Source organism: Mugil cephalus, chromosome 4 (assembly GCF_022458985.1).
Source record: "Mugil cephalus isolate CIBA_MC_2020 chromosome 4, CIBA_Mcephalus_1.1, whole genome shotgun sequence".
NCBI classification, from domain to species: domain Eukaryota; kingdom Metazoa; phylum Chordata; class Actinopteri; order Mugiliformes; family Mugilidae; genus Mugil; species Mugil cephalus.
This window is the reverse complement of record NC_061773.1, coordinates 19,972,569-20,040,571: the sequence shown is the minus strand read 5'-3', so window position 1 is coordinate 20,040,571 and position 68,003 is coordinate 19,972,569. Positions and strand designations below refer to the sequence as shown.

The window sequence follows — 68,003 nt, the reverse complement described above, 5'->3', positions numbered from 1 at the left end:
TCTACATCAAAAAATAATTATATTACTGGAATAATACAAACGCTGAATAAATGGAGTCTGTCCGTGTGTTTAGCTTCACGCTGTGCCGTGCAGTGACATGCTTGACTAACAGTGCCATCTAGTGGTTAGTGTGAAGGGACTCATACAGGGTGTGGGGTCCACTTCTGCTCCTTCTCCAGGACCATGAGGACAGCGTTTTCAGGCAGCGTCTGGAAAAACTCTTCCGTGTCCACATATGTGCCGTCTTCATCCAGCACCAACGCGCTGAAGCACTGTACGTCGAAGGAGTCGCTGACCTGAGGGAAGAGACAATGGACATGTAACGCTCAGACAGAATTATAACAGAGTCAGACGTCCTCTCTTCAGTGTGAAAACTTTCACCGAAATGAGTTTTTAAAGTTTGACGAATTTCATGCTTTTGTGTGAGATTTTTGATCTTTTATAATGTATTTCGTTTTTTTTAAGCCTCCTTTATTCACATTTCTTCTCTACCGGGTTTATGGATTTGTTTGTCTTCTTGACAGCATTGTTCAGTCTTTGTTCTGTTTATTAAATTTATTGAAAAAGAAAAAAAAATTCAAACTCTGTTTTTAAAGATAAAAATGTTAAACACCAGGTTTTTGTGAGAAAATCAAAGCTCCAGCTCTGTATTAGTTCAGAAGTATTTTAAGCTCTAATTATATGTACTCTATTCTACTTTGTTGACGCTTTCAGGGGCATTGCATAATTGTTTGTGAACAAAGGTACAAAACGTCTGATAGGAGCTATATTTGTTTAATTTTACACCACAAAACCTGTGTTTTATCAAGGCTGTTAAGATTTATTCTTATATTTACTGTAAGTAAAGTTATCACTGCGTTAGGTGGCAGGTCAGTCAGAGGACGTCTTGAGTGCTTGAGTAACCGTCCTTATCGTTCCACCCGAGCCCTTTGGACGTCTCACCTTGTTCATCAGGTCTTCCAGCATGTCCGCCATAATTCCCTTCTTCACACTGCGGTCTGAATTTGTGACTCTGAAGGGCTTCGGCCGAGAAACCCGTCCCGACAGGAGCTGCTGGGTCATGGAGGCGCTGGCTGAGACACTGGCAGTTACACATCTGAGACGTAAGACACGAGTCACATGTTAAATCCTCTCGCTCTGACGGCTTCAGGCTGCGTGAAGCATCTTGAAGCAGCTACGACTGTTGCTGGCGCTTTTTTAAATACAATGAAATTAAAATCGTATCACTACATTGTCCACCTCAGGGAGCACGGATCTTACTTGGAGATGCCAGAAGGAGTCAGGAGAGTGAGGGACTTCATTGCATAATCCATCTGAGAAGACCTTGACCTGCAAATATAGCATCGGTTTAGTTTACTTTAGTAAGCAATGTAACGTTGGGCAAGAAATTTGACATTAGCTTAATAAATAAAATTAAAAGATCTCAAACTAATTCCCCGTTCAGTATTCAGCGCGTCAATGAAACATTTCACAATAAAATCCCGATGAGAGACGTTGAGATCTTACAGTTAAAGAAAAAGGGACACCTCCCCAGCAGCAGTCCTGATGGTGTTTGAATAGGATCCTGTGCTGCTCCCGACTCCGTTTTCAACTCTAAAAACCTCTGTGACAACGCTGCTGTTTCTTGCATCAGTTGGTGACTGAACTTTGTGCTGATGACTGTTGAGCTGGTTGCATGTCATCAGCTTTATTGTGAAATTCTCTAACAACACTCCCACTGACCTGGGACTCCACTTTCTTTCTTTCTTTTTTTTTTTTTTACATACAAGTCTGCCACTGGATTAACCAGTGGCAGACTTTCAAAACTTTATGTAATTAAAGAAATCTGTAATGCTCTGAGAAGCACAAACCAAACTGTAACCACGTCAATCCACTGAGGGAAAGGCTCATTAGCAGTCGGGGGTTAAAGGCGCAAGAGTCTAAAAATATTTGTGTGAATCATCATTTAAAAAGTCAATATAAAGGTTTGGGATAAGATGACCAGGAGCCATAAAATATGACGCAGGTTTGGGAGGAGACTGCTCTTATGTGAGATTGTGTTGCAAACGTTACAAGTAAATCGAACTGTTAATAAGATCCAGGGTTGACGTGATGGCTGCCACCCACGGATCCAGATTCATTTTCTCTCTCCTGTACAGCAAAGCTGGATCATAGAAACATTTGAGTTCAGGGGCAAACATTTAAATTCCCATGCAGACATGAACTTGTGAGTCAACTTTGACACATATTTACACTTGTTCTCTGACAGATGTCATGGAGAATATGCAATGTTCAATGTTCACAGACACACACTATCTGAAACACTGATTTGTTGGTCTGGTGCACAGACAAGGAGTGTCCAGACCTCCCAGCATTATCATGTTGTGTTCTACAGCTTATCTGTAGTCTGAAATCACCTGTGTACGCAAGTAAAATATTGATAGAAAAAGATGTTTTAATGGGAGAAGGACACACTCCTAGTTATCTAATGGTCCACCCCCGTAACACTTTCAGAAAGTAAATGAATTCAGACAAAAGGGCACAGATTACAGACTCCGGTCCCACTGCTGTCCTCTTACACAACTCGCCGTCGCCAGTGGCCATATTTTAGCCCCTTCTGTGTTTTTTTTTTCTAAGTTTACACATAGCTGAGAGCGCATCATTCACAGCCAACAGACTCCTGCACATCTGAGGCACCGGGACAGGACAAGAGGAGTAAAAAAAATATATATATATCTTCTCACATTCGGAGAAAACACGCACAGTTGTGGCGTCAGCTACATCGTTTACTGTCTGATGAGGCTAATCCGCACATAAAGGATTTCTTTTTTTAATCCGTTTTCTCAGAATGGGGAATGGCAACACTGAAATGAAAGTGGTTAAAATGCAGGAAAGTGAAAAAGTGTCAAAATATGAATGCAGAATTCAGACAGGATATATGACAACAGATAGAACTAAAATCCTTATGCACTGTGGCTTTGCCCAAGTAAGTGGTAAAATGGTCTCCACACAAAGAGCATACTCTCACTTATCAGTTCATCAGGTACACTAGTAAAAATGAATGCAACCTGGACTTAACCTCGGCTTCATGAAGTTTACGATATTCAGAATTTCTTTAAAATAACAGAGCCATTGATTTAACTGCTGCGTTTTTATTGTGAACTAGTATTGAATTGCATTGTGTTGATGACCACACAGTTAAATTACTTCCTATCTGACACTGTTTCAACATGACAATGTTGAACTGGGATTTGGTGCAAGAGATGCACATGGTAGCTTTCATCCAATCTTTCTAATGTACTTTTAACATTAAATACTTTTATTTTTCTGTTAATATTTTCTATATACGTATTTCTCTATCTTTATAGATCATGTTTAGTATTTTGATTCTCTGTAAATCGCTGCTGCCACGGTGGAATTTAACAGATTGGGATTAATAGAGTATATCTATCCATCTATGTTACATTGCATTACTTTTCAATGGCGTAACTAATCAACGGGAAAGTCTTTGTTACTCATAAATTCCTGCACTTAAACAATTAACACCTCGTGCATGTTGTCGGCCATATATAGACTGGTCTCTGCCTCAGGTCATTGTGCCTAAACTCCTCTGATACGGTTCTGTTGTTTAGATTTCTTCTGTCCTTTTAACGTGTCAGTGAACTGGAGGTGTGCGCATGTTTACAGCATGCTTTACTTGCCCCTGATTCACCCCTCAGGAAACACATTAAGGTTTTTGGACTGGATAAAGTAAATCCTGCAAATCCTACGCGACAAAAGTTCCAGTTTCTACAACATGTGTGCTCAACAGGCCATGAGACCTGAATAAATTGAGTGGAAACGCTGGAAACGCTCAGACTTACTTCTCTCGTGTGTTCCTGCTGTGAATCTCCTCAGCCTGAGCACCGTCACTGCCCCGCTACTAATTAACAACACCTGGATGAGATCAATTCAAGTCGATGCTGACTGTTTCTCTGCTTCACTGCTTCCTGTCGAGCTTTTTAGAAAATAGCCCAATCCAAAGATTATTATTTAATTATTTATTTATTTTTGTGGGCAAACACGACTAAATATTACGAGGACCCATTTTCAGTCGGACTGGTAAAATCATAGCCGTGGTCGAAGACTTCAATTAATTAGGGAAGAAGGAGAAGAAACGAGGACATCCTGTGGACACGCGGCGAATTGCACGTTAAAAGGCCTGATGTCGCACGTGGTCGCTTTCATCGGTGAAATTGGTGGCGCCACATACTGTGATCGCCAATTTATATATAAAAATTTTACTCAAATAAACTTGGCAATTAGGAAACGAACCAGGAAAGGAGCCAGTTTAACCACAAAGAAGTTATATATTTAGTACATTAAGATAACTTGGTTCTTGGCAACTAAATGTAGATGACTTTAAGTATATAAAAAAACTTCTGGCTATGAAGATTTAACCCTGCCAGAATGTGAAACTATTGCTTATGTACTCAGGGTGCTCACAAAATCTTTGGTTGATTCTACTTTTTTTATTTTATTTTATTATTATTTCCCCCCACAAATTAAATTTCTTTAAATACACATTAACATGAATCCAATATTATTTATTTATTTATTTTAAAAAAGGGTGGAGGCAGAAGATCTTATCTGTGTGTTTATGTCAGTTATTAATAATAGTAATTATAATCATTTCTACTACCACATGGAGTGATTATTTCTCTGTGTATACTGAGGGTACTATAAGGCTGCTACTTGTGTAGCACCTGGGGAGCAGTGTGAGTCCCGAGCTGCTTTTCTAACCGCTGCACCACCACATGCGTTACTTATTGTGCAGCCTTGTGTAGCCTAACTTCCATTCTTAGGGATATGTGTCAGATGAATGTTAAATTCATTGAAGTAGAAGTGTATTTAAGCACCCTCAAAGAAAGCATCTTAAACTTAATTTAAAGTATTTTAGTAAATACTGGAACCATCTTCATTCTTCAGGGTTTATTTCGTGCTTTGTCAGCAATCTGCTGCCCGTCCGTGATGCTGACTCCACCCCCAAACTGAAAGGGCCAAATAAAGATTGTGTTGTCTCAGTGGAGGAGACACATTACATAAATCAGAGTTGCCTCCAGTCATATTTTTATTGTGATAATTAGCTCCCGACGATGAGTGGAGTTTCATTCATTTGCCTCATTAAAAGTTCACATTTCAGCAGACACACATCAGACTACAGAGCTGTAGCACGGGAAACAGAACTCTACTGATCCACATGAAACACAGACTAAAATCATGGAAAATAAATGTTTGTGGGCTTAAATCATTTTTTACATGTTGCTCAGCAGTGCATCCGTAGCCTGGCCGACTGATAGATGCTGTATTTTAATCATAGTAATGGTCCGCGTTAGCGCTGCGTGTTATGTAAAGTTTCTGTTACATCTCCCTCCATTATCGAATCTGCGGTGTAGTCTGAAGTGACACGCGGAATAAGTCAAGGTCAAACAGAAGAAGAAACTGAAATCAGATGAGCAGTTTATTTCACTCTGCTGCTCCACATTTCCTGCTCAGCGTGGGAGCACGGATGAATCATGCCGCAGATATTAGTCTAATCTGGAGCAGATAATGCATCAGACTTAAAATAGCCGCAGCCGAACGCATCAAGTATTAGTGAACAAAGGTCTATAGAAAGGGTCTGTTCTTGTTTCGGAGGTCAATATCCTGCACATGTCTTTGTGCCGTTATCACACATCAGAGAGCGGCTGCTGTGGTTGACGCGGGCTCATTTGGCCCCACACTCATTCATTAGTGCTTCACGGGCCGCCGACGCCCGTAATTACACAACGCGTGTCTGATATCGGCGCAGAAATGAATTAGACTTGAGGAAAAACGTGATTATCACAGTAGATTTAATTGAACAACCTTTTCTTTGAATTCAAGATGACACATACAAACACAAGAAACAGCTTTTCCGAACCACGGCGTCTGGCCCAGCGGTGAATAATCTCCGAGACAAAACACCCGCGTCATCTCACACGGTTCCACATTGTTTGCAGCGTTCTGCTTATGCGACTGTGACGTCGCGTTTGTTGGAATTAGTCAGCCCACGGAGTGGCCTGTGTTTTAGGTTGACGTGATCTAATAAATTATGCAGTACGAGTATAAAAGTAAAAGCAGATCTAAGCTCTAAAAGGACAGATAACGACGGCTGTGGCCGGTTTCACCTGAACTAACACGGTTTCTAACCAGGTGTCAGAGCCACGATGTGTCAGCTGCACTGATTCTCTCCCCGTCGAGCCTCCGGACCGCTCCCAGGGGCTTTCATTTCCTCTTGCCTATTCGTGCCATCAGTTCCGCGTTGGCTGCCGCCTTGGTCCTCATGTCCTGGTTCTTGGCCAGGTCTATGAGGACACTGAGGATGCTGGTGGGAACATCGAGGGACAGGGCGAAGCGGGAGCCCTGCTGGGCCCTCTTTGGCACCTGGGAGGCCGGGCGCTGGGCTCGTGCTCGCCTGAGCACCAGGTGATGCTCCGCCTGGAGCAGCGAGTTCAAGACGCCGCTGCGGTTCAGGATGTCGACAGCCAGCGCGTCCCTCCGCGCGTCTTCGTCGAGTTTGGCAAGAGCCGGAAAGCTCCCCTGGCTCTCCGCGCACCAAGGCAGCAGCAGAGCCAGGCAGAGGCACACACGCACACTTCTCATGGTTCAGCACTGTCTGCGGAGGCAGAAACCGTGTTGTTACACAACTGGGACATTGCAAGGCTTCAGTCAGTGACGGAATGATCTGCTTTACAAGAATCGCCCTCCACATAACGTAACATAACACATAACAGCCACTACTAACAACAGGTCTCAGGACGGTTTTTGTAAAGCGACACAGTTTGTATCGTTTCTGACACCATGTAAACAAAACTGAGTTGAACTGAAAATCGCAGCGTTAAACTGACTGAACTCACAGCTGATGCACAGAATAACATTTGGAGAATAATACTTTATATTTTAGTCAGAGAATCATGTAGGAATACTGCACAGATTACGGTTTTCTCAAGACAACTCAATTTCATTTCAAAAGTACTTTCCAAAACGACAGACTGGACAAATGTGCGTTACAATTACAGTTGCAAATAGTTCAATTTCAAACACACTAAAAAAAAAAACTGCTATGATACTAAATTGTAAGAATATTTTTATAAAAGGTTTAAAACAGGATTTTTTCACTTGTCACTTAAAACATCTGTTATTTTATCCAACTATATTAAGCAATATTTTTCTGACTTGTGCACAGATAAAACGGTTTCCATGTTTTTAAGGGTCGCCGACATAATCAGCACTTACTCAGTGTCACCAGCCTGAAGAGTTGGTAACTTGGCAAAAAAGGCACTTCTTCTTCTTCTGTTGTGGAGCGAGTGACCTCCTGTCTCTTACACTCAAATGTCCTTTGTCTTTGTTTCTTTTTCTTTCTTCTTCTCCTTCTTCTTCAACTGCTGGAGGAGCAACCTGTGCGCCACGCAGTCGACTGTTCAAGTGGACCTGGCAGTCGGCAACTCGTCCCCTTCACCGTGACGCTGCCCCTTCCCCACTCTGTTTGTCTTTTACGTCTTGCCCACCCCTCATTTCATCTCACTTCCTCCGCACACACATCGCCGTCTTTCAATTTTCTAAAAATAACACACTGGTAATCACAATAGCGTCCTTATGACGAATTGTATAGTTAGGAGTCAAAGCACAGCCCAACCCCGTTTCCTCTTAAAATTTGCATGTTTAAGGACAGACAGTGGAAATAATATTATGACAAATGTGGCAGATTATTGTGACTCTTTCTGGTGTCTGACGTGGTTCCGGTCTAATCTGACTGAATGTGCTTAAAAATGTCCATGCTGTGAGCAGAAGAGACACAAAGACTGGACTTTTTAACTGTCTCAGGATCATCCTACAACCTGATGGCCTCGAACAAGACAAAACGATTTCAGTAGAAGAATGAAAACTTTGAACAAGAAAATGAATTCTCATCTTTTGTTCAATGGGAAAGTCTCGTGTGAAGTTGGGCTATGAAGACATAAACACCACACACACTCCATACTCTGGTTGGACTTTTTAGTCAACCATCAACCAGCCAGGCTACGGACAAATCTGTCACTACATCTGCATCAACATCAACAAGTATGAAGGGAGACAAATGAATTCCTGTCTTTAGACTAGAGGATGAAACATCTTCTTCTTCTTGAAGCAGAATAAAGAAACTGGTTCCCTGGGTGTCATCGGACCTAAGACTTATAATTGTTTTTATTATTTTTTATTTGTTAGAACTTCTTAGATCTGACTTTATCTATGACAGATTTAAGTGTATCCTTGTGTGGCAGCTTAACATACTTTGTGGTTACTCAAAAAACAAACAAACAAGGCAACGGTGACGGCCCTTAAAGGAACATATTGTACGACTAAACGAGTCTATTTCCGGGACACAGAGGAAGGAAGTATTGAAAGTTTGGATGGAGCAGCAAGTACAGGAAGCCCCGTGGCGCAGGATGAGGAGGAAGAGGCTGTCAGGCCCAGGAGGGAGACTGGAGAACAAGCCTACCTCGTATCCTGAGTCACCTCCAGTGCAGCCCATCAACGGACTTGTCCTCATCTGACTAATGATATGGACATTACGAGCAGAGCGTGATCATTAATAGCTGGATCCTTCAGGGCCTCGGGATTAAGAGGCGTCCGAGGTATCCAGCTACACGGATGTAATGCAGCTGCGAACAGAGATGCCCTGAATCGTACCAGCAGAGTAATTGTTAAAGATACAACATGACAGGGCGACGCACGAATCTAAGACAACGTCCTTTCTGTGATTCAACACGGAAAATATTTGGTTGATTAGACAATTTGATTATTTTTTTTTTAGTATTGCCCACAATTTCCCCCACAAATTTAAATTTCTTCAAAGACGCATTAACATGAATCCAACATATTATAGTAAAGGGATAAACGGAGGCAGAAAACGTTACCTTCACTAGGCCATCACTTCACTAATTCAGCGATACAGAGCATCAAACTAGCCGAGACCTGTCAATCTAAACTTCCTTTACACTGTAGGCCCCGCCCCCTATCACTGCTGAGCCAATCACGAGGCCGCATATTACACACTGATTGTCCTAAGAGCCTATTCAGGAGAAATCCCAGACTCACGCTGCAATATTAGCAGAAGAGAAGCTAACAATGCATGATATATATATATATATATAGGTATGTTTATGTTTTTAAAAACCCGAACCTGTGTATTGTTTAAATAGCTTAATACTGAATGCAAAATGATAATAATGTATATTTATAAACAGCACTAAGCAGAGTTTAATATAGAACATAGGTAGGGGGTCCCTACTTAATCGCTCCATCATTTGGGGGTCCTTGTCCTGAAAAACATTGAAGACCTCTATTTTAAAGAAAACCTTGTAACTTGTAAAAATCCTGACATGACATTTTCATTGTGGCAAAATGATTAGATGACCTACACTTTATACCTCAAGATTAATCCAAAATACCAACTCAGGTCATCAATGTGCCCTTTTTCCCAGAAAGTAAAAAAACACTGCACAGAAAGTCTTTAATGAGGATTTAAATACGGACACGTATGCAGATACTTTTAGCATGCAAACACGTGCAACAACCCCAGGAGCACTTTTGTTGGGTTTCGGTTTATTTTTATTATTTTATTTTATTTTTATCTATATTCTTTGATTCGATATTTTTTTCTTTTACCTAATTTGTATTTTTGCAGCCTTTCCTTGCTGCTGTAACGACTACATCTTAGAATTAAATTGTACAATTCAAACATTTTATTGTGCAGTAAAAAGAAACAAAGCTGGACGCGACTTGGAATGGAAACTACTGAAGGTCCTAGAGAGTTTTGAAAAGCAGCACACGACGTATGAAGGGGACAGAACACCAGAAAAACCTTTTACTGTTTTTTATTTTTGTCGGAATGACAGCTTCTGTTATGTACAATAGTGAGCAGAAACAAATGTTACTGAAATTATAAATATACTCTTGCTCCATACCAGTTACATTTAGCTGTATCGTGCCGCAAAAAATTATGATTTAATATTCAAGTCTATCCTCCCTGCCCTCCCATCAAGTTGATATCAGGTGATGAGTACCTGCGCAGTACAATCATTGTGTAACCAGAGTGTGATTTCAGGACCCTGCTCACGGCTAACTAAGACAAATAAGAATGTGGGATAAAAGAAGTAGAGGAGAGAGACTTTATGGCTGCCAGTGCTGCTACACCAACATGTGGACAACGCTCAGGTATTCAGTCTTGCATGGATTGTCAGGAGGGCAGTGATGTAGGTTTGATGACGAACGGCAAACACACTTTTGGAGCGACGCGACAACTTCCATTACAACCTCAGCCAGTACATGGCACTGCGCATTCTGTTGTAGTCGGGCAACTGCTCGATGGGACCTGGTGGAGGAAAGCAGGAGGATCACGTTAGAGGAAATCATTTGAACGCGCTGTAAAAGGGCCGAAAGCAAAGCGGAACTCACCGACGCCTGCCACAGCTGGACACTTATCGTAGATGTACTTGGAGCAGATGTCACGCACCACCGTAGGGGTCACGGCCTGGAAGGAGACACGTGGAGGAAATCAGAAGTCTGGTCCTGTTGACGGACTAGAGGACTTTTAGGACGTTAATAAAGAGTGAACTTACATCGATCCGAGCGTCCCACTCAGCCAGAGGAACACGCCTCCCATAGCTCAGGATGCTCCGTCCGATTTCATCACAGATTGGAGTTGTTCCTAGAAGATTAGCAAGGTATGTAGATTTATCATTCCCGAGTTTTGCGTGTTTGTTGAGACGCACAATGCTCCCATAACATACCATTGAGCTGTCTGACCAGACTGGCCTTCAGAATGTTCTTGCCTCTGGCTACATCACTCTCTGTGGTTGTGGTGCACAGGTTCATCCTGTCAACAAAGAGGCAAAGAGGACAGACAATTAACATTTCATTTATCTCACGATCAACCGTGGCATGAGCACATTTGTGCGAGCCCCTCTCTGTCCGGGAATCGTTACTGACCAGGCATTCTGGGACCAGTGCATCATGTCTTCGATGCTTAAATTGTTGGTCACAAAGTAAATGCCCAGCAGGCTGGTGTCGCTGTAGGAGGAGAGGAAGGGCTGGAAGCGGTGACACAGTTTGCTTTCCTCCGACATTCGAGCCAGGCGGCTGCTCAGGTGCTGCATGCGAGAGAGGAAGGAATAGATTTGTTTAGCGGTGTTTGACTAAAAAATACATCCTTTCAAACCAACCTAATCAAACCCCCGACTTTCAAAATCATTTCAAGCTTTGTTTTCCGCGTTTGTCGTCTTGTCAAATCCTCTTTTCTGAATATGATTCATAAATCATTATATTCTATTATGGCAGGAACAATCACAAGTTACAAATGCTTTACAAAAAAAACAAGAGCAGAGGTAGCCTTAACAGTGGCAAGAAAAAAAATTCTTCATAACACAGAGACACCTTGAGCAGAGCCCACCTCACATGGGGTGATAGAGCAGCATGTGTTCAGGTGTTAAGTATAATCAAGACATTTAGAGCTGCATGCTCCATGAGTCAAACTATCTTTCTGCATCGTTCACGATCATCTCAGTTTGTGTTCCTCCCAACAAGTCCAGAGGCAGGGGTGAGACCCCTGACCCAGGATTTCAGAGAGGACCATGTTCTACCCTTCTATAATGGCCACTCAAGATATTAACAACCTCGAGTGGGCAAAGCTTAAAGGGGACTTTGGTGAAGGAATGCAATTGTTTGATTCTGAATATATCAGAAGGAAAGATGCACAAACAAAAAACACATCCAGAGACATCATTTTACAAACCTGTGCACCAACATAAGATCTGTCATAGTTGCCGATCATGGCGTTTGCCACCATAAGGGGTATGTTGTCTGGGCTGTTGACGCTGGGACCCTCCACAGAGATGGCAACGTGGGCTAGAGGCATATCATCGTCACGCAGGCGCACCTGAAGAAAGGCAGATAAGGAAGAGATCAACAAAACAACTCACAATGACTGGATTCAGCGTCGTTATTCTCAGTTGCTAGAATCTCACCTAATCTATGAGGCACTCACTATAACTTTAATTTATTTAACATTATCTGGTTAGCAAAATTATTATCCCAGTCTCTTGCATTAAATCTCATCATTAACCTTCCTGTGAATCCATGTGAAGCTGAATAAACTTGTTTTTATTGTGTGAAAAACCCATTAAATCTCACCTCACTGCCAGTAAACCGGCAGGGTGACAGCAGGGGGACGGCGTCTCCTTCGTACTGAAAAGACACTCCGCTGAAGTGAGTCTTGGCCAAATCAACCAACTCCTGGTGGCTCACACCTGCAGAGGAGGAACATGAGGTTTACACAGTCATTTCAGGAAAAGCAAAAATCCACAGGCTGCCTGATCCTCCGAATAATGTACGCTAGCAAGAAGGGAACTCACCTCCAGCTGCTGCCAGAACCATGCGAGGAGCTTTGTAGTGGCTGTTGATGTAATCCACCAAGTCCTGGCGGGTCAGATTCCTGGGAGCATTCAACATGGCGATCAGCATTAATGTAGGCAAACATGTAGAATTTGTGACAACTACTTCAGCTGCGTGTAGAGTGAGTGTGCGTCGTCGTCATACCTGGCATTGGTGGAGGTGCCCAGCACGCTCTGTCCCAGGGGAGTGCCCTGGTAGGCGGTGGCATGCAGCAGGTCCAGGCAGACTTCCTGCAGGTTTCCTTCAACTTCATCCAGCTCTCGCAGAACCACGGCCCTCTGCTGCTCGATCTCCGCCTCGTTCAGCGAGCAGCTCTGCACAACCTCTGACAGCAGCTCCACAGCTGGGAACCACCGAAGATAAATTATTCTTCACAACTAAGACGACACTCTTGGTCCTAAGTAACTGAAAACTGTAGCCATGTTCCATACAGTAAAGGATTCTGCCGTAGAGAGTGATTATGTTAAGATGCTACTACAAAATAACTTCTCAGTTTGACCATTAGAGATTGGAAAGTAATGAGTTTACTTCTCAGCAAGTCTTCTCACCTTTAGGCAGGTCCTTGGCCAGGGTTTTCATATAGTATGCAGTATGCTCCCTGGAGGTGTAGGAGCTCAGTTGACCACCTATTGACTCCACCTGCTGCTCCAGAGCGGCTTGAGTGTGTTTCTTGGTTCCCTGGAAGGAAAGAATTGATATATGTAAAGGAAATATTTGGTGTCATTGGAGAAATGGATTTAATATAAATTGACAAAAATAAATAAATAAATAAATTGTTCTACCTTGAAAGCCATATGCTCCAGAAGAAAGCCAGCTCCATTGTTGTTGTCAGTCTCATAGCGACTTCCTGCACTGATCCACAGTCCAACCTGTGACAGCGAAGCGAGCAGATATGCTGAAGTGCATATGAGTGAAACATTTATCATTTAACAACCATCTGGTCCTAAAAAAACAAAAGCCCATCAGTCATTTAATGTGACCTTACGGTGCATGTAGGATGTCCAGTCTCCTCAGATGCAACCCTCAAACCATTGTCGAGGGCAGTAAGACGGGTTTCCGGGACTCCCAACAGGCTCTGGGCATAGCTGACTGATGCCTGTCCACGCCTCAAAGACAGCAGGATGGGCTGGAGGGGTGCAGATGGAATAAGAGTAATTTATAAATTCTACGTGTTTACGAAATACACTTGCAACAAGACACGACTTAACATCCACACTTAACTCTTAAGAACCACTTTCATATTTTCTTAAACAACATAAAAAACGTTTATGAAAAGTTGTAGATGTTCTGTTAATATTTGTTTAAATAATAATTATAAAGACACTTAAAAAAATGTATTACTGTGACTCAATAGAAAACAAGGACTACAGAGATGCTGAATGCAGTGAGTGAGTACTGTACGTCTGGGCCAGACTGGACTCATATCCACCGCTGTTGGCCCGTTCACGTGCAACGCCTGGCACAAGACGTAGCACCTGAACTTATGGGTGCCAGCTGAATCGGACACCACTGCATGTTTATACTAACTGATACTAACTAAAACCAGAAGACAGTATAAATCAGCTCAAGTTGTCAAGTCAAACCGTTACACACATTTAGACTGTGTAATATATTTTCATACTAAATTTTGAATATGCATATACTTAAATGTTTCTGTCAGTATTTCTGTCTGTGCCATTGCAACAAAATGACAAATAAAGTGAGTATAAGACTTAACAGTGAAGAGGTGTCACTGAGGAGCCATTTTTGTTCGGACGACAACATTCAGATGAAAACGCAGACTGTGCTCAGCAGCATTTCAAACGACTATACTGCCACTCTGCAGCTTTCAAGTTATTTCAAAATGATATAGACGGAAGTTATTTAATCAAATATATCAGGAAGTTAAACATCAGCACTATGCAACTCATAACATAACAATAACTCACACTTCAGACTCATTTTGTTGTTTTACAGTGATTTACTTTTTTTCAACACAATCTGTTTTTTGGTACTACTTTATCTTGCACAAACCTCACTGTCTACATTTTATAATCTTAGCAATTACATTATATAACGATTTTTCCAAATTATAACTACTAATCCACTGCATATATAGATTGCCTCTATATCTCAATTTTCCTGTATGTTTTTTCGAGTGCTGTTATCTTTTGTATGAGGAATTACACCGGATATATAACGTTACATTTAGTATATTCTTTCAAATTTGATACTGTTTTTTGGATATATTCTTGTCTAATTCCGCGCTACTGTAACAAAGAAAAGTCACATAAGTGGGATAAAAAAAAACAGTGTCTTATGTCTTCATCTGTCTTTCTCCTAATTCCACCTCGGGAATAAATACATTTGTTTCTGACTCTGAAAGTCAACATGCTAACGCTGTTAGCCAGGAAGCTTTGAGGGCAAGCGAGGACAAATAGTAAATGTTAAAGCTTTTGACCCTATTAAGGCTCAAAGACGACCAGCTCATCTTGCAAATGTACATATAAATAGGACGTTACACGTTACGTAGCTGGTACAAAAACCTACTTGCTTCGTTTGACAATTGACCTTGCGTTCACTGTTAGCTACCTAATGCTAACCGGGTTCTGTGAGGTAGTTAGCAACATAGCTTAGCAAACGGTGGGTCATTGTAGCGTGTTAACACATTAACTCTGTACATATTTTATGTTACACAGACACTCTGTCTATGATTTAAACATAAAACTTACACTGCGGCTTTTGGCGAGGGCTCGGCCCACAGTGCTTCCGACTCGGCACACGGACGCCGCCATTTCTTAGAAGAGTTAGAGAGACCAGGACCAGGACGAGTCTGCTGAGGCTTGTTCTTCTTCTTCGCCTTCTAATCCAGCAGGTTAGATGTATTGAGGCGTCGTGTTGCTGCCTCTCACTGGTTAATTATGGTAGTGCTTCAAAGGGAGAAAACGCCTGTCGTTATTACAAAATCCAGGACTACGTTAATAATCTGGACCTGGCACTGGATGACGAGTTTAAAAGGTATATTGTACAAAAATAAATAAATGAATAAATAAATAATGTCCCACAGTATATTGTTTTTCTATTCTTTCATTCATGAAAGCACCCTCTTCAAACACTCATGTCCTAACCTGACTCTTGCTGTAAACACAGTTATGTTAGTTTTCCAAGATAGCACTGTTTAGTCATTATTACACTGTTTTGCATGGAGAAAGAGTGGTGTCCTTTCTCCCTATTCTCCCACTGCTTCTGCTGCACTACTTTAAATCTGTCTTTGGTGCCAGATCACCACTCTCTTACACACACACACCAATACACACCGGTAAGTCAGTCTTTCTTCTTAGAATCAGATTAGCTGCCTTATCTGCTGTCTCATTTCCATCCACCCCTGCATGGGCAGGCACCCAGAGAAACCCAACTGAGACCTTTTTCAGTTCTATACAACAGCATTAATAATTCAATAACAAGGTCTGGACAAGCTCCCAAATTCATCTTTTCCAAAATTTCTAATACTGATGCTGAATCAGAGCAGATGACAGCCCCCTCTGGCCTGAACTCCTCCACCCACTTTAGAGCCCACATAATAGCAGGCAGCTGTGTTGTATAGACCGATGCCCCCTCAGACATTCGGATGAGCTTTACAGTGTCATATTCTGGAATAAAAAAAAGCAAAACCAGATCGGCCACTCTTCCAGGATCTGTAGCCCCCGTCTGTAAAAATTATGAGAAAGCCTTCCCACTTAGTCTCTAATCTGTGTTTCACCATGACTTTAAAAGCAGTGCTCTAATCAGATTTTATATTATTCAGAAATCCACTTCAGATCCTGTATATACGAGCTCTGAACCTGGATGTGACACCTCACGTGTTGTCATATTCAGTTGTTATGTATTTTTGTGAGTAACTGTAGGACTTCATGCAGTATATCCTGTCTGCTGTCAGGACCATGCTGCTGTTCCCTCGTCTCTTCTTGGTGGAAATGTGCGTTATATTTTCCCCTGGGTGTTACTGCCACCCAGTGTTTGTTATGTGCTGTTGATGCTGGGCTCTGTGGATAAGAGCCTTCACAGCTACTGTGAGCTACTTCAAGCTACTTTCACTTTCTATTGATGAGTATTAATGTTTTGGCCTTTTTTTTAAAGTGATTGAAACAGTATGGCTTAATTGTGACTTTATTGAGAGGTAGATCAAGATAGCTTGTAAAAAAGATGTGTGTCAGTTCTTTGGGGAACAACCTCCATTTGTACTTTTTTTCTTGGCACTTGTAGAGCAAAGAAGTTAGACTTTCTCAGGGCGCACCTTCGGTACCTCTGCTCTCCTCTTCCACAAAAGCGGCGAGTGTGACTGGCGACTAGCAGGTGTGTGGATGGACTTGTTCACACTCATTGGCAGGTAAAGTGTGAATGTTTGAGTGGACATGAGCCCGGGCTGCTCGGAGGAAACAGGAGGAGGTGGCAGAACCCCACTGCTGGTGTTTTTAGGCTGAGTCTCTGCATTCTTCAAAAACCTCTTGGGCAGCGGCTTTACTTTTTTAGCTTCGGGATCCTTCTTTTCGACAGGGACCCTGGGTTTTGATGCGGCACAGTTGGAGGACCTCAGTGGTGGCAGTGGGCAGGGGCATTTGATTGCGTATCCCTCAACAAGCAGGTTGACTCCTACATACTGAGGGACTTCTACTGCTGCCTAGAGATAGAAAATACATGAAAGTATTGTATTCTGATGATTTTAATGTGCATTATTATCTAAAGTGGATGGACAAGTGTTGCTTACCTGTCTATATATGAGCTGAAAGTCTCCGGTGCTTGCGGTGCGATCAACTCTCCGATCGAGGACGACTCTTAATGTGTCCTCCTGCACAGCATAACAGAGTCGGGCTGTCACAGGGGTGGAGGGGGCCATCGTGGGGCTGGCATTGATTTCTATTAACCATGGATGAAGATCACAACCTGAAAAACAAACAGAAAAAATAACATCAAGTTCATGGAAAATATTTAAAATACAAAGTGCTATTTAAATGGTGTCGTGTTATCTACTTACAGCTTTTAAAATAGACCATAAGGCATATACATAGAGCCCATCCTACCTAACATAAAATCAGCACCATACAGTTCAAATGTGTTTTTGCGTGAGTCCATCAGATCCTGTGCTGTCTGTAACGCGTGGATCACAGCCTTCTTCATTTCTGGGACTACAACAGTCTCCCACTGAGCTTCCTGCCCCTGGCTGGACAGAAAGGTCCTGAACTGGTCATCCGACCACATGTTGTCTGCCGGGATGCCTCGATGGCGTCGTTGGGAGGGCCTCAGGTGCTTCTGGATAGAGTTATTACACAAGTGAACAGAGCTGGAAGAATAAAAAGGATGAAGATTAGATAAAATAAGTGGACAGTGGTATTGGTTGTTGATACATGCAAACCTTCTGCCGTTTATTATAATACTTTTCATGTAATGACACAGACATTTACAGTTCTCCTTAAAATATTAGTGTTTTTAATTTGTTGCAAACTGAGGATGTGTTTCCTAGTCCCTGCCTGAACCTTTAGGCCACCAACGTGTCCAATCCAGTATATTTCTAATAGTGTGTGTGACGATGATGGTTGTGATCATTAGATTCCAGCACTCAGGATCAGGCTAAGTGGTTAGGATTAGGGTAAGTTCGGACATATTTAGTCAGAATCAACCCATGAAAAGTAGATGGCAGATGGAGTTTCCTTCTTCATGTAAATGAACCAGGAATGGGTGGATTCCATTGTCAATTGTTTACTAATTCCCTGTTTACCCTCTCTGTCACAGTCACAAAGTCAGATAATGAGTGTATTATTTCCATATACAGTAGCTGGCCAAAGAGTTCATGAGCCAACTTCTTCTCTGCTAACTAAACTCTTAATTCATAATTTTTCTAGTCCTGTGCTTCTTTGTCTTTCTCCCACTTGCATATAGTTTACAATCAATATGTAAAGATATGTAAAGCACTGACTTCTTCCATCTGCAGATAAAAGCTCATCTCTGGTGTCACTTTCTCCAGTTGATTTGAGCATTTAATGCAACAGTTAATGAAAGCAAACACACGCTGATTTAAATATACCCAAAGGAGAACCCAAACAGCTATTCAGGACACGTACAGATGTGAAATCAAAGCTCCCGCCAAAAATGACATGCAAAACAACATTTTTCTCACTTCTCGTATTTCTATATCAGTCTGGTTTCATATCTGCTTTCCGCCTGTCATTTCCACCCATGTTTTTTAGTAACACTGACGTCTTACCTGTCCAGTGTGTCCAGCGAGTAAGGCTGTGTGGAAAAGCGCAAGTAGCACTTTTTGTAGAACCACACAGTCAGAGGGTTCCAGTCAGTGACCAGAAACCACTGGCGCACGTCAAACTTGGTGCCATGGACCAGCATGGGGCGCTCCAGGTACTTCTGCACCACCCACTTGCTTTCCTTTATAAGGGTCGGGTCGTGGTCCACCAGCCTGAGGATCTGATCTAGACGCTTGAAGCATTTGATGCCTATAAGTCAGGTGGAGCAAGTCAGCCAGAACTTGGTGAGCTGTCACGCGAACCGTCTGAGCGTGTCTGACTTCTCACCTCTGCCTCTGGACATTGCTCCAGGTTTGATGATCCAGATGTTGTGTATGCCGTCTATGTCCAGCTGTGGACTGACCTCCCGCAGTCTCTGCAGCATGGCCTTGCAGCAGGACACAGAATGGTCGCCGCTCCCAATCTCAGCTCCACCACTGGGCGTGAAAGCAGAAGGAAAGGGCGGCGTAGTAAGACACTAAAGAGCATGTTGGTTCCCTCACACTTGTACTGACGCACACTCACTGAACAACGAGGTAGTAGCTGTCAATAAACTCTGCCCACTCCTCTTCTTTAAGTGTTTGCGGCGTCTCCAAGCTTATGTCTATGTCGGTGTGCTCCCGACTCTCAAGGAAATCCTGGCACACTTTGAGTGCGATGCTGATCATTTGAGGAAGGACCACTGGTGTACTCCGCCGTTTGCTTTGCTTCCTCTGGCCTGTTCGTACGTGGGGGGAAAAAAAAAATAAACGGATGAATTGATAGTTGTTTTCACAATGCCACACTAATTTAAAGAGATTTGGGAGGTGGTCCTACCCCGAACAGTCTTAATGATGTGGCTTATTTCCTGTCTAGGAACACCCTGATCCCTCTCCACGATGTACTTCAGAAGGCTAATGCAGGCTGTCCTCCTGTAGTCCTCTACACAGAGGATGGAGACAGAAATCAGTCTCTGGGTAAAGAAGAAGGACGCTCACTTAGCCTCTGGGGGCAACAGAAGATGTTTCTGCCTCTTTTTACTCTCCTTACCGACTGTTTACCTGCATAAAACCGAAGGCCATTTAAACATGATTGATCAATACTACTCTCACTACTAACTGAAGTCAAACAGCTTCAATTACAAATATCATTTCCCTTTCAGATATCCAGAGAGATCCAAAGATTACATGCCAAGAAAAGTAAAATCAGATCTGACCAATGAATGCATGCTTCTCATCCCGTGCTGCTAGTCTGTAACAGCGGGGGAAGAAGGTGTCCGGGTCAGCCGAATCAAACCAATGCAGGTTTCTCAGGTTCACGCACAATCCCACCTGTCAGAGGAAACAGGAGCACTGAGAAGAGGCACATTTGGTCGTAAGAAAGTAACATAAACATACTTTATAAATATACCTTGGTGGTGAAGCTGCCTGCCTTTGTGAAATGATTGGTGATCTGTTCTTTCTGCAAGTTGTTATTGTTGATGGCTTCTCTACGGCTTGTCCAGAAGAAATAAACCATTTCATTCCGTACCATGCGAGACTACGGGATTGAAAGAGTGATGATCCATTGAGTTTTGCTTTTACTAACCATAAACCAATTTGCCTAAACTTCAGGCTGGCTTACAACCTAAAACAAGAAAAGGTTTTCTTTTCTTTTTTTTTTTTTTTTGTTACCATGATATCATGTAGTCTGCTAGGGTCCTGATCTTTTTCAACATCGTCTGAGTTGTCTGAGAAGAATGACCAACGTTATTAAGATGGGGGGACATAAACCAATCACAGCCACACTAAGTAAAAACAGGAATATGACGTCTCACATTCTTCGAGCTCACCGTCTGAATCGTCGCTGTCATCACCATCATTCGAGCTGGCTCTGCTGTCTTCGGCCTGACGATGGTGTAGTGGCTGTTTAGAGGAGTGCTTACGTCGCTCAACCCAACCTCTAGCCCTCAATGCCGCCCTGATGACAGGGTAAGGACCCTGGACAGAGAACACCTTATGCATCTGAGAGGACAGACAGACAGCAAACACACACCACAAATGATAGAGTCCTTCTGGAAGCAATCATACATTTACGTGACTACATAAATGATTTGAATACATCCAGCCATGTAAGCTCACCTTGACAGCTTTATCTGCAAACGCCTTGGCTGCCCTCATTCTGTCTGGGTTGAGAACAGGTAGGCTGACCGAACCACGGCAAACTTTGACCTCAGCACGTGTAACTGACATACAAACCCACAGTAACGTTTCACTCGCAGAAGAAATACCGCTTTCGTTTCTTAAAATAACCTAAACCCTACCCTAACCTCGAAACCTGTCTCGTCTCCTGAGCTCAACCAAGATGACAATGTTCATGCGGTTCGTTATACAGTATGAGCAGAAAACAACCCCCACTTAGTCATGCAGCATTTTCATTTCAGGGCACACGTACTGGTTTTGGCTTCTTCTTGAATGCATGGCTCGACCTTTAACGTGCCTCTGGTTACTCCTGCAGTAAGAGCATTTGTACAAAGACTCAGGTAAAATATAATGCCATGTAATAGTAGTATAATTATGTGGATGCAGTTTCTTGTAATGGATATACACTCTATCGAAAAGTGAGTACGATGTACAACTGAACATCTGGAAGTGGTGAGTACACCACACTAATCACAGAGACAATATAACTAGAGGCGTCATGCTTGACATTTACAGCATGGAGCCACGAAGAGCAAAATCATGAAAGATTAATACACGCCTTTAGTGTTCAAACGTTTGGCCATCTGTCCTGAGTGTGACCGCATGATTAATTCAGTGTAGTCCATGTCTATGGAGGCAAAGGCCAAGCCGTCTGGAGGTGTGAAGTCGTACATCTTTTGAGTTTTCAGTTTCAGTTTAGAAATAAGTTTATCCCTCAGCAGCAAGTAGCAACAAATAAAGAATAGTTTGTTGATCAGTTAAGTCATTGCAGAGGTGTTGGACAGATGTTAAAAGGACCGACACAAGGCTGACACAAGAATTGTGAGCCAATGTGGAAAATCATTTTGATGCAGACTTTGATTAGCATGTCAAGAAACGTACCTAAATTTTCAAAATAATGTGCCTAGTGTCAGGAAATACAGACAAGCGAAGTGTTTCCCTTGCAGCATCCTGTCTCTCACCTTCATCTGGACACAGTGCAAAGACTCCCTGTCCCTCCGGACCCTGAACAGCCTGTCCAGACCTGGTGGTCTCCGTGTTGACATCGACGCTCATACTTCAGGAGGACATTTCCTTTTGTATCATGGTTTGGTTAGACACAAACTGCTGCAGAGGACACCGTCTGGCATGGGGAGACAAATATACATTGTAAAGACTTATTAGTTATTAGACAATGGTAAAAACTCTGTAAACGGCTTCAAGCATCTCCGACTACTGGTCTTGTACTGCAGGAGGCTATAAACTGGGTCAAGTTGCTTTGTAAGAGACAGGTTGGCTACACCTGTCAGCTTTATACCTAACACCACAGGCAGGGTGTAATACTTCCTTCAGTTACCTGTTGAACAGGAGTCCAGAACAGGACATAGAGAGCAAGAAGACGCATTAAAATCTTAAAAAGTCACCACATGTTATAGGTCAAACTGTGAATTTATCTAGCATCGCTGACTGTTCAAGAGAAACCACACAGCCCCGTCATTGATAAACTCCTTACCCTCCTTAGTGCAAATGCACCAAGCGACTGTCAACTCCTGCAACCTCCTAAGGTGTTAAATGTCACAGTAAGCTTAATACATTTTAAGCTGAGCATCGTGGAGTTTGTTTTCTCTCACCTGTTGAGGTAACTTCGGTGCCGGTTGAGTTTCAGTGGAGGAACTCACGATGCTGTTACCTGTTTACTGTTACCGTGGCAACAGCCGGATAAGCCGCTAACGCCAACCGGGTAATGAGTGTCTATATTTTTGGCTAAATATTAAAGCAGCAAAACACAGGATTTAATACACAATAATGGCTTTAGTTTTGAACTATTCACACAGTTTTTTTTAATTTATTTTTATTCTATCAGCATAAAGCAACGTCCGTTCAAGGTTGAGAGGCCAAACGTAACGTTAAATAGAATACAATATTTCATAATGCATTATTTTATATTTTAATTTTATAATATATTTGTCACGCCTATTTTGTTGTCTATTTTGTAATCATACGGAGCGAAATGAGAGGGCTATATATATGTTTATTCTTCCGTCACTGTTTCATATCCTAATTCTGTACATTTTTTTTGCTTACACCATTTTCTATCTATTTTATTTTTCCTGATATTACTTATGTTTTATTTTAATCTCATTTTATTTGATCTTTCTTCTTATTTATAGTTCTTCTTGTTCCTTTTATGTGCAACTACGCTACTGTGACCAAACACTTTCCCTCGTGGATGATTAAAGTCTATCTAAGTCTAATTATCTAATGAACTATTATTAATTTACAAGGCTAATCTACTGTATTGACTAATTTGGTTTCTCTTCACGTCATTTGTTCATTTTTACTATGAACATATCTTTTTGAAAATCCTAGTAATACAGTTTTAGTTAATGTAGTTTTTAAATCTTTTTTTTTTTTTTTAGCATTTTTGTCTGTCTAAGTCTTAGTTTATTGTGGTACTGTTACATTCGGTGGCATATTAAAGTCAAGGCCTCATATAAGTAATGTTATGCTGTGTCATGGTTGAATCCGGTGTTGACTTGTTTTTTTCGTTTTGAATACTCTCGGTTCTGCCGCCATCTTGGCTCAACCACACAGAGGAAGGGGGCGGGGTCACGTCACGGCTCCTCTTGTCCAGGCAAGTTCCTGCACTGCATTAGAAAAAGAAGATACATAGCTGCACGCACGCTCACGACATTGTCCATACACAGTGAGGACAGCTGTGCGACCTTTAGATATACGCAAAAACACTGAAAAAAACTGGTGAGTCTAGCAGTGTTTTTTTTGTTTTTGTTTTTTTAATGGGATTGTTTTGCGAGTCAAGCTAGCCCGCTAATACGGCAGACGGGTTTCATAACCAGCCTGTGTCTTTCTCAGGTTGCTCTCTCGGGAAAACTAAAATGTGTGGAAGGACTGCATGCACACTCGCTCCCGACGAGGTGAGTCGAGCCTGCTCGTACAGGAGCAAAGGGGGTAAGAGGAGACAGCCCCGGTGGAGGGATGGAGACGCAGACAAATACCAACCTTCTTACAACAAGAACCCCCAGTCCATGAATCCGGTCCTGCTGTCAGGGAGGCATTTGGACGAGGTAACTAAGTGCAACTAGCAAGCTAAACATGCACCGGAGTGTTTTACTTTACTTACCTTGAAGATGCAGTCACGTGTGTCCTTCCATGCATGAATGCTATTCGTGTGAAAGGCGCCAAACTTAAAAATGTAGGTACAAAATATTAACTTGTCTAACCTATAATAATAATAATAATATGAAAACCCACTCTACTTGCATATGGAAAATGTTTATTTGTATATCTCTTGTGACCTTAAGCACCGACATAATATATCCAATAACAGCAAGCCTCAAAAATCTTAGGTTCTGGTTATATAACATTATTTAATGTAAATGCACATGTTGCTGTGTCCATCCCTTGTGTTTGCCTTCAGAATGCTTCTAGGAAGGAGCGTGTGTTGACCTGCATGCGTTGGGGTCTGGTACCTGCCTGGTTCAAGGGGGACGACCCCAAGAAGATGCAGTTCAATACCAGCAACTGCCGCAGTGAGAATATATTGGAGAAGAAGTCGTACAAGGTGCGTGGCAGTTGTGTTACCTTTCCCGTGCTTTATGTCTGCGCACTGGAATGTCTTATCAGTTCGTTTTATATTTCCTTGAAGGATCCCTTCGTCAAAGGGCAGCGCTGCGTCGTCCTGGCTGACGGTTTTTACGAGTGGCAGAAGTTGGAAAAAGGCAAGCAGCCCTACTTCATCTACTTCCCCCAGGTTCAGGAGCCCGGCCAGGAGAGAAAAGAGGGTGACCCCGCAACAATAAGTCATAAGAAGAATTCGGAGGCCGTGCGCCCTGCGGGAAAGGTTTGTACTGGGTTTTCTGGAGCACTATAAGCACCGTGAACATTTCATCTTTCGTCTCAAAAAGGAAAAGTGGAGAGAATGCAGCTTTAACGGAAATTACACTTTGTGAAAATTTCCTGTGTGGCAGAGGAAGCAAGTCAAAAAAATGTCCACATGTCCACCAGGTGTTTCTCTGGCATTCCAAGTATCATAAACCTATGATGTTCCGATGTTAGAGGAAAAACTCATGACCGTACCAGTATTAAGTACTACTTTTTCATGAAATGTGCCAATTTTCTTTGCTGTATGTTAATTAGGGCGAAGAGGCACCAGGTGAGTGGACTGGATGGAGGTTGCTGACTATGGCTGGAGTGTTTGATTGCTGGACACCACCAGGTGGTGGAGAACCTCTTTACACATACAGCATCATCACTGTGAATGCTGCCCCCAATTTAGAGAGCATCCATAACAGGTACGTATTGCCGATGAAGATCGTGCATTATATTTAATTTATATTAAATATTTAATCGTTAATTACTTTTTGATTGTATTTAAGGATGCCAGCTATCCTGGATGGAGAGGATGAAGTGAGGCGATGGCTTGATTTTGGAAAGGTGAAGTCTCTAGATGCTCTGAAGCTGCTCGAGTCTAAAAACATTTTGACTTTCCACCCCGTGTCTACGTTAGTCAACAACACGCGCAACAACGTTCCTAAGTGCCTCGAGCCAGTGGATCTCAACAGCAAAAAGGTATGAGGTCATTTAATAAGGTAATTTACGCGCTGTAGTTGATTTAGCATGCAGAAAAGTTTCAGCTGATCAGTTTGACCCTTGACTTCCAGGAGCCCAAGCCCACAGCGAGCAGTAAGATGATGAAAAGCTGGCTGGCGAGCGGTTCCCCTTTAAAGAGGAAGGAATCTGACATGAGTGATGGTAGAGAAGAGCAACGAGACAAGATTCAGCACAAGTCCACAGGACTGAAGCAGTGGCTGCAGGGAACCAATAAGAAACCAAGAACCAAGTGAATATATGAACTGAAAACTGTGCAGTGAATGAAAGACCATTAAGCCTTATTATTTTTTATTATTCTACTATTTTGGCAAGTATTACAAAAAAAAGTACATGTTCTGATGTGAAATGTAAAATAGATACTCCAAATTTTTCAATAAATGTCATTAACACAGGATGCTTTATTCAAGATTTTTATTACCCTTATTATTTGAAACGCAAAGACATTTTTGAAACAATGTAGATGCTATGCATTTATCATACTAATATAATAATGACGAATGCCAATACCCCCCCCTCCCCACACACATTTTTTTTTCGTCTTTCAGAGTTACAGTATGTATGCTATCTCGTAATCTATAAAGCATTTCAAAGTTTTAACAGAATACGAACAGACAGGTAAAGATCTGATCGGTTAAAAGAATGTCAAGCACTTAATCGTTTGCCAACACGAGCAACTGGCGAAGTCAGATATGGAGATTTACAACACAACGTTTTTGCCTCCTCCGCACAATGATTGAGAGGTCTGCAAATATACAAAGTCTTGCAATAGTTGACAGTAATAAGAAATGTACTAGCTAATAGTACTCAGTTATGGATGATGTTTTTATACGTGAAAAGAATCTCTCCAGAACCATCAGGTAGATTGACATGCTGTCTCGGTCTGATGCGCTCCCATGTCAAATGTTGTATCAAGAATAATAGGTTACAAGACAAACCTTCATTTTCGCAATGGAGGAACAGCACTTACATCAAGAAACTGAGTCTGTGTTCGCATGATGTCCCCAACCTGAGCTACAACTACATTTATTGTGGCTCCAATATGAGATGTCTCAACAAGTCTTCGGTTACTGAGGATGACAGAAAAAGTGCAAGGAAAGAAAAAAAAAAAAAAACTGTACACACTTGTCTGATGGACTTCTCAATCCTATGCCAATTGACAAGAATCAGCAGGCAGCATATTAATGTGATCCACATGTGCACCTACACACATGACCCTCTGCTTAAGTATCACGATTTACTTTTTTTCTTTTTTTTATATGAGGTAAAGTGAAACCATGGTAACAAGTGTATAAGAGTGAAACTAATTTAAGCCACAACACAAATGAATAAAATGAGGGGAGCAGTGTTTCCTCTTCGTGCAGCAGTGGCGGGCTAAGAAAATAAAGAGGTCACCACCACTGCCACTGTAAATTTGATTTAAAAAAAAAAAAAGAAGAAGAACATTACTTTGTCTAACTTAAATCAAGAACACAAACGTGTATTGAAGTAATGCACCGTTTTACCACTTAATGTCTCCAAATAAAAGTCATTGGAACAAAAACTGGGCGCGAAAGCAGCGACACACAGGGAACCAAAAACAAGATTAGCCCGAACCACCGCTGCGCTGAAAGAGTACAAGGGGAAACACTGGGAAGTATTAAGCATCGTACAAGTAAATGCCACAATGTTTCCTTTAACTGTTCTTTGGGCTTGGAGACTCGTATTTTTATAGAAAATGTGTGTTTTGTATACATAAGGACGTGACTGCAGCATGTTTGTGTGTGTAGTAGTATACTCTATGAGTGGGATGCTGCTTGTATGTTGGGCGTTGAGGAATAACACAGTGGGCCACGGGAAAGGGGATATATAGACAAGGCAAGACAGGGAAGTGAGGGCAATGATGACCCTCTGAAGATCTTCAGAGTCCTCAGCAGCTGCAGGTCTCGGCTGACGGCTTGGCCCGCTCGTTCCTGTCCAGCTTTATTGGCTCAGGGAACTCGTTGTACAACTCCACTTCGGTCTCCTGAAATAAAGGCAATTTAACGGAGTGAGTGCCAGGCTCAGCATCTCTCTGCTTTAGACAGATGTTTAAAAAAAATACCGCCTGCCTACAGTTACCTGTTTGAGAGCATTGCGTGCAATAGTCTGGAAAGCCTGCTCCACGTTGATTGCCTCCTTAGCGCTGGTTTCAAAATATGGGATGTTGTTCTTGCTCTGACACCAAGCCTGTGCTCGCTTGGTTGTTACCTGAAACACAAAGGATTTGACGTTTGTGTCCAAAATACATTTTTAAAAAATTACTACTTCACTGAAATGGCTAAAAACAAAACAAATTGCATCTGACTAATGGCGCATGTGGAAAGCTCGAATCATCTCCCCCTACCTGTCTATTCTCCAAGTCGATCTTGTTGCCCAGCACCACAAAGGGAAAATTCTCCGGGTCTCGTGGGCTGGCCTGGATCAAGAACTCGTCCCTCCAGCTGTCTAGGGTCTTGAAGGTGTTGGGTGCAGTCACGTCAAACACCAGGACGCAACAGTCCGCTCCACGGTAGAACGCTACACCTAAAGACTGGAACCTCTCTTGACCTGCTGTGTCCCAAATCTGAGGCACAGAGACACGAAGGGCAAATAAATCGTGAGCAAGATGTTATTATGTTCGCTACACATATAGAGACATATGTTTTGACGTTAGGATTAAATTAACCGAGCGTCCTAAATTACTGTTAGACATTTGTTATTAACGAGCATTGTACAGGAGACTTTCTAAACATAATGACCCCTTTTTGTTTTAGCGCTGATTGACTTTTGTCGCATTCCTGCTGCCTGTGAAAAAAATATTTGAAAAAAAAAAAAAGATTAACCAAAGTAATAATACAAGGACTTATCCTTAACTGATGATCAAGAAATGCTTAACTCTGGTCTTGACCTTTACTGAGATAACTCAGTGATTACATTAGGAGGGTATCAATGTAAATGCACTGACACTGACTCAATGTACTTGTTTTCACTTACAAATTTTGCAATCATTTCTCACTGCTGAACCATTCAGTGACTGTTTTGTAGCCATTTTACTCAACATTAGTCTGCTCTGGGAGTTTAAGATAGGACAATTGTGTTTTAAAGATAAATATGTTGCATTGTTTCATCTGTACCTGCATTGTGACAAGTCTGTCATCCACCATGACTTCTTTCGTCAAGAAATCAGCACCTATTGTGGCTTTGTACTGGTTGCTGAACTTCTTATTCACATACTGATTCATCAACGAGGTCTTTCCAACTCTAGAAGAAGAAAAAGAGATTAGAGGATGATACGAAACAGAAAGACACCAAAATGAAGTGATTAGCAAAGCTGAAAAACGCTCCCCCGTCAGCTGTTTTATTAGTGAACCATTAATCAGATCTCTTTTGTGTGAAGGCAAGTGCTCAGCTTTACTAACCCAGAGTCTCCGAGGATGATGACTTTGAGTAGTACTTTCTTCCTTGACGTCATAGTGCCACAGCTGTGAAGACAAAAAAAAAAAAAAAAACTAAATTAGAGTGGGAAAAAAAAACTCCTGAAGACATGGTTAGAAAATAGGACCATGTGTAATGTCTCCAATGCTTGGCTTCCATATACTTCACCAAGAAGACTACTAGGATAAACAATACGCCGCATTGCATTGTACCACAGCACTATAAATACAATTCTTGTAACAATGCTCTATTTTTTCCTTAGAATTGCTTGCACAAAGCGTTGCTGATGTAATTGAAATGCTGCAGTAAAGCATTGATTTTGCGATATTTATATCATAAACATTCAGTGAAATAAACTACATTACTTCACCTCTGAGTCAACACTCTCGTGGGAATGTGCATTGAGTAATCTATGAAGTGTATCTGTCAAAAGAACCTCCAGGTGTATGCACGTCTTCTAGATATGCATACACCTGGAGGTTCTTATGATAGTAGGTTCTTTTGATAGAAGATACATCTGGATTGTGACATTTGGGGAACTAGAGGCACGCTTCATAACCGTCATCCTCCATTCTTCCTCTTCAAGTAAAACAAATCCAGCCTTTACTGTCTGATATGCTACAATACAATTCACTAATGGAAAAAAATAACTCTGCGGCCACTATGCAGCTAATAAAAGACTGTGAGGTGCAGATTGTTTTTGTACTAAAGTCCATTGCTCAAGCGTCCTCATCTCTGCGCCTGCTTAGGACATCGCGAAACATTTCTGACTTTGGCCGGGTGTGCTCGATGATAATAATAACCTCCTCATGCAGCTGTAACGACCAAAGTCCAAACACCATTACCGATGGCCTTTAAAGCATCAGTATTTATGGGGAAGCTGCAGACTCCGATCACAAACCTCTCACGGGTAATCTATTTTTTTGTGGAGAAGCAGCCACGGCTTCGGGCGAAACTAGCATACCGCTATCGGTGCGGCTCTCATAATCTTTACCCCATGACACTGTGTCAGGGTTTGATCACATGGTTTTAAAACACAGGACAAACGGAACCATGACTTGGCAAGCATGATTAGCACAGCAAATGCCGTAGCCGGACTCAACACACCTACCAACAGGCTTAATCCACAGACTATGATTCATCCCTTAAAAGACCGCAACTAACAGAAACCAGTGTTTCCACATTTGAGAAACGGTCCAAATTACTTAAAAATGTACCTGCAAAAGGTTAGCAAGGAACAATAAACATGACATGTATAGATGAAAGGCTAACTTGCTAGATGATTAATCTTTTTTTATAAAAAGAAAAAAGCCTGGAAACAATATGAAATACAAAATCGTTTCAACGCAATCCAAGCGAGCTGTTTTTTCAGAGCGTCCACGGGTCAACAATTAGCTACCACATCAGTGACACTTCTCATTTCGAGCTAACATTTCGTTAGCTATGCAATGTTTATGAGCAAATGTAAAAATTATATCACGACAGCCGTACGACTTAGACGTGTTAAATGTAAATGAGAAAAAAACAAAAGACAACACAAACCAACCTGAGTGGTGATCCTCGGGTACGAAAAAAAAAATAATCAAAACTGGACTTTTCCTCTGCCTCGGTTGGAAGCGCTAGCTGACAGGCTAACGGGCTAACAGCAGCTCCTAAATGTCTGCCGTGACAAAACAACAAAACAACCGAACAACGCGTTTACAGCGTCAACACCGGTGCTAGTTTAGACGGACAGCCTCTCATCTAACCCTTTTTGTCAATATCAATGCAGCCACTGCCCTCGTATCACTCCCTTCGCCAGATTAGTCTGTTTCGTCCAGTTCCCGTTGACGCTGTCGAGCTAAGTGCTAGCTGCTAGCCGCTAGCTTAGCTCCGCCCACTTCCTCCAAAACAAGCTCTGTCGGTGAGGGCTGACGTCACGCCCAGGACACGCCTCGTTGAGAAACAACAAAACACAAACGTGTAGCAAATTATAAACGTAGAAACGGTGAGCTTATAGCCAAGGTCACACTGCATACTATTAATAACAACAACAACAACAATAATAATAATAATAATAATACCGCTGAAATTGCTACTCAACGGACATGGGTGCAATGTCCAATCAGTTGTTTTTCATGCAAATAAAATAATGTAGCAAGACACTGAACCCCCAGTTGCTCCCCGTGCTTCACACTGGTGTGTGAATGGGTAGTGACACAGTCAAGTGGCTGTGACTTTCAGGTGCTTTTAGTACAAATAGATAGAAATGTGCAAAAGCCGACTGAGACACCCGTATAATGCGATTGAATCGGAGTTTTCAATCGGATAATGCGTGTGCGCATGCTCCACAACCCCTGCGCTGGCGTGTGAACCCGGAACAAAAACGTCCAAGAAAGCCAGTCGCAGAAGAAGAAGAAGAAGAAGAAAAAGAAGAAGAAGAGAAACGGAGCCGTCTGAGGGATAGCGTGGGTCTTATCTGCACCAGAAGTAGCGCGAACATTACGAACAGGATTAAAAATGTAGTATTATCCGTCTGGTTGTCCGGTCCGCAGCATGAACGACTCTAGTTTATTATTTCGCGTAAGAGGTCAACCCGGAAATCGGGCCGTATTAACGTGGTATTAACCCGCTGAAAAGACACGTATCGCCACCTAGTAGAACAGTTATTCGATTTTCTTGCGCTACATGTAAACTGGGACAAGGACTGTAGTGAGAAAGTCGAAGTTTGAGCATAGTGGTGAGTACCTGCATACACAGAGAATAACAAAATACTCTGTCTGGCCTTAGGCAGATGGGTTCAGAAGACAGGTTATGAGTATAGGTTGTGATATTGTATAGGTTGTGATATTATTGAGGTTGTGGGTGAATGTGTCTATACGTTCAGTCCAGTTTCAGTGAGTTGAAGAGTCTGATGGCTTGAGAGAAGAAACTGTTGCACAGACTGGTTGCGTGGGCCCAAATGCTCTGGTACCTTTTCCCAGAAGGAAGGAGGGCATGTGAAGGGTGTGCGGGGTCATCCACGATGCTGTTGGCTTTGTGGATGCAGCGCTTGGTATAAATATTTGTGATGGAGTAGGGTGACTCTGATCTTCTCAGCTGTCCCCACTATCCACTGCAGGGTCTTGCCAGGTACTGCTCAGGATGCTCTCCATGGTACCTCTGTTAAAATGGGCAGAGGACTGCTTACGCAAAATTCATGCTTTTTGTTGTTTTTCAAACCTTCCCAGAACAATGAGAATTAGCAACACCAAAGGCAATTCTTAATTTAGTGGCAATGATTAATCCTACAGTTGTAAAAAGGATCAACCCAAAGCCCAGGATCGAACCAGGGACCTTTAGATCTTCAGTCTAACACTCTGAGGGATTCCTTTACCACTGTATGGTCAGCTAACATAACCTGCAAGGAGGAACCATGGATTGCCCTCTCCTACTATAAGAAGTGCCTCATTAGTTGACAACCTTGACAATAGAAAGAACAGACTCACCAAAATTGGACAATTGGATTGGCTAAATATCTCTTATCTCTCATTTAAAACATCAATTACAGTCCTGGTTCAACAATGAGGGCTTCCTTTACCACTGTATGGTCAGCTAATATAACCTTCAAGGAGGAACAATGGATTGCCTTCTCCTACTGCCTCATGAGTGCCTCATTAGTTGACAACTATAACAATAGAAGGCCATTCCAGGCCTCTAAGTCTGCCGAAACCCGGGATCGAACCAGGGACCTTTAGATCTTCAGTCTAACGCTCTCCCAACTGAGCTATTTCGGCCTTTTTGGGGTGCAAAGAAGCCCCCGATTAACGAGAGACAGAGGTTAGCCTGGTGTTGTTGGGCCCACCACTGTAGATACTAGCTCCACTATTGAGGTAGTGAGTCCACTCCCATCTATATGGTCAACAGTGGTATTTCGTGGTCAGACATTCTGAAACACAAAGTTAAAATATCTCTTATCTCTCATTTAAAACATCAATTATAGGCCTGATGCAACTGTGAGGACTTCCTTTAGCACTGTGTGGTCAGCTAACATAACCTGCAAGGAGGAACAATGGATTGCCTTCTCCTACTGTAAGAAGTGCCTCATTAGTTGACAACCTCGACAATAGAAAGGCCACTAGGGCCTCTAAGCCTGCCGAAACCCGGGATCGAACCAGGGACCTTTAGATCTTCAGTCTAACGCTCTCCCAACTGAGCTATTTCGGCTTTTTTAGGGTGCAAAGAAGCCCCCGATTAACGAGAGACAGAGGTTAGCCCGGTGTTGTTGGGCCCACCACTGTAGATACTAGCTCCACTATTGAGGTAGTGAGTCCACTCCCATCTATATGGTCAACAGTGGTATTTCGTGGTCAGACATTCTGAAACACAAAGTTAAAATATCTCTTATCTCTCATTTAAAACATCAATTATAGGCCTGATGCAACTGTGAGGACTTCCTTTAGCACTGTGTGGTCAGCTAACATAACCTGCAAGGAGGAACAATGGATTGCCTTCTCCTACTGTAAGAAGTGCCTCATTAGTTGACAACCTCGACAATAGAAAGGCCACTAGGGCCTCTAAGCCTGCCGAAACCCGGGATCGAACCAGGGACCTTTAGATCTTCAGTCTAACGCTCTCCCAACTGAGCTATTTCGGCTTTTTTAGGGTGCAAAGAAGCCCCCGATTAACGAGAGACAGAGGTTAGCCCGGTGTTGTTGGGCCCACCACTGTAGATACTAGCTCCACTATTGAGGTAGTGAGTCCACTCCCATCTATATGGTCAACAGTGGTATTTCGTGGTCAGACATTCTGAAACACAAAGTTAAAATATCTCTTATCTCTCATTTAAAACATCAATTATAGGCCTGGTTCAACTATGAGGGCTTCCTTTAGCACTGTATGGTCAGCTAATATAACCTTCAAGGAGGAACAATGGATTGGCCTCTCCTACTGTAAGAAGTGCCTCATTAGTTGACAACCTTGACAATAGAGAGGCCTCTTGGGCCTCTAAGCCTGCCGAAACCCGGGATCGAACCAGGGACCTTTAGATCTTCAGTCTAACGCTCTCCCAACTGAGCTATTTCGGCCTTTTTGGGGTGCAAAGAAGCCCCTGATTAACGAGATACAGAGGTCAGCCTGGTGTTGTTGGGCCCACCACTGTAGATACTAGCTCCACTATTGAGGTAGTGAGTCCACTCCCATCTATGCGGTCAACAGTGGCATTTCGTGGTCAGACAATCTGAAGCACAAAGCTAAAATATCTCTTATGTCTCATTTAAAACATCGGTTACAGGCCTGATGCAACTATGAGGTCTTCCTTTAGCACTGTATGGTCAGCTAACATAACCTGCAAAGAGGAACAATGGATTGGCCTCTCCTACTGTAAGAAGTGCCTCATTAGTTGACAACTATAACAATAGAAGGCCATTCCAGGCCTCTAAGTCTGCCGAAACCCGGGATCGAACCAGGGACCTTTAGATCTTCAGTCTAACGCTCTCCCAACTGAGCTATTTCGGCCTGTTAGGGCTACAAAGAACAGACTAAAAAAAATTGGACAATTGGAAAAATGTTGCCTGGTCTGAAGAGTCTCGATTTCAGCTGCGACATTTGGATGGCAGGGTCAGAAAAAGTGACACTTTTGTAACTTACTAATACACAGATATTTGTGCACACCACACATTCTTACTTGCATACAATCACACAAACAAAGAGCTTATCATAAATAGCAGTAGCCTACATATTATATATTTATGACAACAGAAGTGAATACTATACTGATTTCATTCATACCGTAGCTTATTATCAACTAGTAGTAGCGGTGCATGTTGAAGACTTTGGTTACAACAGAAGTGAATGCTACCTGTAGACAGATGTAATGCCTAACGTTGTTATTAACTGGTAACAGTGCATATTCAAGACTTTTGTGACAACAGAAGTGAAAACTATACAGATTTCATTCATAATGTTATGCTAAAAGTACATGAGAACATACTCTCATACTCTGACGTTATCCTGACATACTGATAAGCAGTACGTTACAGTGAGCGTTACTGTACGTTACCAGGGGTTACAGTTACGTACGTTTGACCGTAGGTTTGAACACGCTGACGCGATGCGACGTCAAAGTCGTTTCTTTTAATAGTTATTTCTCTCTTTAATATATCATTGATATCTGCCTAGCTAGCCGCTAGTTGATTTAATACAACATTAAAAAGGAGCGTGTTTACGTTTTGCGATTAATGAAAAATTAACTACGACCAAGCTAGACAGTTGATGTTGATGATACAATGATATTAGCCACATATTTACCTTTTGTAGTTAAAGACAGCTGAAGGTTGGACGCCTTTCCAATCATGTGAAGCGGTAATTTTGAAATGACAGCAGAGGTCTTCTGCGCCTGCGCGCGGGCCGGCCGGCTGAATTTTGGAGAAGCGCCGTCGTGATTGGCCGTCGCAATTTTGGACATTGGCTACGGGGATTGGCCGAGAGCAAAGATGGAGACGGCGGGCGGCGATTGGTCCGCCTCGCAATTTTGGACATTGGCTACGGTGATTGGCCGAGAGCAAAGATGGAGAAAGATGGACACGAAGCGACGTGATTGGAGGGGAAGATAGTATCTCGCCCTCCCGCTCTACGTATTAGGCATTGACTGAATACTATTAAGACATGTAGAGGTGATCAAGACAACTTTCTTAAGTTCAAACCAAGCATCAGAATGGGGAAGAAAGGGGATTTAAGTGACTTTGAACGTGGTATGGTTGTTAGTGCCAGACGGGCTGGTCTGAGTATTTCAGAAATTGTTCATCTACTGGAATTTTCACGCACAACCACCTCTAGGGTTTACAGAGAATAGTTCGCAAAAGAGAAAATATCCAGTGAGCAGCAGTTGTGTGGACGAAATGCCTTGCTGACGTCAGAGGAGAATGGACAGACTGGTTGGAGATGATAGAAAGGTGACAGTAACTCAAATAATCGCTCGTTACAACCAAATAATGCAGAATACCATCTCTGAATACACGTCCAACCTTGAAGAAGATGGGCTACAGCAGCAGAAGACCACACTCGGTGTCATTCCTGTCAACTAAGAACAGGAACCTGAGACTACAGTTCACACAGACTCACCAAAATTGGACAATTGGAAAAACGTTGCCTGGTCTGAAGAGTCTCGGTTTCAGCTCCGACCTTCCGGATGGCAGGGTCAGAATTTGGCGTAAGCAAAATGAAAGCATGGATCCATCCTGACTTGTATCAACGGTTCAGGCTGGTGATGGTGGTGGTGGTGTAATGGTGTGGGGGATATTTTCTTGGCACACTTTGGACCCCTTAGTAGAAACTGAGCATTGTTTAAATGCCACAGCCTGACCGTGTCCATCCCTTTATGACCACAGTGTATCTTCATGGAAGAGTGTACCTCCCAACAGTTACTGCCAGTAGGATAATGCACCATGTCACCAAGCTCATATTATCTCAAACTGTTTGAGTTTGAGATGATATAAGGTTATTGATGTGATATGAACATGTCATGTATGTAATATTGTCCACATGCTATTAAAAAAAATACACCATACATGCTTATTGCACTTCTGGTAGGTGTTTGAAATGATTCACATGTCTAAAAAGACCACCACGGCTGCCGAAACCCGGGATCGAACCAGGGACCTTTAGATCTTCAGTCTAACGCTCTCCCAACTGAGCTATTTCGGCGTGATGAAAGAAAATCACGTGCCATATTAAAAATGGTACAGTATACAACATATTTTGCATATGTTATAGCATGGATCTAAGTGGATACAAACATTTCGCTAAATAAAACGATAAAGTGATCTATTTTTATTATATTTCCGGTATATTAAACTACTGTCTTTTTTTTTTCTTTTTTATGACGCGTCACAATCGCGCCCGTCGCAGTGCGTTGCAAAGACGCGTCGTGACGCCATCACGTCCGTGTGAATGAGGCGTCATCTTTTCTGATGTAGAGCGGCGCGGCGGCCTTTCTTTGCTGCTCTACATTTCCTCCAACCTTACCACCCTAACCCGTTTGTTATATCTCTGAATTTCTCTAACCATGACCCAAAGGTGGAGACCCTTTCTCGCTGCTTGCCTGCTGCTTCTGGCCGCTCTGTGCTCGGAGGCTTCGGCGGACGGTTTGGTGAACGAGGACGTGAAGAGGACCGTGGACCTGGGCACTCATCTAGCCAAAATCACTGCGGAGGTCGTGCTGTCCAACCAGGGACACTCTGCCGTCCAAAGCTTTGTACTAGCTGTAGAGGCTGACCTGGCCCCGCACCTGGCGTACATCGGAGCTTCGGTGAGAGCAACATCAGTGAATGAAACGTAGCTTTAGCCTGTTAGCTACTGTGTAGTAAGCTGCACATATCTTGACTGGACAGAGTCTTGCAGGGCGCATGTGTCTCATTGATCTGTCAGTTGTGAACAGTAAAGGTGCAGAGGTTGATAGCATGTGATCACACCATTTTCCAACATGTTCATTGAATGCATGAGAACTCGGCTACTAGCTATGAGATGCTATGGGCATGGACGCAATGAGATCTGCAAGCTCGGAAGTCAAATAGCCACAGTTAGCCTCTGGATGCTAACAATGCACGTTGTGTACCGCTCAGCGCGAGATATTCACATGGTCAGCTCTGGTCACTAAATATAGCGATTAATTCAGCTCACAGTTGACAAATTCATTTTTGGCTTGTCCAGGATGTTTGTTATAAGACGTGAACTTCCGCAGGACTCCACGCTCCGTCAGTGGCTGAATGACACGTATGCGCTGGGCTGCTCACTTCCGCGTGTGGCTGCGCACAGGCCTGCCCACCGATGTTATGAATGAAAGCAGCAATACTGTTTGTAGACGTATTAATAAGATAACACGTCAGTCCTCCTTAAAGTGCTTATGTTATCGACTGTAATGTGAAGCTCTCACACTTTTTTCACTCCCACGTGTGTTAATTTCAAATAGAGTATGCTCAAACACCACTGTCTTCACAGGTTAAGGGTGATGAAGAAGAGGATGGCACACTTGAAGTCCAACAGACAACAATTCAGGGCCAAAGGTAAAAGATCAGACTCTTACACTGACATCCAAACCGATTTGGTTATTTTAAATAATAAACTGAACAGCAAACTGTTTTGTTGGTGCATTTGAATCCAGTTTTTCCACTGACATAATTGCTAACTGAAGTACATATATATGTGGTCCCACAGTTTGTACCTCCAGCAATCAATAACACAACACAACGCAAACTGAATTATTAAGAAATGCTAATGTATAGCCATTCTCTCTAAGCATTTCTGCAAAAGTTTATAACTTCATCCCACACCCTTTCAAACATGGAATGGCTATTTATGTTGTTATAGACCTGCCTTACCAACTAGTTCTTGTTTTGTTTTTTTGCCTAAACTTTATTTTGTTCTGTTGTGATTGTTTGTGTTAACCTGTGATGTGAATAACTAAATAAAACGAACACAGCTGCATTCCCTGAGAAACGGATATGTTCCAGCATCATTATGCAAATGTGTCTTAAGCGTGCCTGTCTTTCATTGGTTCTCTAACAGGGGGGAGTTTTACAAAGTGCAGCTGCCCTCCAGTCTGGCTCCAGGTGCTCAGCTGAAAACCAAGGTGGAGATGACATTCAGCCACGTCCTGAAGCCCTTCCCTACACAGATCACCCAGGCTGAGCGTCAGCTGGTGATCTTCCAGGGGAACCACTATCTGTTCTCCCCATATCCCACCCGCAGCCAGACCACTCGCGTCCGCCTGGCCTCCAAGACTGTAGAGAGCTACACCAAGCTGGGCAACCCCAGCAAGACGGATGAGATCATCGAGTACGGGCCGTTCCGTGACGTCGCTCCATTCAGCGAGGTACGGCTCTCACCAGATTTCATAAGCTTTAAGTGACGCTGCAAAATGGTTCCTGACAAATTTGTTGTTGCGTATCGTTCTCCACCGTTCAGGATGCAATGAAGATCCATTACGAAAACAACACACCCTTCCTCACCATCAGCAGCATCACTCGCACCATTGAGGTGTCTCACTGGGGCAACATTGCTGTGGAAGAAACCATCGACCTGAGGCACACGGGGGCCGTCCTGAAGGGCCCCTTCTCCCGTTACGATTATCAGCGCCAGTCAGACAGCGGCATCTCATCTGTCAAGTCCTTCAAGGTTTGCCGTTTAACATGCAAAGTGCCATGGTGTGACTCGTTTTTACACTTTGGGCGAGAATTTTGATGACTATTGTTGTTCCTTCCTTAACAGACTATCCTTCCTGCCTCGGCCCAAGATGTTTACTACAGGGACGAGATCGGCAACATCTCCACTTCCCATCTGCAGGTTTTGGATGACTCAGTGGAAGTGGAGGTCAGACCTCGCTTCCCCTTGTTTGGAGGCTGGAAGACCCACTACATCATCGGCTACAATCTGCCCAGCTATGAGTACCTGTACACCCTGGGTGAGTTAATTTCTGAAAACTCTTAAGGTGTATGTCTTTAATGTAAATGGTAACTTCGGAAATACACAGTCCCAGGTTGTGTTTCTGATGTGCTGCATCATTTTATGCCCTTAGGTGACCAGTATGCACTGAAGATGAGACTGGTTGACCATGTGTATGATGACCAGGTTATTGACTCGCTGACTGTAAAGATCATCCTGCCAGAGGGCGCCAGGTGAGCGTCTGCAGGCGAATCCTCTGTATGCCATGCAGAGCAGAGATATTGGCAGCGTTTGATGTTTATTTGTCCATGTCCCCCGTCGTGTCTTACAGAAACATCCACGTGGACACACCGTACAAAATTGATCGTATGCCAAACCAGCTGCACTACACATACCTGGATACTTTTGGCCGACCTGTGCTGGTCGCCACCAAGAACAACCTGGTAGAGCAGCACATTCAGGATGTCGTGGTAAGATGAACTGTGGGGAAAAGACGGGAATCTGAGCATGTTACAGAACATGCACTTATGTGAAATTTTGGCTACTTGGATCAAACATGTAGCTACTACAAATGTTCACTACAATGGTCAAAACTTTTACTAATTATATTATGTCTCATCTGTGAAGATTCTACATTGCTGCAACAAGGCAATGCAAATCAACATTTAAAAATGCTTTACACCAACTAGTTAAAGACAACAGCAGGAAAAAAAGGTTAAACATAAAGAAAAGGTGTTGGAGTGACAGGTAAATTATTTGCAGCAACATAATGTATTTAACTTACTTTTAGAAGGAGCCAGAGTCAGAGCAGACTGGAGAGTTCAGCCACTGCTGTGGCATTGGCTTTGTCACTAGGGAAGTTAGGTAGCTGATGCCTGAGGACCCAAATGTGGAAGAAAGTGATTAAGAAAGTCTCTTAATCACCAAGTCATTTCTAGATAAGGAACCATATTTTAATGTCATTAGTAGGTAATGTAGAGACCTGAGAACAAGTGTATCTGTCATTGTCAAAACTCTAAAGTCCAGCTGCCTAAAGCTGTGTTCACAATACAATCCATTACAAAGCCACCCAGCGTGGCCAGCTACAGTTAAAGCTTTGGTCTAGTGTTCCTTGGTGTTACGCGAAAAAGAAACGCATATAATTGGTTGATGCTTCACGGAGTCACTGGATTGCTAAAAGGGGCTAAAGTCTGCTCAACTTTGATTTATAGCAGTGAGTTAGGTTGTACATCCATAACACCTTTTTTTTTTAGCTTGTGTGTTTGTTTTTTTTACTGCCATCAACCAAAATACAGCAAATAACCTCAATGATTTTGCAATGACTCGATGCATCAACTATAATAGTAGCACTAAAGAAAAATACCATCTTGAGGTTGAGCGTAGGGCTGCGTGGAAAAACCAAGTTGCGGGATCTTGGTGACATGTCCTTCCCTTCTCGCCACATGTTTCTCATTTTCACTTCTGTTCTCATAAAATTATAATCAAATTGTGTTAAAATTAAGAAGTAATTAATAAGTTCCTCTTTTTATTTCCAGGTGCATTATAACTTCAATAAGATCCTGATGCTGCAGGAGCCTCTCTTGGTTGTAGGGGCCTTCTACATACTCTTCTTCACCGTCATCATCTATGTGCGCCTGGACTTTGCCATCACAAAGGTATGATGACTCGTGTTTCTTCTATTCACCTAGTTCATCCTTTAATTTTGCAGCTAATCTGGTCAATATTTATATTTCCAGTTCTGTACTAATTCGTTTTTACTGTTTGTTTTTGCACAGGATCCTGCGGCCGAGGTGCGGATGAAGGTGGCTTCCATCACAGAGCAGGTCCTGACTCTGGTCAACAAGCGCCTGGGCCTGTACCGCCACATGGACGAGGTGGTCAACCGCTACAAGCAGTCCCGGGACACGGGGGCGCTCAACAGCGGTCGGAAGACTCTGGAGGCCGACCACCGCACCCTCACCAACGAAATCAGCTCGCTGCAGGCCCGGCTCAAGGCAGAGGGCTCCGACTTGGCCGATAAGGCGAGTGGCGTGCGTTCATGTAGTGTCTTAAGATCGATCACCTGGATGTGCAGTGATGTTAAGTCCCCTCTATGTGTGGTTTAGGTGGGAGAGGTGCAGAAGCTGGACGGCCAGGTGAAGGAGCTGGTGTGCCGCTCCTGCCAGGAGGCCGAGAGGCTGGTGGCGGGTAAAGTCAAGAAGGAGGCTTACATCGAGAGCGAGAAGAATCTGACCGGCAGGAGACAGGAGCTCGTCGGCCGCATCGACAGTCTGCTGGACGCACTCTAAGCTACTCCGGCACAGCACAGCACTGCAACAACAACACAAACCGAATGCGTTTGAGAATGAAATGAAACGTGATACACGCTCACACATTTGTTTTTTTTTTTTTACCATCCTTAAATAGAAACTCGGACAATTAACATCTTTACCGTAGTGATGGGCTTCATCCAAACACGTGTGCCTTGTGGTAAACTTGAGGTCACTGCGTGCTCAGCTCTACAGCAGCTACATCACAGTTTTTGGCTTTTTTGTTTGTCCGCTTTTCACTTGAGCTTCTCTTAAACTTTGTCACCCTTGCCTCAGACGTGACTCTTTTGTTTCCATGTTCACATCTGGACAATTTTTTTTTTTTTTTTCCATAAACGTATGTAAGGTTAAGGGACAATTTTTGAAAACAACAGCTGAAGGGCCCCAGTGTTTCAGTCTCATGTCTTTACTCACATATAATTCAATCCTCTCTGGCGTTTAAGTATGAAGATGGCAACCTCTTCCAATCCTATCTCTTTTGCACTTAAACATTTCTCTATTCGAACCGAAGCCGACCTTCATATTTGAATACACCTGAAGCTCTGATTATGCGTCAACCCAACTGCTTGTTTGTGATGTTCCTCCGTCTTATTTTCTACATTTTGTATGATTATATTTTTTTTTTTGTAAGCAGTTTCTTTTGACTGTGAGATTAAAGAATAAAAGAGATTCAATTGTATGTGGAAAAAGACATGAAAGATGGACAGTGCCGTAAAATGTTCAATGATATGGAAAGCTGTCAGCAAATTTGAAATAAAAGTTTTGAGAAACTGAGGGTTTGGTGTATGGTTTATTCGAGTGACGGCCGGTGGATAAAGGGGCGCACGATTTATTTTGGGGAAGCAGCAATACTCACACTTCACCAAAAGAGGGCGTGCTTGCGTCAAGAACCACAACCGTATTGGAGGCTTCTCAGTCCCACACAACATTTCTCACCATGAGCACCACTAAATACTGAGCAATAAATGAAAATATGACATCTTAAAGTCCCAAAATAAAGATAAGCCACATTTTCAGTGTGCCTCTTCTAAAACGGGCACCTCGGAGGGAATTTCCTACGCATTGTTGCGTTCCTTGTTTCAGAGTTCCTCCACCTACCGCGGCCTCCCCTGCAGTCGGTAGAGCAGTCTGACTCCACCGCAAACATACAGGTCAGTCTGAGGTCACCGCTTTCCCTCCGAGGTCACCAGGGGTCCCAGCAGGTCATTTCCTGCCCCATAATAACAGCCCCGCTCCCCTCACAATGATGGCGTTCACATATTGTATGTGCCATACAATAATCATTCTGAAAATACACAGCAGGGAGAGAGCAAAGACAATGTCTGTTAGCGCTGATGCTCGGCGCTGGTGAAAGGCCACACAATGGCGTGTTTGTTTGCGTGTTTGTACGAGGGCGCAGATTTGGTCTGGAGTCATTCTCACAGCAGAGAACGGCGGGCACACATCTACCTCAACGCCAGACCCCAACAAACCACTGAGCTCACGTCTGCTCCGCATTCTGCAGCGATGCTATCAGGCTTGAGGCGGAACAGAAAGCGGTTGACTCAACAAAAAGGAATCGGACCTTCTGGGTCTTTAAGGGTGAATTTATGTTTCTGCAATAAACAGAAAGGCTGAATGCACCAGAAAAGGTTCAGCTTGCAGAGGAACACCCTGTGATGCAATACTTAAACATCGATAGCAGGATTTAGACCACGGCCGGGACTTATCAAGATGCATAAGGAAATTTAAGGCTTACTAGGATGTAAAAAAGGACATATCTGCCCATTTAGAAGGAGCCGATCGCTACCTCTCTGCTGTACTCACCTACCTACTTTTTTTTGCTGCTATTCTTTTCAAACTGCGTCTAAAACCAAAGTAATAAGATGCAACACAGTAGTGTGTATAAATACACGTGAGGGTGAAAATGCCAAGAAACTAGGAGCGTAGGGCTGTATTACAACATTACCAAATATTCAATATATTTTCCCAGCATATTTTCTGTATCCAGCTGTGCCCCCATGTTATCCAGACGGAGACCTCTTTTCCCTTTTCCTCCGGGCAGTTCATTCCATCAGATCAAGTTGCGATGAGTCTTTCTAAAAAAGATCCGTCAGATCGGGGAGTAATGATGCATGTAAATGTCATAAAGGAGTCATCCAGCTAGTTTTATTTTAAATTTATGGCAGCTTCAGAAGTTTTTCCAAGTAGGCAAAGTAGGGTAGATTCCGCATGGCTATTGTCACATGTGAGAAAAAGTTGAGGGGAAAAAAAAAGTTAGTTTTGTCTGATGTTTGCAGGTGTATCACTCGACTGTCACCTGCCGACGGAGGCATTATTGAAAGCGGCCGCAGCTTGAAGCCTATGTCACATACACTATATCGCCAAAAGTATTCGCTCCCCTGGCTCGAACTTAAGTGACATCCCATCCTTCAGGACAGTCAAGTTCGTCCAAACCAAACTCTCTCAGCCGTGTCTTTATGGACCTTGTTTTGCGCACTGCTGCACAATCACGTTGCAACAGGAAGGGGTTCATCCCCAAACTATTCCCAAAAAGTTGGGAGCATGGAATTGTCCAAAATCTCTTGGTATGCTGAAGCATTCAGAGCTTTCACTTGGAACTAAGGGGCCAAGTCCACCATAATCCCCCCCCCTCCGCCAAACTGCACAATGCAGTCAGACAAGTACCATTTTCCTGGCAACCTCCAAACCGTCAGATTGCCAGATGGAGACCCGCGCTTGGTCACTCCAGAAAACATCTCCACTGCTCTATAGTTCGGTGTGCTTCACATCACTGCATCCGAAGTCTTGCATTGCACTTGGTGATGGCCATGGTGACCCATTCCATGGAGCTAATCTGAAGGCCATGTGAAGCTTGGAGGTCTGCAGCGATTTACTCTTCAGAAAGTTGGTGACCTCTGTTGGTGACACTATGCTCCTCAGCATCCACTGATCTCGCTCTGTCGCTTTACGTGGCCTGCCACTTCCTGGCTGAGTGGCTGTTGTTCCCAATCGCTTCCACTTTTGTTATAAAAACCGCTGACAGTTGACTGTGGAATACTTAGCGGCGAGGAAGTTTCACCACTGGGCTGGACTGAGCTCCTGAGAGAGTGACCTATTCTTTCGCAAATGTTTGTAGAAACAGCCTGCAGCCCCAAGCGCTAGATTTTATACACCTGTGACCAGGGAAGTGATTGGAACACCTGAATTCAGTTATTTGGATGGGTGAGCGAATGCATTTGGTCCGTTGACGCGTTTGCTTCCCCCTACGCCTGCTGCATCACCGAGCGGACGCTGTCTTGTTGTGGCTTACTGGAGGCCTTTTAGTCTTTTCAGTTCTAGCCCAGGATATGATTACCGGTCGCAGAAGAACTGCGGTTTATCTGTTGGTGTCAACCGAGCAGAATACAGTTTAAACCGGAATTCATCTGCAGCACTGTATCCTGATGTGGCAAACCGTGTGTGTGTGTGTGCGTATGTTTGAGGTGGATGGGGAGGGGGGGGGGTGTGCAGGGTGTTGGGACTGGTTGGGCCATGTGGTTGAGCTGTCATGGTCCCCCTCAGGCATAGGGTTGATTATTATCTTCCTTTCCTGAAGTATAGTAATGATGCAGAGTTAGTTCTTTCTTTATCTGCCAGAAATAATGAATATGCAAAAAAAAAAAAAAAAAAAAGTGGAGTCAAGCTAGATATCAGTTGAAGGGGTAATCCACGAGTCCCGGGCCTTGTGACGTGGTGGTGATTGATTACATTGAGGGCTCACCTGCTCCACTCTCCCTCTTAATCTTTCTTGCTCTGAAATACACACACACAGACAGGCAGAAGTCACCAGTCAGGGAACAATATCCTGCTCAGAAGACCCTTCACAGCGCACTCTCATAAATCACCGAGACAGAGCCACCAACCTCACTGTCAGCATGTTATTATGCACACACCCTCAGGTCCACGGTCCTCACGACGTGCATTCATTCAATTCATCCGTTCCCGCTACTCGGGCCGTAAAAGGATGTCATCGGGGAAAGGAGAAATATGAGTCGAATCTAAACACAAAACTCACCCACAAACACACGCCTCACCTGCTTGAGCCTGATTCCCTCTGGCCGAGCTTAAAACAACACCCATCTTTCACAACGGGAGCTCTGTGTCCCGCTTTGCAACCTCTGCACTGGCCATTCCTCAGTGACAGGGCGCCGGGACGAGGGGATGAGAGCCCGTGAAGGGGGCGAGGTGAGGGCTGGATGAAAGCCCCCGCGAGCCCAGGTCCCGAGGCTCAGCGTCCTGTGCAGGTGGCAGGTGTGATGTGGCCGGGTGCGGACGCGTGAGGGCGAGGAAGAGGAGGACAATGAAGGCGTCTGTGGCCGCCGTCGCAGCTGCAGGAGGCGGGGAGGAGCGGGGCTGACAGATAAGATGGTCCGAAAGGGCGGAGGTAGGGAAGGACGGCGCAAGGGAGTGCAGAGGTGAAGATGGGACTTCAAACAGGGGATTGGGCTTTGGGTGCAGAAAGACGCATTCTTGTCTGGCACGGAGGCGGGAGAAGGGAAGGCAGGAAAGATGGACGGCACAAAACACGCGTGAACTAAAGTCCACACTTGTGTTCCTCTTGCGTGGATGTTTACATCCCGTGCACTTTGGCGCAGAGCCTCTGTGCTCTGCCTATATCTGTGTGCATATTGATGTCAGCCTCCCTCTCTGTATGGATTTGTATTGATGAGACAGTAATCCTCTTCCCTTGCCGCCCCTGTGTGCAACTGTCCACAGCTCCCACTAAGACCCACTGATCTCTGCCACATGGCGCTCCATCAAAGCACCGATGGTCATGCCTCTCAGGGCAAGTTTTGCCAAAAAACGTACCCAGGAGGCTCACGGATGTCCCTCAGTGCACAGGATAAGCCGCAGATGAAGGCCCAACACTACTTTAGACTTTGTATCATCTCGGATCACGAGAAGACAAGCGAAACAAGGCTGCTCTCTGTTAAAAAGCCCTCTCCTCTGAGCGCGTGCACTGACAAACACGTTTCCTCCTCTCTCTATCGGACCTGATTAGAGTGACAGGGGCACTTCCCATTGGCTGTGAGAGTGGCCCTCTCCTTCCCAGGGCAGCCAATTTCCCCTACTCCAGAGCTGATAGGAAACTTTGATTGTCCACTGAGCTCAGGAGAGACAAAGAGATTTTTCCTCTTGCAATCCACATATCTCTCCATAAAATCTCTTCCTACAATATCCCTCCCCACTTGCTCTCTCCGCCTTTCCTCCCCTACCTTCTCTCCCTCTTGAATTTTTCTTGCCTAATTTCCATGAGCCCATACTCACTTTCTGTTGTGGGCTGAAGATTGTGAGTCCATTAAACTGGCACTGACTGCTTTGATGGGCAGGAAGTTTCACTTCATGTGGTGACATCTGCATCCTGTGACACAATCCTTCCCTGTGTGCATGATGTACTCTCTTGGCTTACCACTGTCCTCTAATAGCATTCCGATAATTGTGAACGCAGGCGGGTGGTAGGCAAAGTATTTGCGTGCCGGTATGTCCTCATGTTGGGTGTGAAGTGAGACGAGAAAAAAAAAAAGGGGAGGGGGGGCCAGTATAAGTGAGGCGTCTAAACATGTGGGGCGAACCAACAGGAAACATCTCCCCCCTTTTTCTCTCCACCCAATGCTGGCCCTCCCTAAGAACACACTTCCTGTCAGAACTCCTCCAACTTCCTGTCCAGCCACCGGGAATCCCAGCTGCAACATTCCAGCTGTGCACTAAGGTCTCCCTCCTGGCTGTGCTGCTTGATTACAGTCTCTCTGTTGCTCAGTCCTTCAAAGAAATTCATGCAAATGCAGCGTATTCGGTTACTATTCATTTTGCATTTGTTGGAGTTGAAGATTTAATATTTATTGAAAAAAAAAATTACCATGTTTGCTTATTATTTTACTAACAATAACAGTGACCAATTAAGAATGTCTGAGAACTCCCTGCACGTGTCCCCCGGTTAATTAAATACCCATGGCTGAACCACGGTGGTGGCAGCATAATGCTATTGGACTGCTTCTCAGTGGCAGGTCAGAACTGGAAGTAGAATGAATACACCTGAAGGAACACTACTCCTGACTGCAGCAACCAGACACTCCACAATTCACCTCCAGCATCACGGAGAACCTAAACATGCTTTGAGTGGATTTCCCCGTTGCATGCCCCAGCCAAAGCCGAGGATTTAAACCCCACAGAATATCTGGTGAGAAATCTGGAGATGACAATTCAGAGATACTTCATATCCAGACAGAGCTTGGATGGATCCAGGTATGAAAAGTCTGTCAAAAATTCTGCACCTATGTATATTATGTAACATGCCTTCACATTTAGATTGTGGGTTATTGAGCAGATAATAAAGATAAAAAATGAAAAAATTTGAAGGGTCTGACAGATCCTCACGAATCCTCACGCAGACCAACGACTATTGCTGTGGCGTAGCAGTACTTCTCCTCCTCGCCAGGGGGCGCTATATAACAGCAAATTTTCTCCTGCACAACCCTCTCTCTATCCCTCCTGCAGTGTGAAACTCGCCGCCTCTGCACAGGGATACAGGGCTCTGCTGTTTCCTCATTTACATTACTAGTTTTTTAGCGCCGGAAAATGCGCAGATCTATTAGTCTAATGGCATTAAATGAAATGGCACATGCATGTTTATGAATGTGCCCTCACACGGGGGCCATATGGCGGTGGGGAGAAGGCAGGTGACTTTGTGCATGACCTTTTCGGAAAGAGAGCTAATCCCGAGCTATAATAGACTCCGGGACCGATATGGAAAACTGCTGCACCGTTATCTCAGTTGTCTAGGAGACCATCAGAGCACCGGGGCCGGTGGAGATGCCACGGTATTAAAAGGGGGGAGTGTGTGTTTGTGTGTGTCTATTGGAAAATTGTTTCTCCCCCCTCTTTTTTTTTCTTTCTTTTTTTTTTTGTCATAAGTGTCACTCATGGACGATGCATTATGTCTCGTGCTCCAACACAGACGCACAACCATTTTTCCTACGCTTTTATTTATTTTTTGAGTATGCTTCAATTATAAATTCAATTTCGAAGACATAAGAAAAGGTCAGTTGTGAGAAAAGGCAACGAGGGCGCCGTGCCCTGGTCGTTATTCGTTACATTAAACTGCAGCGGCCTGACATCAATTACAAAATTTTAGGACGTGTGCTACGTCTTAAATTGAAGCAGACACAGCCACGTCCAGCCAAATGCCACAGCAGTTTATTTAAACGATAACACGGGCCCATATAAAGCGAGGCCCGTTTGCTCTGGAGAGAAGAGGGCCTGCTGACCACACAAAACGAAATCAGAGAAAACTAACGGAGCATGTTAAGACGCTTATCCTGTTGTGGAACTGACGATAATGCTATCATGTTTCGACGTGTTTATTAGGACGGAATCATTTTCACGAGAACAATTATCGTTGGAAATTGAGCTTATCACCTCATCGGCGTTTTGCGCACACAACCCTTTCAAGTCATATTCATATAAATATGAATGAACTATGGAAATTAAAAGTTAGCAAATGTGTGGCAATATTGTCTCACTTTCAAAACTCTAAATGATCCGAATTTACAAAACGTGGCGTCGTATGGGGTTCATCTACCCAAGAGCGATTAATGAGACTAATCAGACAGATAGGCATCATAACACGGTGATGTATGTTTAATATAGCTTGTATTGATATGCAAAGTGTGTGTACCAATGGTCTGGCCAATAAACTCCCTCTAATGCCAAATGGAGCCTATGGTGGCTGCACGGCTGCAGTGCGTAAAACGTGTAAATATGTCTCATTCCCTGCGCCTATCTGTCTCTATCAACCTGCGGCATCTCCCCCCCCACAAATGATGCATTAGATGCATTGAATGTATTTGTTGTGCAAGTTTGAAAAGGCGGCGATAATCTGGGAGTGAGAGATAAGGAACACCAATTTATTCAGCAGCACTTTGGACCCCGCTTCCAGCCTCGGTCGGTGCTGACACCCCCAGCAGTTTGCTGATAACGATTAGGCCATTTATTATCTTCACAGAGAACAAAGATTGCGTGGTGCCGATGAAATATTACCCCTGGTAATAATCAGAAGGAGAAGGGCCCTGGCATCTAATGCAGTGTGCATATAATATCACTCGTGCACACACACGCTCAGGCTATGCAGAACATGCAGGAAATTGATTAACAAAACAAGTGCAAGCAGACACAAATATAACACTAAGCTATACTGTTGTGTTATTTATTGAGAGAGACAATTTATTTATTTTTGACACAATAATAACAATAATAATAATAATAGCTTTTAGTGGTAGTTACGCGTATTTACGCTAAATATTGCTGATAAAAATATGTCTGTACTTGCTCTTTCTTTCTTTCTTTCTTTCTTTCTTTCTTTCTTTCTTTCTTTCTTATTCTATTTAGCGATGGATAGCTTTTGAAAGACAGATCACAAAGACCCCACTGTCACAATTCTAGTAATCAGATTTAAATTAACTCGGCTATATTTAAAGGTGTAAATCTTGATTCAAATGGGTTGGGTGTAAATATCCCAGTCATACCTGCCAACAGCAGTGTAAAATGCAAACTAATCCACGAAATCTGCATATAAATATACATTTAAAAAATAAATAAAACGTAAAAATAACTATTCAAAGTGATCCAGTGCGGTATTTAAAATATAGGCCCATTTCTCCACAGATCAGATAATAACAATGCATCACAACCATCTTAAAAAAAAGAAAAAAAAGAAAAAGAAAAGATTTCTTATCTCAAAAAAAGCTTCTGCTTTTAGCTTTTTAATTCTAAACACTTTTAAGTAAGTGCTAAGCCATTTCCCAGTTCTGTGCTGAATATTAAGCCCTGACATCTTTTGCCGGACTATTTTAAACATTAAAACAAATAATTCAGTGAGACTTCACATTTCTTTTTTCTTTTCTCCTCTTTTCTTTTCTTTTTCTTTGTGTGTGTGCGTGTGCACTCTGGGGAGCACGAGCCCCGAGTTGCAGGGGTCCTCGCGCCCCTTGCACCTGCCTGGCTGCGGCGCCGCGCACGAGCCCAGGTCGCGTGCAGGAGATTTCAGGAGCTTTGCATGTTTTACAAAGTTGTTGTTGGTGTGTGGAGATACAAAGCAGAGGAAAGGGAGGGGGTGGGGGAGGGAGGGAGGGGGGGAAGCGTATTTTTGTTCTTTAACACATTTAACTCGGTGGGCGGAGGACGAAGGGGGAGAGAGTCATGAAGTAAAATCTCGGTAAGTCAATTAGCACTTTGCCTGGCAGTCTTCCCCAAATTTACGGGAAAAACAACGGGAAACCCACACAAGAAGCCAGTTCATTAGGGACACCAGTGGGAGCAATCATGTTTCAGCCCTGCAAACTAAATCTTTGTGAAAGTTGCGGCATTCGGCATTTGTTTAAAATAACTGTGAGAGCTGTTGATTCAACTGTTAGCAAGAATGCATTCGTTTTCACTGGTGTCTCTAATGAACTGGCAAGTGAAAGTAAACAACAGTGTAGCTTTTGGCCCTATTTAGGACTTGACAAATAACGTTTGTTTACAAATGGCGCATTCACCATATCAGTCAGTTTGAAACGAAACATTTTACATCCTGCGTCAGGGACAACTCTGTACCATATTTTTTCTTTTCGCATTTTACTTTCTTTTTTGTTTTTACTGTATATAGAATATGGGTGATTAAGCCATTGATACCAGTATCAGTTTTATTGATTCTGTATTAAATAGGCTAGTTAAAAAAACAATAACAATTAAATGCGTAAAACCTCTGTGAGGTGGCATGTCAGACTCTGCTAATCACTTGGGAACAGGTATCGTTGCCAGTTTCTGTATTTATTCGGGACCCGGAAGGCAGACTGCTGGCTGACGTGCCATTACGTTGCTGTGTGCCCACAGCCTCTCATGCAGCCACAGAAGTTTTGCTCATATTCAGAGAGGTTTGGACAGAGCGAGGGAGGAGGGAGGCACACTGCGCGCTGACACGCACTGCTCTCTGTCGGATGAGCCAGCGACTACAGGCCACCTTCTACCATAACAGCGTCGAGAGCATCTTAAAAACGGGGCTGGTCTGGACACCTTTTTTCGCAAAGGTCGTTCGTTTTGCGCAGTTCTTTTGGAGAGAATAGTCGGAGCCGCGCAGGGAATCAGATGGACGGACTTTTGCTTGGTTTGGAGAGCGCAGCAACTCGACTCACGCACCTACTATAAGAACGCTGTAGAGAGGTAAGTGAATTGCTGGCATTACTAATCTATCTTCCCTTTTAAAATAGCCGTTGTTTGAAAATTGCGTCGGCGTTTTAAATTGTAAAATAATACTCAGGGCCATTCTAAAGCTGTATAAGAAACTATGATAGGCTAGGTTGAGCTATAGGATATCATCGTTCCTCCCTGTTATTTGCGCGAAAACCATTATTTTGCGCGACCTTTTTGAGCTATAGTTTTCATATTGTCATGATTATTCTGATACCATCTTAACACGACAGATAAACAATAAAACGCAAATAAAAATAAGAATTGAAAAACAAAGATTGTGTTTTGTTATTTTCACTAAACCCAATATTTAGAACAATAAAAAAAAAATGAGTGAATATTTGAATCCAAATAGAAAACGAATAACCCTACTCATAATAATAACAGCATTAATGGAGCTCAGAGGAGACGCGTGTGTCTGTCTGTTAAAAAATAATAATAAAAAAAAATAAATCGTAAAATTGACACCACCATGTAAATATAATCCGCTTTAATGCATCCCGCTTCGTGTCGCCGTGGGCAAGGTGCTCAGGTCCTGGAATAAAACCAAGTCCTCGGTCGCGAAATGGTTTAGTGTATCATCAGCATGATATTAGCCACGACAAAAGTATTCAATTGTTACGCTTTTAAAATGCATAATGGCTTGAGCGATCCTCTTTCATCGGCAGAAAGAGCAATCACATCACCACAATGGTGGGGCAGAGACAGGGGCGGGCTGGGGTCTCCACAGGCATGCAGTGAATACATACCACCTCTTTACACCCCTATATACCTGTGCTGTTGTTCGCGTTTATATGCATGATTGATGTGACGTAGAGTGACTGTGTGTGTGTAACAGCGTATGGATATGTGACAACAGTGCAAATTCAAACGCATCTTATCTGTGATGAATGAGCAGATGTCAACACTGCTGCTGAGAACATGTCTCCACTGCAGAATTAAACTTCCCCAAAAATGTTGTTTGTGTAGCTTGTTTTTTTGTGAATTGATCGGATCACATTTTTGTCCATAATCCCATTTGTTGAGAGAGAAGTCAATGTGCCCTTCCCATTTTCTGAAATATTATTATTTTGAGCTCAAACTGCTTAAATGGGAGTGAGTGCTGCGCTCGTAGCATCATCCAGGCCCCTCTCCGAGCGGCTACATGCTCTTGTGTCTGGGTGCTTGTGTCTATAAAGCCCCCAGTGCCCTGGCTCGATCTAATTAGCCGTGAGTAAAGGGGACAATAATGCTTCAGCTGGTTTGTGTCATTCTCTTCTCTCTGGCTCTGCTTATCTTCACAAGCCCCACTGTGGCTCTTCACACTCCCACAAACCCCTCCCGAACGGACATAGAGTCGGGCACACAGTCACACACCTCCACTCTGGATAATGATGGATGACTGTGCCCAATGGGAACAAACAGGTAGATAAAGCCAATCCCATTTAATAACAGCATGGATCGGAATGATAATCTTGTTGTTCATTAGCCACTGTGGCTGCACAGCGATACAGTTGCTGCACACGGTTCTCACCCAGCTCAGGAGGTGTTGTGAGAGGGATTGTGTTCTTCAGTCTAGGATAGCATCCTTGGGTGAAACAATACTGCTGTGTCCTTGAGAAAGACAGAGCCCCCACCTCCCCATCCCTTCCACTAACCTTCCGTCACCATCTTTTGTTCCAGCGCAGATACAAATGGGATTAATGAAGGTATAAATTACAGAGAGCTAAATCCTGCTGAGTAATCCATTTGGCAAACATGCAAACAACAATGGGCATGCTGCAGCAGCTATCTTGAGCCTGAGCCACTCTCTAAGGCCCAGTGGTTAATGTAGCCAGAACGCAGACTGACCACTACAGTGACACGTTACAGTGTGTAGAAAAACGTATCCTCTCACTATTAGCCACCTGATCTCAAACAGAGGCAGCCCTTATTGCTTCAACTTCAGCATATGTGATAGCAATTATCCCGCAGCACTAAACATCAGGGGTGTATTACTGATGACTGATTCGGTGTGAAATATACCACAGCATTTGTTGTGCGTGTTCTTGCTACACCTGCCCACTCTCGTGCTTCTTCTTTTTCACTGGAATGTCAGTTATTTAAGTAACAGCACATGCACTAATTTGTTGATTTTAGGAGTTGACAAGCTCAAAGGGCTGCGCTCATCAACTCACTGCCCCTGGCAACATGCCAGTGATTTAATGACTGGTGACTGACACAGGCACACACACACACACACACACACACACACACACACACACACACACCAGGTATAACATAATGTTAGAATACGATTGCTGCCCTATGACTTGCATCAGAGTTGAAGACTCTTACCTGGAGAAGGGAATCTCAAAATTTCCCCACCCCCTCAGTGATCCTGTGACGTCAAGTTACGTTTATAAATGTGTTTTGAGCCACACGCATGAAATGCGCACATGTACTGATCATTTTACGCGTGGGTATATGCGTAAAAAAATCACGCACATTCCGTTGGGATATATCTAATCAGAAATGCGTCCAGAACATCACTTAATTTTTATTTTACTTATTTATTTTTCTTTGTACTGTGAGTTTTGAGGGAGGGCGTCGGGAGACACTTTGACAGTCACCCACTGGTTTTCGTAGGTGAGGCCTTGCGCCCATCCCTGGCCTCACCAAGTAAGACACAGGCGCTATTAGTATGCTAACTGTGTTATATTGCCCCGTCCCCCTAGATAAACCCCGTGTTTTCACAAGAAGAATGCTCTGCTACTAATTAAAGACAATTAGGCGCTCCCAACAATGGGGCCAATTTCGGGGTCATAAATCGACTCCTCCTCTGTTGATTTTAGAGGTGCTGAAATCACTGTTTATTTACATAACAGCAGTATGCGAAAAACAACACTTTTCAAATTATTCTTAGAGACTCGAGCAGCAATTTAATTTGCTAAAAGAGAGAAAAAAAACGTTTTGCAAGTTGTTGTGAATTTTGAAGCATTGCTCCAAAGTCATAAAGAAAACAATTTGATATGGTTTAAGAATATTTTTTCCCACACACGACTTATTACACGATTTGTTTTTTAATGTCATTATATTAGTGAGCCATATTTTGTGCAAACTGAATTCCCCTCCATGTTAGATGTCTGTCTTTAGGCTTATAACCGCCACTAAAAAAAAAGCAGATTATCGTGGACCGATTGCTCATTCCGTTTGAGCTTCACGAGAGAGAGAAAGAGCCCCGAGAAATTACAGTGCTGATTGATAAGTCTTTTAGTTTTTCGGTGCACGGAAATGGAAATTGAAAGAGGGAGAGCAGGGATGCAGCGAGCCAATTGTAGCAGGGCCCACTATGATTGGCCCGGATAGACGCCCCGCCCCACGTGGCTTGATATGGGAATTTACTGGCGCCAGCCGCATCAGTCTGCGCCACATCTCATTAATGGGCCTGAACACTGCACGGATCAAGAGGTTTACACATCCAAGCTGTATTTGCCGTCAGCTGATCGAAACTGCAACAGGTATCGAGAGGAAAATTTGTATTTTTTTTTCTTTCTTTAAAGGGACACGGGATGCATTGCTTCGACGTGGAGAAGCTGTGCATTACTTCGTTTGTCGATCTGTAATCACAAGGAGCCTAAACCGTGCAGTTTATTTCACGTGTCATCTGTTAGGATTAGATAGACATATAAATGACTCGTCTTGTTTTTGGGGGGGAGAGAGCTGGAGTTGGCCGCGGTGTCGTGAACTAACATTTTTGTTTTCGTTTCTCTGCAGGTATCACTGAGGAGCAAGAAAGGAGGAGACCGGCTTATTTAAGGATTCTAATTCTGAAGTAAATAAACACATCAGAGACTTTTCACGGCGCAGGGACTACATTGTTAAGCGGGATTGAACTTCCACTCGGAGGCAAACAGAGGCGCATTGAGAGGAGAGAGTCAGCTCAGCCATGGAGGTCGCAGCGGCAGACCAGTCTCGGTGGATGGCGCACCATCACGCTGTGCTGAACGGCCAGCACCCGGACTCTCACCACCACAGTCTGAGCCACAACTACATGGAGCCCATGGCGCCTTTACTGCCCCAGGACGAAGTTGACATGTTTCTGAACCACTTGGACTCTCAAGGGAACCCCTACTACACCAACTCCCGGGCAAGGGTCACCTACAGCCAAGCACACGGTAAGATGCACTGCAGTTTATGAGAACAGTCCAGCCCAGTCTGTCCAGTGTCACGAGAAATCAGCAACATATTTGAATAAATTATTAAACCTTTTAATGTTAAGTTACTAATATATATATTATTTATCTATGATCTAATAAATCTGAATTGTGTGTGTGCCTGTTTAAAAGCTGCGTTATTTGTGTCTAAAAAGTATTTACTATCTTAACAATACCCCCATGTGCAGTTATTTAAATAAATAAAAAAAGTCCTTTCCTTGAGCAATTCACCAACATAAAAGGAATTTCTAGCAAATGACAGCGAGAGGAAAGGGAAGTATGTCACTTAACCCCTCTCTGTTGGGGCAGGGGTTTCAGGAGGGAGAGAGAGGCACTTCCCGGATATAAAATAAAAACCGCAAATTTACTAATGACAATCTTTAGTCTGAGGGCTGCTGCTGATGAAAAGATACTGCCCAGACGAGGAGACACTTTTATTTGTTTTTTTCGAAAGTCGTCAGGCCTTAACAATCTATTCTTTATATGCGAGATGTGTGAGGCTACTGTCTTTTAATGGGATCTATTTTTATTTTTTTTTATTTTTGGAGAATTTGCCGATTGTGATAAAGATCTATTGTTTCAAATTAACCAGCATTTTATCTAGCCGACATCTCGAAACTAAATGTCGGATTTAAGCAATTCCGGAAATTTAACAAGTAATATCTTTTTTTTTGCCAACTAATAGGGAGGCTGGTGAATTAAAGGGGGATTCAAGTCGAACGTATGTTTAATAGATTATTATTGCTTTCAGCTCGACTCACCGGGAACCAGGTTTGCCGACCACACCTCATTCACAGCCCCGGCATTCCCTGGCTGGACCCCGGGAAAGCGGCCCTGTCCGCTGCGCACCACCATAACGCATGGGCGGTCAGCCACTTCAGCAAACCCGGCCTTCACCCCGCCGGCTCCGGCTACCCCTGCAGCAGCAGCACCGGCACAGCTCCCGTGTCCTCGCTCACTCCGGCGTCCCACTCCAGCCCGCACCTCTACAGTTTCCCCCCTACTCCTCCGAAAGACGTGTCCCCGGACCCCGGACCCACTTCCCCGACCTCCACCTCGACCAGGATGGACGAGAAGGAGTCGATCAAGTACCAAGTGCAGCTGACGGACGGCATGAAAATGGAGAGCTGTAGTCCGTTGCGCAGCGGCCTGGCCTCGATGAACGGCCAGGCCCCGGCCACGCATCACCCCATCCCGACCTACCCGGCCTACTCTCTGCCCACACCCCACGAATACAGCGGCAGTCTCTTCCACCCCGGCAGCCTGCTCGGCGGGTCCTCATCCAGCTTTACGCCAAAATGCAAAAGCAAAGCCAGGTCGAGCTCAGGTGAGTCTCACGTGTGTTTGCCCTTCTTTCTCAACGTGGTAGATCAAATAGATAATCCTATTTAAAAAGGTTATGATTTATTCATCTGAACTGTGAGGTTTACCCAATCAACCTCTACATAAATGTTGCATATGTCAACGTAGAATATTATTAGCATCAGTTTACGGTGGTTATAAGTGTGTGGGCATCGCCTTAAGGATATTTGCTATTTTATTCCCAGCTCTGTTCCGGATTTATTAAATTTGTCACACGCGTGCCAGTTCAGCGAGCATGACTTGTTGCTGGAGTGGGTCACTTGCATAAAGAGTTACACTTTACATTTCGGCCGCTTTTCTCCTCTCCAGACCTGTCCTGACAAGTCTTATCGTCGGCCCATCGCACTCCTCGCCACTTGTGAGCTCCATCCGTTTAAACGGGCTCACTTTAGAGAGGAATCCACCTTTTACATGAAAGTCAATCTCATCGCGGAGACTTGAGAGAACAGAAAGTGGGATTAGACCTAATTACATCAATTGATTATTCATAAGGTTTTGCTTTTAACTTTTAAGTTTGTCGTGAAAAAAAAAACAAAACACGTCTGGATTTAGCCAATATTTTACGCAGACTTGAAACGTGGAAAGCTCACATTTGTACTCGCAATAATTTTGCATCGAATCATTCTCTCCACTAATTACCATGTGGTGGTGTTCAGACATTCAAGTGGCTTCTTCTTCGTGCCATGGGATTGTTTTCTTTTTAATGTGGCCTTTATTGCGTTTTAAAAATGAAGGAGTCACGACGCCCTGGCTCCTGCCATATCCTGTATACCTCCAAGTGAACAAATCACGACCTCCACCCCTCCCCACCGCTCTCCCTTGTACTAACAAAGCACAGGCGACAGAGCCCTGCTGTTTGTGTTTTTAAGCACAGCCTTGGCCCTGTGAACTGACATGAAGTGGAGGCGACTGTGTCCCTAGTAGATCTGCTTCCCTGCAAGGATGAGTGTGCATTTTGGTTATACCAGTGCATTGAGTAATCATAATAGACAGACTTGGTTTCCTTTTTTTTTTTTTTTTCTAAAGAAAAATAAAAAAACTCAAGGTCACTGAGACAGTTGGAAATAAACATATTTTTCTGACTGTCTGGATGGACACCTGGTTCAATATGCTGCATGTGCTGGGAGTAATATTTAGACTTAAAGCCTGACACTAATGGGTAGACTTTTGAAAAATAACTCTGGCCTGGTAATGATTCTGTAATTTCCCCTCATTGTTCCAGCTGTTTTAAGGCTTTGAACTAAAGCAGGCAAAGAAATAACAGTCGCAGACTGTTAACAAGTTGTTCTGAATGTATTCGTGCAATTATCAACACTGTCATCCATTGTGCTTTTTTAACTCACCTGGGGAACGCTCACTGGCTGATAATCTGAATATGAGCTGTTGTGGCGGAGAAATGTTACACTGTGACATTTAAAAGAAGCTGGCTAGACTGAGACCGAATCAGTAACACAAACATATCTGCTGCGGCATTAAAAAGGTTCTTATCTATCGCAGTCGATGTCCAGTGCCAGGAATGGTGATTGATTGTTGTACAAAATGCCACAATGACATTTCAACTGTCAGCGCATACACCTTACAGTACCGTGGCTTCCTGTTAAACTAGCCTCAAACTCCTTCCTCCGTCTAGTTTATTTTATGCACAACACTTTGTCTTATTTCAACACTAAGCATTTCACAAGACTTAACATGTAAGTCATTGCTGATGCATATTTAAAAACGTTAATGAGTCCGCATGCTTGAGAGTGGTTTCTGACCTTGTGAAACACTTAAGAGGAAGAGAAGGGAGGTTCAAAAAAAAAGAAAGCACCAAGATGCATTTCAAAAGGCGCATAGCTTTTTGCTCAGGTCAGATTCCATTGTAGGGAGAGGGTGGGACTTTGGGTGTCGCTGGCATTATAACAGGAATAATGAGATGATGCTCTAGGGAGAGAGGGATACTTGAATTAAATGAGTCGGTCGGTTTAGCAACAGGCTGTTTGAAGTCAAGTGAACCTGTATGGTAGAGAAGAGTGTGGATGAAAGAGTAAAAAAAAAAAAAAAAAAAGCAGGTTTTTTTTATACTGAAAAGAATGATCATGCACAAAGAATCAAGTTCTGATCCAGTCCCCACTTCACAATAATACACATCTCATCAAAAAGAATGCTGTCTGAACACACTGTGATGTTGTTATTTGCTGCCGACTCACATGCAAGCCTTTCATCCTACACAGCAACACCGTCTGACACATTTAATACTGCCAACACACACTTATGTTTCCTCTCACGGGGTGCCCACTGAGGCTGATGAATAATGTAGTCCTAATTTGATGGCGTGTCTCATTCTTCTTGTTGGACACCTCTGGACATGTTCTGGCTGTCTGTGGCCTCCCCGCTCTGGATCGGTTTACACGGAGGTGTCTGTGTCCAAGACAGCCAAGCGCACTCGCTACACCTGCACGCCGATATGAACGCAGCCACTGTCGTGAGGCAGATTTTGACTTCATATTACAGGGCCACCTGGGGTCACTCGGCACCGCGAGCTGTCAGCTGGACAGCTGCCGTGTGCCGCCCGTGACGGAAGGTGAATTTTTTAATTATATAAATTTTTTTCTTCTCTTCCTCCTCCTGAACTATATGCAGAGGGTCGTGAGTGTGTGAACTGCGGCGCCACGTCGACTCCCCTGTGGCGACGGGACGGTACCGGCCACTACCTGTGCAACGCCTGCGGGCTGTACCACAAGATGAACGGCCAGAACCGACCGCTCATCAAGCCCAAACGGAGACTGGTGAGTTTTTACTTTTCATTCCATCGCTTTACTCCAAGAGAAGGCACCCAAATATGAGCACAAAGCAGATGCCGGCAGCACAATTCCAGGAAAGTTATATTTTCCCTATGATCTTCCTGGAATTGTTTGTCCCTCTCACCCCCCGATGATCCGCCTTCATGGCCTGTTACAATACTGCTACTATTGCCATTGTTCCTGCTATCATTATTGCTGGTACTTCTGATACTGTTACTGATACCAATGCCCATGCTGCTTTAGTTAACACCACGCTCGAGTAAATGGAAAGCAGTAAGGAAATGTGGCGTTCCTATGGCGAGTGTACCATGTTCAGAGCTGCTCAGACACTTCTGACTTTAATCACACTGAGCCTGAACATACCGCTCCGTGCCATATTTAATTTATTTAATTCCATCCTGCGTTCAAAAACATTTTAGATACGTATGAATTTATTTATTTTTCAAAGCTATCTTTCTATCTATGTACTATCAATAAATAAAAAAAATATTTTGATATTTTTAAAGCCTTTCTCTATTATGAAGCAGTAATATTTTCATTTTTTCCCTCCTATATTTCACTTCTTTTGATTTAGCATTTTATAGCTTTGGTTTTGTTTTCATTTTAAAAGATAACACCCAACTAAAAATGATAATGAATTAATGACTGTCTTTAAAACCAAAAGCAGATCGCTAATAAAAAGTTTAATCGCGTGTAACCTTTTAGCTTCAATAAGAAGGGACTCGGGGCTTTTTCATTTATCCGGGCTAATTTGTGATTGGCTGAAGCTCGGGTCAAACGGTCTTCATTTGCATTAGTTGATAATCTCGCTACAAATTAGCCGCTATCAGACAATCGGTTAAAAATATTTCGGTTGATTTTTTATTTTTTTTATAAACGCTCATTTTAAAACGAAGTTTTATTATTGCTACTATTAGTTTTGTCTTTCGTGCCGTTCCTTGACCACCTCCACGTCGCTCCTTTCCACGTCTCGAGAAAAGTCCATTACATTTTCCACTGGCTCGGTCCATGCGGCTGTAGCTTTTGCATTTTCAGCTCAAGTGTTTTTCAGAGTTGTGTTCAAAGGGGCATCCAGTTGTTTCCTATCCGGATATCTGGCCGGCCCAGATAAGGAAGTCAGGCTCCCGGCTGTTTCCGCCTTCAACCAGCGCGCTGCATTCTCTATGGCCAGACTGACATATACTGTAAAGAGATTATCACAACACTGGAGGAGCCGCTTATGTGTGAAGAGACAGAGCGTGAGGGGCGGGGATTGGAAAATAAATGGATTTATGTTCTTCTCTTGTTTGCCATGCTCGGTGGGCAGTGGCACAGCCTTTTATTCTATATTTTAAAATATATTTAAAAAAAAAAAAATGTCCGGGGCTATTGTTGCCGTTGTTGTCCGGGTCAACAGCAACCACCTGAAATTAATTAAAAAGAAAAAAAAAACTGCCTGGATACTGCATTTAAAGAAAAAAAAAAACAGAGGGTTCTTGGATATAGAGCTAATGTTTCTTATTATGTGTGAAGAATTGATCCGCAATGGACGCAGGAGCGCATTGTCAAGCAGGACACTGAATCTTACTCGACTTTTAGCCCTGGCTCAGGGTGAATACAGACGTTTCCATTAAAAGGCGTTAATACCGACATATGATCGTCGCGGGCAGGCCCGCCGGGAAGCGTGACATCGCGCATAATATGTTATAGCACAAATTACAACAGTTTATTTGAGCGGTCTGCATGCATGCATTGATTTAATTGACGAGTTAAATAATTTTTTCCAGACTTAGTGTCGCTTCTTTTTGATGCTTTTTCTGCACGCGGTCTGCGGTTAAAGATCACGTGTCTCTGTAAATTAAAGAAAACTTTCTCGATTTTGTTGCGCAATTTACGGATACATTTAAAAGCAGCATCTGCGTCTCTTGACTGATGTTACTGATAAGCTAAATGAATGTTACGGTTTATTTTTTATTTTTTTTTAAATAAAATGTAGGGTTATTGCCCGCGCTGACCTCTGTGCAACATTATTTATGATGTTTATTTGTTGTTTTGCTTCCTTTAGTCCGCTGCTAGACGTGCAGGCACCTGCTGTGCAAACTGCCAGACCACCACCACCACACTGTGGAGGCGCAACGGGAACGGAGACCCGGTGTGTAACGCCTGCGGCCTTTACTTTAAACTGCACAATGTAAGTAGCTTGGAGGTGGGGAAAAAAAAACGGTGCACCCGAGTGTGTGTTTGGGGTGGAAAAGAGGAGGGGAGGGTCGCTGGTCCTTAACTGGTTAAGTGGGCGGACAGCTCGTATCGATTTAGGAGAGGAGATACTGAGTGTGCGGAGGCAAAGCCTGCTCACCCTGTCGAGCAGAACCCACCGGTCGTCTTTTTTATTAATCCATCGTTGTTTCAATGGGGGGCGTTACTCCCCGGAGAGGCAGCCGGGTGGGACTGTCATTCAGTTTAACGGCGTCGGTTACACTGATGAGGATTTGTCTGAGGCTGCTCCTTTCAGGGCCAGCCTGGTCCCGGTCCCCATGTATTCATGTTGACCAGGACGGTTCAGTTTGCTTTAACAATTAGACAAAAGCTTAAAAAACGCCCCTGACGGAGTTATATATGCAAAACAGCTGCTTATTATTTATAGCATGTATTTCACACCGCTCTACCAGGCTGACATTAAGGAAAATGCTCGTAAATGATAATTGGAAGTGCAACATGTGACATATTCCCTTGAAAAACGTGTTGAATTATGAGCCAGTAAATGGGCTGGAACTAACAGCCAAACAAACTTAAACCACTATAATGCAGTTTTCACACTGTCAGTGCTGCTTTTGTCTGGTTTGCCTTGAGCTAATGCGCTGCTCCCTGCAGGTCAACAGACCCCTGACCATGAAGAAGGAAGGCATCCAGACGCGCAACCGCAAAATGTCCAGCAAGTCCAAGAGAAACAAACGAGCGGGGGACGGCTTCGACGAGCTGTCCAAGTGCATGCAGGACAAGGCCTCCCCATTCGGCGCTGCACCCGGCCTCACCAGCCACATGACTCACATGGGTCACCTGCCCCCCTTCAGCCACTCGGGACACATGCTGCCTACTCCCACGCCCATTCACCCTTCATTCGGTCACCCCCACCACTCCAATCGCTCACCAGTCTGGGCCGAGCCTCACTGAGGCGCCTTCCAGAGCCACAAACCCTCCGTACGTAGGAGCCACCGCATCGCCATAAACACTAAAATGGCCTCCACATCATGTTTAAACGCTGAGCAGACCTGAGTCATGTACAGTGATTGGAGGGAGAAAGACTTTCAGTTGGGACTTAATGACTGAAGGTCGCCTCATGCCTGACCTCACTGATGGGACGCTGCGGAGAGCAGGACTTTAGTGGACTCCGAAGAGCTAATGTGATGTGGGGTTTGTTAGTCCTGGGACTGGGCCTAGCAGGAATGGAGTGAATGGAGATGCTTGTCATTCTTTTTGCTTATTTTTACTAAGTCACTTTGGTACCCACCTCTCCTTGACCCTGTAACAGGAGACTCATGAGAGGTCTTAAAAAGAACCGCTGTTTTCACCTCACGGCCATCTCATCATACACCGAGATACGTGCACCCTGTCCATCCCCAGGCTGTCACCCACAACCGGCATGGACAGACAGACAGACGGACGGACGGACGGACGGGCTCCTCAGTGCCGGGACACAGACCGTGACTGTATCCGTGCACCTCTGTTACAAACCCATCAGACTACAGTACCCACAAACCAGTGCTCTCCTCACATGCTGGATCTCACATCACCACAACGCTCACCTGTTTTTGATAATGGAGTTTTATGGAAAAAAAAAAAAAAAAAAAACACACACACAGTAAATAGAGTGTTTATAAATGCTTAATTGCTATTATTGTTGTTATATTTGATGTTCTAATTATTGCTACGATAATTTATTTTCACTCTTTAAGCTTTCTCCAAACACACATGGAAACGTATGATTTTAATTTCATGGTTATTACGTAAAGAAAACACTGACCTGTCTTAGATGAAAAGTCCCCGAGCTGTACGTTTTTATCATTTTTCCATCTCACAAAGAAAAGGAAATAAAGTTTAATACTGAAGTTAAGTCCGTCTCCGTCATTCCTCTATACGCGTAAAGTTTACGGTCAAACTCCAGTTAACAGGAAAAAAAAAAGAAGAAAAAAAAGAAACATTTGTTGTGACCACCATTTGCCTTTAGGACGGCACTAAGCACTAAGTCAGAGCTAAAGGTCTCCTTGTTCTTTATGGTTCTTGTAATTATTTTTGCCACTACTGTATATATATATATATTTTTACACAGTATTATTTATATATAATTATTTAACTTAAATATCTTTCACGTCTTGCCCTATGTGACGAAACCACTAGACATCAAATTTCCCACGGGATAAATAAGGACTCTATTTATCTGTTTATCTAAACGTCTTCGACCATAAGCCTCTGACTTGGCTCTGCTTGATCGACAAGAATCCAAACATCCGAATAAGTGTGTAAAACGTTCGAAAGCACATAAGGAGACGCGGCGATGGTCTGAACTCTCCTTTTAATGAAGAGTGCCTGATTATTAAAATCATAAGTGATATCAGATGTATCAAGGGAAGCTCTGTGATCCCTTAAGCGTGGTAATGCTTTGGTCAGGCTCCTCCTTTATCTGTGATGGCGCGTTGTTAAGAGAAGGTCTCTTTGTGGAGCTGAGGCCCCAGGCTGGACCATTGTACCCAGACAGCAGACTCCAGCGAAGGGCTCCAGCGTCACACACAGTCATACATATGCACATACCCTCGAGCCCACGCACACAAACACAAACACTAATTCACACCCTCATTTAACTACATAATCCATGCGAGGTCTCCCTTTCTTATCTCAAACGGCCAAATTCTTTATGAATTTGCGTGTTAAAAGCACTGAGTCATGAGTGCGGTTCCCTGCGTCTCTCGGAGCAGCTCGCTCTCGCTCTCTCTCTCTTGGCCGTGGTGATTGGAGTGAGAGGAAGGACAGCGGGTCTTTAGTGGGAGAGAGAAGAGGAAGGAAAGGCAATCAGGCGACCTGAGCAAACACATGGGGGTCTGCTCAAACCCTTCGCACACAGATGTGCTCGCAGCTGAGGCTGCCAGGAAGCAGGCGTCGACTCTGTTTCTCCCTCATCTCGTCCTCTTTTTCTTTCTCTTTGTTTATCTTTTTTCACTCTCCCCTCTGTCTGCTCTCCCCCGTTTGTTCGGTTTGTCCTTTATTCCCCTTCTCCGTCTCTCCCTCCCGCCCATTTGAGGGCGATTACCGTAAAATAAAGAGGCTGAAGAAACTTTGAACGGAGCCAGCCACTAATGAGTCTGCTCCATTAGGGCCAATTTCAGGTCATCATCACCGAGTTCAACATGCCTTCGCACACCCACAGCAAAAATCATCCGACCAAACAGTCTAAGCTAAAAGTGGACTGCTACCCCTCCCTATACGCCCTCCACCCTGTTCACATCTGCTGGACTGCTGTGAAGGTTGATCTGCTGGGGTTTCCCAGAGGTTGGATCAATGCAAATTGGAAACAATATTTATCCAGGAATTTATGTAGATGCTGTTTTGTTATTCGGGGTAGCTGCGAAGTTAGCTTATAGTACAGCGTAGCAACCACTAAAACTGATTGGCCGCACACTCTCGGACACAGGACTCATCTGAGTGCGTGTTTTCAAAGAGGGGGTGGGATCCTCTTGATCCACTTGCTGAACACTAGTGAAAATGTAACGCTCGCCTGCCAGCGAGCAGTCTAGCCATCTGTGCGTAGCGCGGTGCTGTGGGAGTCATGGCCGCGTACGGACCGCGACTCCAGCGGGTTTGTACGCTGCTGCAGCAGCCAGCGAGCCCTGCTCAGCTGGGGTTGGCCTGACTCCCGGAGCCAGAGACTGTGTGTGTGTGTGTGTGTGTGTGTGTGTGTGTGTGTGTGGGGGGGGGGGGGGTTGGAGTGAGCCAGCACTCTTCAATGAGGCCCTCCAGAGGGAAGGAGCAACCCTCCCAAAAATAATACAGAAGTCTGCCAGGCCAGCGACTCCCAGAACACATACACAAACACGCAAGTGCATGCACATATACATACACGTATACATACAAGGTTGGTAAGGTGTGCGATTGGGCTACTCACGCCTGGTGTAGGCTCACAGGCCTGGAAAGACTTCAGGATGCACACGGTTGCATAATAATAATAATAAAAAAAGAAAATGCTTAATTAGATTTCTTTGGTTGTCACAACATGTGTCTCTGTTGCTCCATTATCCCCATTAAATTCATGTCTAATTTGGAAGCTTTGTATATGTTTCACTGATCGGGCCCCACTAGACCAACAGCTACGCTGAAAAAGGCATCTCCTCTTAACTCACAAATAATGTGACAGCAAAAAAAAAAAAAAAAAAGAAGCCATAAAATAGGATGTTACTTATCTTCGCTATCAGAGTGGCATTCCATAGAGAAGATGAAGAGGAGAGATCTCAGATGCGTCGGCGGCGTTGGGGGCGTTGGGGGGGGGGGGGGGGGGGGTAATGGCGGCCACCTAGATCAGAGCAACGAGAGGTTTACGACTTCAACCTGGAACTGGATGTTTCAACTCATCCCGACTCCCTACCTCCTATTCTTTCACCGCCGCCACCGCCACCATCCAGTCCCTCTCTGCACTCCGTGCAACTATCCGTCTCCGCATTTTTCCCCTCTCCTCCACTACTCCCACTCTTCCCACTCTTTTCTCGTCTCCCACTCCCCCAGCGTATTTGTTTTTCCATCAAATTGAATTAGCGGAATCAAAAGGTATCCCGGCCATCCCCTCGCAAAGTTGAGTTAGGGAGAGCGAGACGAAGGAGATGAAAGGAAGTGCAGTGCGGTTCAAATGCAGGTCTCCTTGTGTGTGTGTTGCAATGGGGGGTTAACCTTTGCCTGGGCCTTGCTAGAAAAGCATCCCTCCTTCCTCAGACCCCCAGAAGGATATTAAGGACAGTATTTAGGACAATACAGACTTGGAGCGTGTATTCCTGCCTTTTAGCTGCTATAAAGTTCTGAATGCAAGTGGTTCAATTTGAGGGAAAAAAGGGCAACATTGACTCATCTGTAAACTGTTCGAATCAAGACATAATGCTCGTGCTATGAGGATGCCTGCACATGAACTTCCTCTTTTCACGGATCACAAGAAATTCATAGAAATACCCTGCCAATCGAGCTTGACAGGAAAAAGGTGGGTACATTCAGTAAAACACCTGGTGGAGACTATTCATGGAAACCTCTGCCGACGAGCAGCATTTGACACTTGAACAACTCTTAACACTTCTAAAATTAATCAACCACACCACGTAGTCATGATGTGATCAGCAAAGCCATGAAAGTAATAACTGTCACTCAGAGGGATGCAGAGAGCTGACAGCAGATTATCAGCGATGACCTCTGTGGACAGGAAGCAGTCGCAGTACGTCAAATCGCACCGACGATCTCTCCGTATGTCACAAAAATAAGAAAAAAAAAAGAAAGAAAGAAAAAAAAAGTTAGAAAATGTGTTTTTTATTCTTGCGTAATTTTTCGGTCCCTCTGTGACCTTTACTGACCTAAATACACCTTTCTCTCCCTTCCACTTCAGGCAGTGGAACAGCTGCATACCAAGCTTCACTGAAGACAGGGTCTTTCAAAGCGGTAGAAAAAAAAAAAACAAACAAACAAGAAAAACAGGAAGCGAGAAGTTCAAACAGGAAATACTTATGTTGTACTATTTAGCCCAATTAAGACCACAGAGGTCTGACAGAGACAGTAAAAGGAGATT

General features: G+C 43.6%; 7 protein-coding genes and 6 non-coding genes across 19 annotated transcripts in view; 3 read left to right on the top strand and 10 right to left on the bottom strand.

Moving 5' to 3' along the window:
* Positions 1-3,927, bottom strand: part of cidec (cell death inducing DFFA like effector c) — a 5,867-nt gene extending 1,940 nt beyond the window's left edge. Inside the window, exons 1-4 of one of the 2 annotated variants that reach the window (XM_047581836.1) lie at positions 3,843-3,927; positions 1,261-1,329; positions 943-1,096; positions 147-296 (exon numbers count right to left, since the gene is read on the bottom strand). In XM_047581836.1, coding sequence (XP_047437792.1) covers positions 147-296; positions 943-1,096; positions 1,261-1,313 — 357 coding nt within the window. In that variant the 5' untranslated portion in view covers positions 1,314-1,329; positions 3,843-3,927. Of the gene's footprint in view, positions 1-146; positions 297-942; positions 1,097-1,260; positions 1,330-1,506; positions 1,660-3,842 lie in introns of those variants that run through there. The other variant, XM_047581834.1, reaches the window with a different exon arrangement.
* A 5,953-nt stretch (positions 3,928-9,880) lies between these two features.
* Positions 9,881-15,342, bottom strand: LOC125007144 (cytochrome b-c1 complex subunit 1, mitochondrial). Its single transcript, XM_047583757.1, has 13 exons — positions 15,183-15,342; positions 13,457-13,597; positions 13,254-13,340; positions 13,020-13,149; positions 12,616-12,814; positions 12,432-12,511; positions 12,211-12,326; positions 11,813-11,956; positions 11,011-11,171; positions 10,812-10,897; positions 10,641-10,729; positions 10,477-10,552; positions 9,881-10,393 (listed from the first exon to the last, which is right to left on the bottom strand). The coding sequence occupies exons 1-13, from the start codon at positions 15,243-15,245 to the stop codon at positions 10,329-10,331; spliced, it is 1,437 nt and encodes a 478-aa protein (XP_047439713.1). The 5' UTR covers positions 15,246-15,342; the 3' UTR covers positions 9,881-10,328.
* A 1,279-nt stretch (positions 15,343-16,621) lies between these two features.
* On the bottom strand, positions 16,622-22,586 carry LOC125006634 (tubulin monoglycylase TTLL3-like). Of its 3 annotated transcripts, none has more exons than XM_047582864.1 (14): positions 22,513-22,586; positions 21,865-22,025; positions 20,843-20,946; positions 20,539-20,725; positions 20,396-20,451; positions 20,133-20,261; positions 19,939-20,053; positions 19,560-19,664; positions 19,269-19,461; positions 19,032-19,180; positions 18,710-18,953; positions 17,529-17,788; positions 17,216-17,391; positions 16,622-17,128 (listed from the first exon to the last, which is right to left on the bottom strand). In XM_047582864.1, the coding sequence occupies exons 2-14, from the start codon at positions 21,956-21,958 to the stop codon at positions 16,724-16,726; spliced, it is 2,217 nt and encodes a 738-aa protein (XP_047438820.1). In that variant the 5' UTR covers positions 21,959-22,025; positions 22,513-22,586; the 3' UTR covers positions 16,622-16,723. The 3 variants fall into 3 exon arrangements, with proteins under 3 accessions (XP_047438820.1, XP_047438821.1, XP_047438823.1); XM_047582865.1 differs by having other exon boundaries at positions 20,554-20,725; XM_047582867.1 differs by having other exon boundaries at positions 20,539-20,701.
* An 884-nt stretch (positions 22,587-23,470) lies between these two features.
* hmces (5-hydroxymethylcytosine binding, ES cell specific) lies at positions 23,471-25,907 on the top strand. The gene is made up of 7 exons (XM_047582862.1): positions 23,471-23,641; positions 23,756-23,967; positions 24,321-24,464; positions 24,549-24,743; positions 25,040-25,194; positions 25,279-25,471; positions 25,564-25,907. Exons 2-7 carry the CDS (start codon positions 23,779-23,781, stop codon positions 25,744-25,746), a joined length of 1,059 nt encoding a protein of 352 aa, XP_047438818.1. The 5' UTR covers positions 23,471-23,641; positions 23,756-23,778; the 3' UTR covers positions 25,747-25,907.
* Positions 25,908-25,910: 3 nt separating this feature from the next.
* LOC125006633 (ras-related protein rab7) lies at positions 25,911-30,817 on the bottom strand. Its single transcript, XM_047582863.1, has 6 exons — positions 30,492-30,817; positions 28,930-28,992; positions 28,645-28,771; positions 27,876-28,094; positions 27,611-27,739; positions 25,911-27,515 (listed from the first exon to the last, which is right to left on the bottom strand). Exons 2-6 carry the CDS (start codon positions 28,980-28,982, stop codon positions 27,420-27,422), a joined length of 624 nt encoding a protein of 207 aa, XP_047438819.1. The 5' UTR covers positions 28,983-28,992; positions 30,492-30,817; the 3' UTR covers positions 25,911-27,419.
* A 1,810-nt stretch (positions 30,818-32,627) lies between these two features.
* trnaf-gaa lies at positions 32,628-32,700 on the bottom strand. Its single transcript has one exon. It is a non-coding gene; the product is annotated as a tRNA-Phe (tRNA).
* A 357-nt stretch (positions 32,701-33,057) lies between these two features.
* On the bottom strand, positions 33,058-33,130 carry trnaf-gaa. Its single transcript has one exon. It is a non-coding gene; the product is annotated as a tRNA-Phe (tRNA).
* Positions 33,131-33,487: 357 nt separating this feature from the next.
* On the bottom strand, positions 33,488-33,560 carry trnaf-gaa. The gene has a single exon. It is a non-coding gene; the product is annotated as a tRNA-Phe (tRNA).
* A 357-nt stretch (positions 33,561-33,917) lies between these two features.
* On the bottom strand, positions 33,918-33,990 carry trnaf-gaa. The gene has a single exon. It is a non-coding gene; the product is annotated as a tRNA-Phe (tRNA).
* A 357-nt stretch (positions 33,991-34,347) lies between these two features.
* trnaf-gaa lies at positions 34,348-34,420 on the bottom strand. The gene has a single exon. It is a non-coding gene; the product is annotated as a tRNA-Phe (tRNA).
* A 2,114-nt stretch (positions 34,421-36,534) lies between these two features.
* On the bottom strand, positions 36,535-36,607 carry trnaf-gaa. The gene has a single exon. It is a non-coding gene; the product is annotated as a tRNA-Phe (tRNA).
* Positions 36,608-36,837: 230 nt separating this feature from the next.
* rpn1 (ribophorin I) lies at positions 36,838-42,426 on the top strand. Its single transcript, XM_047583139.1, has 10 exons — positions 36,838-37,211; positions 37,901-37,965; positions 38,468-38,774; positions 38,867-39,076; positions 39,170-39,362; positions 39,477-39,576; positions 39,675-39,813; positions 40,879-40,998; positions 41,119-41,364; positions 41,449-42,426. The coding sequence occupies exons 1-10, from the start codon at positions 36,969-36,971 to the stop codon at positions 41,629-41,631; spliced, it is 1,806 nt and encodes a 601-aa protein (XP_047439095.1). The 5' UTR covers positions 36,838-36,968; the 3' UTR covers positions 41,632-42,426.
* A 9,135-nt stretch (positions 42,427-51,561) lies between these two features.
* On the top strand, positions 51,562-64,307 carry gata2a (GATA binding protein 2a). 4 transcript variants are annotated; one of them, XM_047583741.1, is made up of 6 exons: positions 51,562-51,870; positions 55,633-56,033; positions 56,824-57,399; positions 60,057-60,202; positions 62,262-62,387; positions 63,068-64,307. In XM_047583741.1, exons 2-6 carry the CDS (start codon positions 55,805-55,807, stop codon positions 63,365-63,367), a joined length of 1,377 nt encoding a protein of 458 aa, XP_047439697.1. In that variant the 5' UTR covers positions 51,562-51,870; positions 55,633-55,804; the 3' UTR covers positions 63,368-64,307. The 4 variants fall into 4 exon arrangements, with proteins under 4 accessions (XP_047439697.1, XP_047439695.1, XP_047439696.1 ...); XM_047583739.1 differs by having other exon boundaries at positions 60,045-60,202; XM_047583740.1 differs by lacking the exon at positions 51,562-51,870 and adding an exon at positions 55,253-55,376 and having other exon boundaries at positions 60,045-60,202.
* Positions 64,308-68,003: the final 3,696 nt, after the last annotated feature.

Bases quoted from the DNA above. Each gene is read 5' to 3' on its own strand.
- LOC125007144 (XM_047583757.1), bottom strand. From the start codon at position 15,245: ATGGCGGCGTCCGTGTGCCGAGTCGGAAGCACTGTGGGCCGAGCCCTC. The intron at 13,150-13,253 runs GTAGAACAATTT...CTTTCCTTCCAG, and splicing joins TGGAGCATATGGCTTTCAAG to GGAACCAAGAAACACACTCA. The intron at 10,730-10,811 runs GTATGTTATGGG...CTAATCTTCTAG, and splicing joins TCTGGTCAGACAGCTCAATG to GAACAACTCCAATCTGTGAT.
- LOC125006634 (XM_047582864.1), bottom strand. From the start codon at position 21,958: ATGAGCGTCGATGTCAACACGGAGACCACCAGGTCTGGACAGGCTGTT. The intron at 20,947-21,864 runs GTGAGAGACAGG...TTTGTATGTCAG, and splicing joins TGCACTGTGTCCAGATGAAG to TTACACGTGCTGAGGTCAAA. The intron at 20,726-20,842 runs GTGAGCTTACAT...CTGTCCTCTCAG, and splicing joins TTGCAGATAAAGCTGTCAAG to ATGCATAAGGTGTTCTCTGT.
- hmces (XM_047582862.1), top strand. From the start codon at position 23,779: ATGTGTGGAAGGACTGCATGCACACTCGCTCCCGACGAGGTGAGTCGA. The intron at 24,465-24,548 runs GTGCGTGGCAGT...ATTTCCTTGAAG, and splicing joins TGGAGAAGAAGTCGTACAAG to GATCCCTTCGTCAAAGGGCA. The intron at 25,195-25,278 runs GTACGTATTGCC...ATTGTATTTAAG, and splicing joins TTAGAGAGCATCCATAACAG to GATGCCAGCTATCCTGGATG.
- LOC125006633 (XM_047582863.1), bottom strand. From the start codon at position 28,982: ATGACGTCAAGGAAGAAAGTACTACTCAAAGTCATCATCCTCGGAGAC. The intron at 28,772-28,929 runs GTTAGTAAAGCT...TTCTTCTTCTAG, and splicing joins ATCATCCTCGGAGACTCTGG to AGTTGGAAAGACCTCGTTGA. The intron at 27,516-27,610 runs GTAACTGTAGGC...CCTTTATTTCAG, and splicing joins CACGCAATGCTCTCAAACAG to GAGACCGAAGTGGAGTTGTA.
- rpn1 (XM_047583139.1), top strand. From the start codon at position 36,969: ATGACCCAAAGGTGGAGACCCTTTCTCGCTGCTTGCCTGCTGCTTCTG. The intron at 38,775-38,866 runs GTACGGCTCTCA...TCCACCGTTCAG, and splicing joins ACGTCGCTCCATTCAGCGAG to GATGCAATGAAGATCCATTA. The intron at 40,999-41,118 runs GTATGATGACTC...GTTTTTGCACAG, and splicing joins TGGACTTTGCCATCACAAAG to GATCCTGCGGCCGAGGTGCG.
- gata2a (XM_047583739.1), top strand. From the start codon at position 55,805: ATGGAGGTCGCAGCGGCAGACCAGTCTCGGTGGATGGCGCACCATCAC. The intron at 56,034-56,823 runs GTAAGATGCACT...TATTGCTTTCAG, and splicing joins CACCTACAGCCAAGCACACG to CTCGACTCACCGGGAACCAG. The intron at 57,400-60,044 runs GTGAGTCTCACG...TTCCTCCTCCTG, and splicing joins CAAAGCCAGGTCGAGCTCAG to AACTATATGCAGAGGGTCGT.